General features: G+C 45.1%; 3 protein-coding genes across 4 annotated transcripts in view; 2 read left to right on the top strand and 1 right to left on the bottom strand.

The window, feature by feature from the left end:
- Positions 1-8,424, bottom strand: part of SLC4A9 (solute carrier family 4 member 9) — an 11,958-nt gene extending 3,534 nt beyond the window's left edge. The window contains exons 1-16 of the mRNA XM_077768760.1: positions 8,207-8,424; positions 7,698-7,858; positions 7,314-7,427; positions 6,606-6,661; positions 6,297-6,454; positions 5,964-6,051; positions 5,472-5,626; positions 5,160-5,276; positions 4,813-4,987; positions 4,522-4,655; positions 4,090-4,352; positions 2,925-2,983; positions 2,505-2,693; positions 2,263-2,376; positions 902-1,063; positions 576-754 (exon numbers count right to left, since the gene is read on the bottom strand). Coding sequence (XP_077624886.1) covers positions 576-754; positions 902-1,063; positions 2,263-2,376; positions 2,505-2,693; positions 2,925-2,983; positions 4,090-4,352; positions 4,522-4,655; positions 4,813-4,987; positions 5,160-5,276; positions 5,472-5,626; positions 5,964-6,051; positions 6,297-6,454; positions 6,606-6,661; positions 7,314-7,427; positions 7,698-7,858; positions 8,207-8,424 — 2,342 coding nt within the window. The remainder of the gene's footprint in view (positions 1-575; positions 755-901; positions 1,064-2,262; positions 2,377-2,504; positions 2,694-2,924; positions 2,984-4,089; positions 4,353-4,521; positions 4,656-4,812; positions 4,988-5,159; positions 5,277-5,471; positions 5,627-5,963; positions 6,052-6,296; positions 6,455-6,605; positions 6,662-7,313; positions 7,428-7,697; positions 7,859-8,206) is intronic.
- A 12,897-nt stretch (positions 8,425-21,321) lies between these two features.
- HBEGF (heparin binding EGF like growth factor) lies at positions 21,322-33,879 on the top strand. 2 transcript variants are annotated; one of them, XM_077768758.1, is made up of 6 exons: positions 21,322-21,568; positions 21,767-21,940; positions 25,009-25,186; positions 30,583-30,738; positions 31,541-31,631; positions 32,423-33,879. In XM_077768758.1, the coding sequence occupies exons 1-5, from the start codon at positions 21,523-21,525 to the stop codon at positions 31,611-31,613; spliced, it is 627 nt and encodes a 208-aa protein (XP_077624884.1). In that variant the 5' UTR covers positions 21,322-21,522; the 3' UTR covers positions 31,614-31,631; positions 32,423-33,879. The 2 variants fall into 2 exon arrangements, with proteins under 2 accessions (XP_077624884.1, XP_077624885.1); XM_077768759.1 differs by lacking the exon at positions 32,423-33,879 and adding an exon at positions 32,332-32,416.
- Positions 33,880-58,523: 24,644 nt separating this feature from the next.
- PFDN1 (prefoldin subunit 1) overlaps positions 58,524-70,196 on the top strand; it is a 70,555-nt gene continuing 58,882 nt past the window's right edge. The window contains exons 1-2 of the mRNA XM_077768757.1: positions 58,524-58,609; positions 61,315-61,481. Of these exons, the coding sequence (XP_077624883.1) occupies positions 58,577-58,609; positions 61,315-61,481 (200 nt within the window). The 5' untranslated portion in view covers positions 58,524-58,576. The remainder of the gene's footprint in view (positions 58,610-61,314; positions 61,482-70,196) is intronic.

The following is a 70,196-nucleotide window of genomic DNA, read 5'->3' as shown; positions in this document are numbered from 1 at the left end:
CACCTCAAGTAGTCATCTGGCAGGGAGTGGGGCCTTAGCATCCTGTGCAAAATTGGTGGAAAGGAAGGGGCAGGGCATTTGAGCTTGTATGTTCCAGGCCTCTCCATCAGCTCAAGCTCATAATTGCTCTTTGTTTTTATTTTTTCTTTTGATTGAAAGTTAGCAATTTTTATACTGCCTTAAAAACTTTCATTTCACTGTTTCTAAGTTGATTTCACAAACTTTCCACAGGTTGTTATTTCNGGGAGGCGGGGTGAGGGGGGGGAGTGGGGGTTGTTGGGTGGCACCTCACCCTCCCTTGGCCCTGGCTGCCTCCGCCTTTGTATCCATGAGGCATGAGGCTCCTCCTAATGGCCCTCCCAATACCATGGCCCAAGGAGAAGAGGAAGAATCTGACACGCCCATCTCAGCCCAGAACTCACTCATTCACCCCATGGCAGTGCTGATGGAGCAGTGAGAGAGCCCTCTGGAGGCTTATTGAATTTAAGCTCTCCAAATCACTCTTCCCGGGTACCCCCCACCCACACCACCAGACTGACCACCTCTCACTCTAGCCCCCTCAGTATTGGCCTCACCTGATTCCCAGGAAGCTGCGGGGCTCCGCCAGGGCACAGGCTTTGCTCTCTCTCCGAAGACTGTCCATGTGGGCCAGGGAGATGACTGTGGCTGAGACATACCAGGGCAGCCCGAGCGCTGATGTGAGCAACATCAGCACAGCCACACAGAAGAGGTCCAGGTGGAAGCCAGCTCCCTTCTGCAGGTAGTGGTGGAGCATTGAGGATGAAACTAAGCCAGACCTGGGCTCTCTGTCCTCTGGTGTGGGAGAAGGAGGGCCTGGACCCCACCCTGGAGTTTCTGTCCCTTACTCTAGGGGCCTATGGTCCTACCCAGCAGGCCTTACCCGCAGTTTATATTCGGCACGGTTGAGGATGACCGCTGTGATCTGCTGGTCCATGAAGATGAGGATAGACAGCAGCAGAGCAGGGAGGGCGGCTGCCACACTCAGCCACCAGGGGTTGGCTCCAAAAGGTGACACCAGCCATCCACGCCCAGGGAATGTGGGCTGGGAGAGGGTGTTCCATGGACAAGTTAGAGAGGGTCTCCCAAGAGCACCTCACCTGCACACCCCAGCTTTGGCATTCTTCCATAACTCCTCAACCCCTTACCCCAGTTCCAAGACCCTGGGTGGTAGGTGGGAGCAGTATGTGTGCATGCACAACTGGTTCAAAGCATTCCAGTGCCTTAAAAGAGGGCAGAAGAAGGGAGACCAGCCTGGGGGTTGGGCTGGAGCCAGGGGCTCTGAACTTTGGTTCTCAGGGGCCCTCCCTCCCTGCAAGAGGAGGAGATGGTGGATGAGGCCTGCCCTCACTTCTTGATGTACAGAGCCCTCCTCCCTAGGCACTGCCCCCACCCGCTGGCCAACCAGGGTGGGGCGACTCAGGCTCAGACCTGCCTTGATCTGGGGCCAGGGCAGGGCTGGGTGTGTCTGCGTCTGCTCTGATTATAAGCGTCTGTGTGGGGGAGGGGACCCCAGTTGCCATCTTAGATTCTGAGCCCCTGAGGCTACCACAGTTGGAGTCCCCCTGCTCTCCTGTCCTGGGGGAAGCTGGAGAAGAGCCCTCCAAATGCACAGGCAAAGCCTAGGTCCTACATCAGTGCTAAGCCTTGTCCTGTGCACTGCCCTGCCCTTGGAAGGGAACTCCAGTGTTAGCAGATCACAGCCAGCAAACAGGGGTGCAAAGAAGAGAGTGTGGAGTAGTCAAGTTCGTAGGCCCAACCTATGATAACAATAAGTAACATTTTTTGAGGTCTTGGTATGTGCCAGATGAGTGATTTACACTTATCTTCTGTGAACCTCAGAACAACTTATAGAGTAGCAGCTATTCTTATGTATCATTTCCATTTTACAGATAAATAAATTGAGGCTCATTGATGAGAAATGTGGGATGACTTGCCTAAGGTCACACAGCTAGGAAGTGGCAGAACTGGATCTCAAGCCCAGGGCTGGCTGACTAGAACCCAACCTCTTAACCCCTAATTTATAATAATAACCACCATGTTTTCTATACCCACTGTGTTGGCAGCAATACCTCATTAATCCTCACAACAACTCTGTGAGGTCATTATTATTACTATTTGTATTTTATAAGCAAGGAAATGGAAGCTCACAGGAAAAAAAGCATGGTATCCATTCATCTTCCTCCTCCAAAGTCCTTTCTCCTGGCCCTGCTCTCCCCTCTGTCCTACACTCCCAACTCTCACCTTGAACTCTCTGGGTACCGTGAGCTTTGGTGTGGCTAGACCCAGGAAGGAATCGAGGCCGCAGCCCAGCAGCATCGCCAGGACTGAGGAGAAGTCACCAAGCACTTTGCGCACCTGGCCACACAGTGGACACGCAGTCAGGTTCAGGCCTGTCAGCCCCCTCCTTCTTCACCCTTTCCCACTCACAGGCGGGGCTCAAGGCCAGGAGCCAGTACTCTCCCACAGACACAGGTAACACTCACCACAGAGGGGAAGAAGCGGCTTGTCTTTACATGCTTGAGGGCCGTGGCTAAGAGGAAAGAAGTAAGGAAGAGGAGGACGGAGAAGAAGGCGATGTCTGGGACTATGTGACAGCTGGGGCCACGAGGGTGGCCTCCCCGCCGGGCACACTCAGGTGGGGGCAGCAAGGAGGCATTGACCAGGCCGAGGTCCTGTAAGGAGGGGTGTTCAGGGATGGAGTTATGGGTGGTGGAATAAACACTGACTGATACTCACTGAGACACCAAGGGCCTAGGATAGGAGATCTCCAGCCACAGCAAGTATCTGGACCTCTGTGACTTATAAGGGTTTCCCTAGCCTGTGGGGAGGGAAAAGCCAGGAACCACTGACTTCTTTGGCTTCCACTGTGTCTTTCCCACGCCCTCCCAGGAGCCAGCCCTCACCATGCTTGAGATGTCATCTCTGTCTTTTGGTTCTGTCCTCTTCCACTGAGACTCATTTCCTGGGAAGCAGAGAACAATTTGGGTATATGCTCCCCCCGCCCCGCCCCAGAAACCTTCTCCAGCCCCTCAGGAGCCTGATCTCATGCGTCCAACTGAACCAGACAGTTCTTAGTTCTGACTCATCTGTCTTCTGACTCCAGCTGCTTCCAAGTCTGTGATCCTCAGGATATTGCCCAGTCCCTGCCAATTCCTTACCTCTCTGTATCCCTGGTGCCCAGCACAGGACTGGCCAGAGCAGATACCTAGCAAATGTTTGCTTAATAGATGATCACACCACTCTGTGGGTTTCTTTAGGACCAGAACTGGTTTTGTTCATGCCTAGCACAGAGTCTGGCACTCTTGAGAAGACATCTCTTCCCCATTCTTGCTCCTTCCTTGTGCAGGGGTATGTGCAAGTGTAAAACTCTGAGCTGCTCTCTCCCTCAGTCAGTCACTGAGACTAGGGGAAGAGCAGCAATTTATTTGGTTGGTGAGTTTGAGACAAGGAACTGAACATGCCTCTCCCTGTCCCCTCCTCTTCCCACTTTTGGGAATAGGCTGCCTGCACTGTACAATTTAGCTCTGTTCCTCTGTGGCAAGACAGGCCCTGCCCAGGGAAGCCATTACTGGGTGGGTAAATCTATCTAATTTTGGTTTCATTGTTAGGAAGCCCATTCCCCCATAGACATAAGCATGTTCTTCTAGCAGCACTGTCAGAAATAAAGATGATATTGGGGTGCCTGGGTGGCTCAGTCAGTTAAGTGCCTGGCTTTGGCTCAGGTCATGATCTCATAGTTGGTGAGTTTGAGACTACATTGGGCTCTGCACTGAAAGCGCAGATCCTGCTTGGGATTCTCTGTCTCTCTTTTTTTGCCCCTCCTCTGCTTGCTCTCTCTCTTTCTCAAAATAAATAAATAAGCTTCAAAAAAGAAAAAAAGAAAGACAATATTGGGCCTGCTCTGTTGCTTCTCAACGGATTTGAAACCAAAGTGGGGAAGAATGCTGCTGGTTATTGGGTAAGTATTCAGGATTTTGCTGAACTTAACAAGGGGGACAGCCAGGGGACATCCTCTCCCCCTCCTGCATCCTTCCCCAGCCCTCCTAGCTCCACATTTCCCTCACCCACCTCCCAGGTCTGGGTACTGGCAAAAGCAGCCATAGGCAGGAGAGCCAGGGCTCTGGATGGGATAGGCACTGGTCAAGCTCAGCATTTTCCCCACAGCATCGTAGATGAAGATGAGGCTGATGAGGGCACAGAAGCCTTCTTCGGTGAAGCGGGTAAAGTACCATACCAGCACGCTGGCTTCTGTGGCCACCAATACCAGACAAAAGGTGGCCACCCAGATGCCCACCCATAGGCGGAAGGGCAGGTAGTCCAAGCTGTGATCTCTGGGGGAGAGAGACAAGCAGGGATTGGCAGAACTATTCTGCTCCCCACTTAACCCAGGTTAGGTATCCCTGGAGCCAAACAGTTCCCTCCTTTCCATATTGACCCAGCCAGGACCAGGCCGACAGTGCAGCTAATGAGGGTCTGGTGAGGGTAGGGGTGTTCTCCTACTTGCTGAAGGAGAAGAGCAGGCGTTCGAAGACCAGCACTGGCCCTGTGCTGCTGAGGATGGTGAGGGGCTGGCCAGCCATCAGACAGAAAGCAGCTCCAGCCACTGCAGTGCCCAGAAAACTTTCCAGCACCCCCTAGAAGCCGGCCGAGGACGCTGTCAGCACAGGACACTGGAGTCCTCAGTACAGTAACCCAAGCTTCCCAGGAGCCTCCACTGCCTACCCACTGTCCCCGGGGTGGCTAGCAGAATACCAAAACTTGTGCCTGCCCCCCTCACATCTCCCGATTCACCTGAGCACCATTCGTGGCTTCCCCCAGCAGACCCCCAAAAGTGATGGCGTTAGTGATGGTGGCCAGGTAAATGTAGAGCACGGCCGAGAAGCACTGGGGATGCAGCGCGTCCAGGAAGTCACTGGTGTACCACGAGGCCTTCCGGCGCACATCCTGGACAAGGCCCCCAAACAGCCTCCCACCCATGGTTTGTCAGTGACCCAAGTGCCCACACCCCACGCCCCTACCCCTGCTACTTTCCCTGTGACTGGGTGAGCCCCTCTATCGTGAGCATACACCTCTGTGACCCTGTGACCCCTCTCCCCTCCCAGTCCCCTTACCCTTGCTCTCACCCCAGCTCACCTCACCTGCCCGTCCGCTGTAACTCCGGGCTGGGTGCATGTGGCCTGTGGCCATGTCTGTCCTCAGCCAGGGCCCCATGCTGGGCAGAGGGGCCCTTGACCTCCCTCAGTTGTGAGAGGAGCCTGAAGAGAAGGGGAACACAGGTTGGCTGAGGATCTCCAACCAAAATGTGACTTGGCATGATGCCCCCTGGTGGCTGCTCTTGTCTCTGCCAGCAGACTCCGAATCCAAAGGTAAGTCTCTATTCCTTTCCTGGGATCCCCTACCCTCCTCAACAGTGGAACTGGACCTAAGGTCTGGAGAAAGCCCCCATATACCTTTTGTGCTGGGGAGGCAGACATTTGGGTGGGGCAATCCGGGCTGTCGGGTCCCACCGACCTGGAGGAAGCACTGTCACCTCCTCTAGGAAGGCATCCAAAGCTGCCAGAAGGTCATGAAGGCTGCTGGCCCGACGAGCTGACCACTGGAATTTCTAGGGATAGGAGCAGAGAGGGGCAGTAAATGCCTATCTGGACCTTTACATGAATCTTTACAGTGTCAAAGCTAGACACAAGTCATTCAAGCATTCCTTCATGAATACATGCATGCACTGAGTATCTACTGGGTACCTGCTGTGTGCCAGCAGTGTCCTAGGTAAGGGGGCTACAATGGTAGTCAAGAAAACCTAAGTCCTCATGTGCACAGACACAAAGCCTATGCCTCATTGCTGAATTCAGTCACACATCTAGAGGCCACAATATGCACTCTCACTGACACAACTCTGTGTGTGCACACACACCCACACACGTGTGCGTGCCTGCCCAGCTCACCCGGTCACTGAGGAGGACGGCCATTGCCCGGCCCATCTCATGATAGCCCCTTCCCAGTGTGGAGGGACCAAGGAGAAGGCAGAAAAATCTGTGGAAGGAACCAGGCCCCAGAGAAAATCAGGGGGCAGCCCTCACCTCTGACCTCTTGACCAGCCCCCATTCATACACTCATGTGCACACGTACTTTGCAGCCCTGACCACTACCTCCTCCCCAGACCCCTGAGCACCATCTCCACTCCTCCCCCCCCTCCCCGAGAGAACTGGACCAGAGGTTTCTCAATCCCCTCCCCAGTAAAGATGCTTCTTCTGGGCTCCAGGACTCCACAGCCTCACCTGCTGGGAAGGGGCACCTCAGTGAGGGGTCCCAATACCACTGGATCCCGTAGTCGTACAAAGGTCCCCAGGGGCCGTACCAGGAAGCCCAACTCTCCGGCCAGTACAGCCCCTGCCTCAGCCCCTGGAGGCAGCTTCCATCTCAGAGGGTTCTGACGCTGGATAGGGGTTCAAGGAGACACAAGGATGAGAGGTTATGTGGGGAGGTGGATGTTAGTAGGATACTGATTGATGATAAGGCCAGTGGAGGGTGAACCTCTGTTAATCCCTGACCCCTCTCCCAGCCCTGCCCAAGGAAGGACCACAAACCTGTTCCTTCAGCAGGGCTTCCTCCTTGTGAGAAGCCTCTCTTGAATGGGCAGACCCTTCAAAACATGATTAGGCAGTAACTAAGAATACAGGCTTTGGAGGTGGACCCACTAGGGCTCTCTGCCCAGGTTTACCCCCTGATAAACTATGAAAACTAGAACTTCCCCTCATTGACCTTCAGTTTTCTCATTACTAAAATGGGGCTTGGGGCGCCTGGGTGGCTTAGTCGGTTAACCGTCCGACTTTCGCTTAGGTCATGATCTCGCGGTTCGTGGGTTCGAGCCCCACATCGGGCTCTGTGCTGACTGCCAGCTCAGAGCCTGGAGCCTGTTTCAGTCTGTGACTCCCTCTCTCTCTGACCCTCCCCTGCTCACGCTGTCTCTCTCTCTCTCCTAGAAATAAATAAAACATAAAAAATAATAATAATAAAATGGGGCTAATTGTGGTACTACCTCACACGATGGTTGTGAAGATTAAATGAGAATATACTACATGTAAAGCTCCTGGCACAGTGCCTACCAAGAGCATTCCTTCATAAAACTCTAGCCCCTCCATTCTCCCCTCACCATTACCTCTGCTTCTCATCCATGAGGCGTGGGTTGAGGTCTGAGCCAAGGCTAGGCTGCTTTTAGTCCAGGAAGCAGCAGGGGGATCTGGGACCCTCCCACCCAGGGCTTTTGGTCCTGGGCCCAGGGAGGGGTCTCTCACCCTGGCAGGGCCTGGTGCCTATGGTCTGGATGAGGTGCTGGGGTCTCTGCAGCAGCAAGGCCTGCAGCTGCCCTCTCAGCTCTGGGCTCAGCGACTCCACTCTTGTCACCTGTTCTAAAGAATAGAGATGGGGCTTCAACCCTTTCCTGAGAGCTCCCTGTCCCCAACTCTTCCCCTTCCCCCTCTGCTTGGCTCCCCTTTCCCTTCTAGGAGTCTCAGGAAACTTGCTCCTCCATTCTGTGTTTCCATCTCCTCCCTGCGACAGGGACAGATTATGCCTAGAGGGCAGTGGAGTGAGCTCTGGAAAATTCCAAGGCTTTGGGGAGAAGTCTTAGGGAAATGGCATGGCTGCCCAGGCCCTCCCTGCACAGGCTCCCAGCATACCCACAAGCTCCAGGAAGCTCTGAGCAGGACAGTCCAGCAGCACGAGGCCCTCGGCCAGTAGGCTGCGGAGCTTCTGAAGGCTGGGTAGTGCCAAGGTGGGCACGTGAGGGACACTCCACCGGCCTGCACCCACCTCCAGCCTCTCCTCAAACACCACCCACCTGTGGTGGAGAGGAAAAGACTGTGTTATTGAAGCCATCTCTCCCAGGTCCAGGTAGTGGGAACACAGGGAAGTAGGGCAATGGGGTGTGTGTGTGCTCGGCCCAGTAGTGCAAAGCATGCCCTTTCCTGGACCTTCACCTCTCATCTGAGGTCTCAGAGAACTCAAAACTAGACTGTAGAGAAAGCTGAGCAGCATGGAGGTTGAGGACCTGAATTGGAGAGCACAGAGAGGAACTCTTAATTGGGGCAAAAAGCACCTCCCCAAACAGGAGGAGCTATGGGTCATGAAGGAGTCACCAGCTGGGGAAGGGGCAAGACCCCATAAAATTGCCCTGGGTCCCACTCACCTGCCTGTCTCTCTCCACTCCAGTGCCTGGGGCCAGCCCAGAAGTTCATTCAGCTGAATGAAGAGCAGAGGGTCCTTGGGTACCTCCAGATCCCCTCTGTCTATGTCTGAGGTGCCATCAGAGCTGGGACAAGAGCCAGGACCACTCTGCAGCTCTCCCGTGGGTACATTTTCACAAGCCCTGGAGACTTCAAACTCCTCCTGGCCTGGCAGCTTCATCTTGGGGAGGCTTGCACAGACTTCCAGGGACAGTGCAGTCCTAGGTTTTGAGTCCAGGGGCGCTCTGGCTGGTTGTATTTATAATGCACCCCCACCCTCCATGCAGCACAACACAGACAGAGCAGGGCCTGCTGATTCCAGAGCCAACAGGGTAATCCCCTTTCCTGCTTGCTTTCTCCAGCCCCTGCTGCCTGAGAATGTTTGTAAGACTAGCCTGATCTTTCCCAGGCTCTCCAGTAATGTCCAGCCTGGGGCAAAAATGTTGTGTGCACTTTCTGTGGGATCAGGTTTGACCCCACTGTGTTTTGTGTAAATTAACATGAGTAAGACACTGGCCTGGGCCTGAGGACTGAGACCATCAGATTATCCTGCCCTCTACTCTGTATCAAATACAAATACCAACCTCCCCAGCTCTGTTTTGGGTGTCACCAATACACCTTAAGGGCACCTATTTGGATAAACTGAGTCCTGATAAGTAACTGGGTCTATAGAAGCCAGGCTAGATAGAGGAAGGGAGACAACAGGCAGAATCCCTTCCCATTAAATGGGCTAATAATGGAAGGTGGAGGCAGTTTATGGGGAACACAATGCCTGAGTCTTAAATTCCTTTGTTTGATCCTGGAAACTTTCTAATTTAGCTGTGTCCCTGAGGTCTGCCCCTGTAACCCAGACCCCTAGTGAGGATAGAGGAGCCACCTAGGTATGAAGGAGTTCCCAGGGCCAAAGGAGCAGAAGAGAATGTGGTCTGTTAGCAAGTCCTCTTGGCTCTACCTTCAAAGTAAACCCAGCATCCAACCACATCTCCCCACCTCCTACACTTCTATCTTGTTCCAAGCCACCATCATGTCTCACCTGAATTATTTCAATAGCTTTCTAATCTCTTGCAGTAATCTCCCTGCTTTCACTCTCCTGTGGCCAAAGTTCATTCTCTGCCCAGCAGCCATAGGGATTGTTTTAAAAGGTAATCAAGCTGTTACTCTTCCCAAACCTCACCCAATACAGTCCTATTCCTTCTAGAAGAAAAATCAAACCGTCATGGCCTATAAAATCTACAGTCTGGCCCTAGCCTACCTCCCTGACCACATGTCATACCACTCTCCCTTGCTGACTCCTTTCCAGCTGCGCTGGTCTTTGTCTATTTATGCAAAGCCTCTTCCTGCCTAAGAGTCTTTGCAGCAGTTCTCATCTAGGCAAAGAAAAGTTTTCCCTCCAGATGGTTACATGACTGGATCCCTGTCACCTAAGTGTCATCTTAGATCTTAACCACTCAAGGAGACTTTTTTTTTTTACCGTCCAGCCTTGTTTCTCTATCACATTTCTTTTTTTTTTTTTTTTAATTTTTAATATTTTATTTATTTCTGAGAGAGAGAGACAGCGTGAGCCGGGGAGAGTCAGAGAGAGGAGACACAAAATCCGAAACAGGCTCCAGGCTCTGAGCTAGCTGCCAGCATAGAGCCCGCCGCGGGGCTTGAATCCACGAACCCTGAGATCATGACCTGAGCCAAAATCGGACGCTCAACCGACTTAGCCACCCAGGCGCCCCTCTCCATCACATTTCTTGGTTTCGTTGGTTTTGTTTTCTTTCTAGCAGTTATGACCAGTAGTGTCTGCCTCATGTATTTGTTTGTCGTATATTGCCTGCACCTCTCCCCCTCCCCCACTGGAATGTACCATTCACAGAGCAGGTATTTTACCGATCTTCTTCACGGCTGCCCCTAGAGCACATAATGGCACTCAATAACTGCTGGTTCAATGCGCGCGTAGAAAGGGAGGGGCTGGGAAATAAGCGTTTCTCCTGGAGGCCACAAGAGGGCGCTGCTCCCCGCGGACAGGCTCGCTTGGTCCACTAGCCTGCAGGGTTTGCTTTCCCAGTGGACTTGCCAGGGCAACGAGATGACAAGAGGGAAGGGAAAGGTCCTTTATGCTGCAACATTTCCTGGATTGGCCCGGCAGGATGGGATGTGGTGGGAGAGCAACAAAGATGGAGAGAGAGGGCCAATCGTGCTCTTTTGAACGTGGATCAAATACTCCACTAGATAAATGGGTCCCCCTCCTCCCTGGGAGATGGGACTTGTGCTGACCCTCCCTAGCAACTCCAGGTCTGGACTTGGAGCAATTTGCCCCAACTCCAAGGAGGTCCCAAGATAGGAATGAAAGGAATGAGTCATTATATTACCATTTGGGAACCGGGTGCTGAGTCTGAGGGGGGAGTTGGTTTCAGCCCCAAGAAGAATAGAAACTGGCCTAGGGCCTGAGAGGGCCTGGAATTCCTGTGACCATCCCCTTCAAGAATGTGCTCCAACCTCAGAGAAAGTGACTCAGGAGAGCCTAAGGGGGACAGGAACAGGGACTTAGCATGAATACCCCCTCTGGCACATACTCTCCTTTCCCACCCCCACTCCTGCCAAAGTTCAGAGCGTCTGCCCTTGCCTTCTCTGTGGCCCTAACTACCCTGCCTCTCAAGGCTGCCTGCGGTAGAGGGTCACCATGCCTGCACTCTCCCAGGGCCCCACTCCTACCTTTGGGTCCTGAGTGGCCTGAGTTGTGCCAGTCGGTGAGGGATGTGAGTGAGAACCTGCAGCTCTATCTGTGGGCACCAGTGGTCTCCCAGGCAGGGTCCAGAGGAGGTATGCTATGTGGGCAACCAGCCTTGCATGCGGGCACTGGAAAACACCCTAACCCAAGAATCCAAACACTGGGTTCTCATCCTGGCTCAGTCACAGGTTTAGTGGGTGTTCTTGACCAAAGCTCTTCCCCTTTTACTGTTTTCTTTGTATAAACTGAGACAGTTGGGGTAGATGACTTCCAAGGTTCAAAGCATACCTTTATGCAATACTGTGAGCTGAAGCTGGAGGGGGATGGAGTGGCGTCATGAACAGACAGCTTTGGTATAATCCAGGCTTGGTCACTTTCTAACAAGTGGAGGAGAGATTTGTCATTGCAGAACCCAAGTTTTCCTATCAGCAAATGGGGAGTAATAAAAGGACCTACACCTTTTAGGTTTTATTAAGTGAAACAATGCATGGAAATTAAGCCTAGCACATCGAATACACTACATGGAGGCCATTATTACTATATCTGTGAAAATAGTCACTCCCAGAGTGGGGAAGAAAGAAAATAGACATTGAAATGTCAATTGTATCCAACCCTGTGCTAGGTACATTATTTCTCGTAACCCTTCCACAAACTTTTTTAAAAAAACTTAATTTTTAATAACTTTTTAATTTTTGACTATCTACTTATGGGAGTCTATAGAATAAGAAGTGAGGAAGTTGTAAAATTACGAGAGGTCTCCAGCTGGACCTCACCCAGCTTCCCCCAATAGTAATATCTTACATAAAGATAGCACAACATCAAAATCAGGAAAATGACATAGATACACTACTGTTAGCTAGACTGCAGGCTTTTTTCATATTTCACTTTTTTCTACATGCACTCACTTGTCTATATATGTATCCGTGTGTATATAGTTTTATGAAAGTATATCACATGTATAGATTCACTCACAACAAGTGGGGCAAGTTGCTCAACTGCTTACACATTGTTTTTCTTATCTCTAAACTGAGGGTGAATATCCTATCTTCCTCAGAGGACTGTTGTGAGAACTAAACGTTTTTTAATATTTATTTTTGAAAGAGTGTTAGTGGGGGAGGAGCAGAGAGAGAGAGAGAGAGAGAGACACAGAATCTGCAACAGTAGATTGAGCTTTGAGCTGTCATGAACTGGGGAATGGCAAGATCATGACCTAGACTGAAGTCGGATGCTTAACCGACTAAGCCACCCAGGTGCCCCAAGTATTGGGGGAATTAAATGAGATAATGTATACAAAGTGCTCAGCAGGGGCACCTGGGTGGCTCAGTCAGTTAAGCATCTGACTCTTTTTTTTGTAATGGTTTTTAAATTTATTTCTGAGAGAGAGACACACAGCATGAGCAGGAGAGGGTCAGAGAGAGAGGAAGACACAGAATCTGAAACAGCCTCCAGGCTAGCTGTCAGCACAGAGCCCAGAACCCGATGCGGGACTCGAACCCACATACCACGAGATCATGGCCTGAGCTGAAGTCAGATGCTCAACCGACTGAGCCACCCAGGTGCCCAGCTACTGACTCTTGATTTCAGCTAGGTCATGATCTCACCACCGTGCTGGGCTCTGTGCTGACAGTGCAGACTGCTTGGGATTGTCTCTCTCTCCCTCGCTTTCTGCCCCTCCCTGCTCTCTCTGTCTCTTTCTGTCTCTCTCTCTCTCAAAATAAAGAAATATATAAACAATAAAAAAATTAAAAAATGAAGTGCTCAAAACAATGCCAAAAATGTAGTGAGTACTCAGTAAATTTAAGTATTTTTTTAGAAAAAGCATGTTTTGAAAAGTGACTTAAAAATACATAAACAATTCATATGTTTTTAAATTCATATTTGTTATAGAAAAAACAGCAAATGCCTGTATGCATAAAACATAACAAATTTTCACAATGCCTTTACCCCAAAATAACCACTACTAATAATTTTACTCACACCACCAATATGAGGCACACTTTGTTATTCCCACTTTATTATAAGAACACTGGGTCTCAGAAAGATTAAGCAATTTGCCACAGCTACTGAGCTTATGAGTGAGGAGCTGATATTTAACGCAGACTCTTGCTTCCAGGTGCTCCCAGCTGGGAGAGGCAGACAGGTGCAAGAGTTATACTGACACAGGGCTGCAGGGCTGCTCCCTCCCCACCCCCGTCCGACCCCCAAACGTGAGCAGTATCCAATGGCTTCTGAGTGCTTCCATGTTCCAAGCACTGCCTTAGCAACTTGCAGGTCATCTCCATGAGTCTTTACGATGGCCCCTGGAGGTAGGTATCCGTCTGATTTCTGAATGAGGAAACTGAGCTTCAGAGGAACCTTGGCCAAAGTCATAGCTATAGGCTAATAGGCCAGAGTTCAGAAAGGGGTCAGTTGCATGCCTCAGCCTGAGCTCCAAAGCCTATGCTCTCAGGGATTCAGACTAGATGCTAGCAGAATGTGTGTGGAGGGAGAGTCTCTCCAGTGAGACCTCTGGGCTTCTCTGACCCTGGAGCTGTGATACCCTTCCTGACACCCAACTTGACCCCAGACCAACAAGAGCCAGCCAACACTTTGAGTGGGCCCTGACAGTTGAAGTCTACTTCTACTCCTCACAATGCCCACACTCTACCTGGAGTGGAGGGGTGAGGGCATTTGAAGGAGAGGAGGAAGAGGTATCAGAGAGACAGTCTGCCGCACAAAAGCACCCGCAACTGCCCTAAACTGCTCTACCTCAGGCTTTCCAGCTCCCCCCCACCCCACCCCAAGACTTCCAGACTCAGGAAGTGTTGGGAAGGCAACTGCAGGTATGTGATTTTTGAGTTTCACATTATTTACACTCCCCTTACTTCCAGAAAAGATTTAAAGACAATAAAAGACATCGATACAAGTAAATATTTAAAACATGATTATCCATAATGAAACCAAATTGGAGAAGAAATATAGTTGTCCTCAAAATTCTAGCCTAGAGGTAATCATTGCTACTGAGAATCAAAACTTAATTGTGAGCTTCCTGGAGGTGGAGGCAAAAAGGGAACATATGAATTCCACATTTGCCATTATCTAATAAAAGGAAAGAGCTATTCCAAATAGTCAGGAGAGTCAAAATTTCTAACACTGAACTACGAGAGGGATTTATTACACCTTATTCAGGCAATGGCCAGGGAGCTTATATGTAATACTATCTAGAACAGCACTTTTATAAAAGATACACAAATGCTTCTCATGTGAATATCTCTGGTTTTTAGTGGTCCTCAGTCCTTTTGGAATCAATTTTTTTAGAGCAAGTACAGTAACATTCCATTACTATCCTGGAATAAAGTTCACAAAGAATATGACATCTATACATTTACTTTTTCCTCTTTTGTAGAAATCTGTCCATGTTAACATTTTGATGTATTTTTCCAGGTTTTATTTCAAAAATATTTTAAAATAATTATAGAGGGGTGCCTGGATGGCTCAGTCTGTTAAGCGTCTGACCCTTGGTTTTGGTTCAGTTCATGACCTCACGGTTTTGTGGGTTCAGACCTCGCGGGGGCTCTGCACTGTCAGCGTAGAACCTGCTTGGGATTCTCTCCCCTCTCCTGCCCCTCTCCCTCTCATGCTGTCTCCGTCTCTCTCAAATAAATAAACTTAAAAAAATAAATAAAATAATTATATAGAGAGGCACCTGACTGGCTCAGTTGGAAGAGCATTTGACTTTTGATCTTGGTGTTGTGAGTTCGAGACCCACATTGGGTGTAGAGATTACTTAAATAAATAAATAAACTAAACTAAATGTGAAGTAAAAAAAAAAAAATAATTATAGAGATACAATTCTTTTTTTTTAATATTTTTATTTTATTTCTAGGATAGAGAGAGACAGCGTGAACAGGGAAGGGTCAGAGAGAGAGGGAGACACAGACTCTGAAACAGGCTCCAGGCTCTGAGCTGGCAGTCAGCACAGAGCCCGACGCGGGGCTCGAACCCACGAACCGCGAGATCATGACCTAAGCGAAAGTCGGACGCTTAACCGACTAAGCCACCCAGGCGCCCCTAGAGATACAATTCTGCATTGTTTATTTTTACTTCTTACAAAGCATGTGGAACGTAGGACACTGCGGGGGTGGGGAGGAGACACGTTTTAATTGAGCTGACATCTTTTCCTCCAAATGCCTGAGGACTCCCCGGTCATTTGTAGAATGACCCCTAGGGGGCAGTATCTCTTCCTTTGTGAACTGTAGTCTTAGATCAACCCTCAGTTTAAAAAAAAAGAAATGTGTAAGGTTAAATTGTTAAATTGCAGCTCTGTGATTGCATTTCTTTTTAAATTATTATTTATTTTTATTTTGTTTTAGAGAGAGAGAGTGGGGGAGAAGAGCGAGGAAAAGAGAAAATCTCAAGCAGCCTCCACTTTTAGCATGGAGCCCAACACATGGCTTGATCCCAAGACCCCCCGGATCATGACCTGAACTGAAATCAAGAATCAGATGCTCAGGGGCGCCTGGGTGGCTTAGTCGGTTAAGCGTCCGACTTTCGCTTAGGTCATGATCTCGCGGTTCGTGGGTTCGAGCCCCGCGTCGGGCTCTGTGCTGACTGCCAGCCCAGAGCCTGGAGCCTGTTTCAGAGTCTGTGACTCCCTCTCTCTCTGACCCTCCCCTGCTCACGCTGTCTCTTTCTCTCTCTCCTAGAAATAAATAAAACATTAAAAAAAAATCAGATGCTCAACTGACTGAGCCACCCAGAAGCCCCTGTGATTGCATTTCTAAGAGGAACCAAACTTACACATTTCTGGTACAAGATGTGATGTGACCTCGTTCTAAGGCTGAGCCCTGGAGAAGTTAGCAATAATAGTACTGGCCTATTTACTTAGGGCTTTCCATTTTGCCAAGCACTTTGAGAGGTGCCTCCTCCCTAGTCACAAGGACCCCCTAAGCAGATTGTTATTCTCCACATTGAGAGACGAAGAAGCTGAGGCACACAGAGAAAGGTTATCATGCCTCATAGATCAGGCTCTGTTGGTTGCCATAGAATTGTCTCAGCAGGCCCTTGGATAGCAGCATGCCTACGAATAATTCATGATGAACATTACTGGCCAATGCCTGAATACAGAACAGCTGTGTCAACCTCTCATTTTCCATGTGAGGAACCTGAGGTTTAAAGGGGGAGGCGGGTTGTGTGATGGACAAGAGGAATCACTTGCCTCCTCCTGATGACAGGCAGCCATCTGTGCTGTGGGATGGCCCAAGTGGTAAAATCCTGGGACCGGATATATTAATCCCTCAAAGTCCCAGAAATGGGCCCAGAAACGGAGGAGGATGATTTGGAATCCAGGCCTGAGCCAAGCACATTATAAATATCCCTTCCTCAACATTGGGGGATGACAGGGACTCCTCATTCCCCTAACCTCCCTCCCCAAGTTGTCCATTCCTAGTCTTCATCCTATGCAAATGGTTCTTGACCCCAGGCAATCAGACAGGAGATCTCATTCATCCCTGGATGTGCACAAAGTGTGTTATCTGGCACTATCTCCAGGAACCTCCAGTCAGCACAGGAACTTACAAGGGGGCTCCAAAGAACAGATCTGAGTACAGATCCAGCTGTACTCCCCAAAACTGCCTGATCAGCTGGCTCAGATGGGAATACAGAGCGGGTATGAAGCCAGCCTGCGGCAAGGAACAATGACTTCTTAACTATGAACTTTCAAGTTTAGGTAAGTCTGGGCTCATGGTACCTGGTGCTGGAAGTACCCTCAGTGGAGGTGGCCTCCCCTGGCCGCCAGAGCTCTGGGTCTGATTAGGACTCACTCCCCCTGGTCAGAGTGGAAGGGGAAGGTGGCTGAATCCCTTTACCCCAGGGGACACATGCTACTCTCTGAGCTCTGAACCAGGGTTGCTATCTTGGTAAAGGTTTTCAAAACTCTGGGAGGCCTTGGGGTCCACCATTTCATCATCATCATGGTCATCTCTGAGCAGAGAGAGACCACTTCAGCTCTGAGGGAGGATGTTTGCCCCAGGACAAAGCAGCAACTTTTTAAAGTTCCCACTTAAAGGAAGGGAGGGAGAGAGAGAGGGAGAAAGAGAAAGACAGAGAGAGGGAGAGAAAGAGAGAAAAAGAATAAGAAAGAAAGAAGAAAGAGAGAGAGAGAAAGAAAGAAAAAAAGAAAGAAAGAAAGAGAAAGGAAAAGGAAAGAAAGAAAGAAAAATGAAAGAAAACATTTGGGGATTTGGGGGTTGGTTTTGAAGCCTTTGTTAATAGCAGCTGTCACCAAGTAAGCAACGACCATATACCACACATCATAGTTTGCTTTATACACATGATCTGATTTAACCATCACAAAGCCCTATAATAATAGCTACTGCTAGTATTCCCATCTTGCAGATGAGCAAATGGTAGGTCAGAGAAGTTGAATGACACATCCTAAGTTAGAAAGCTAAAAAATAGCTTGTTCAAAATTTGAAACTTGGCTTCCTGGCTCCCAAGGGTATGCCCATTTCACTAGCTGCTCTGCTGCTCTACCTTGTCCTTTTTCTAGCCTTGTGGGGCAAATCCTTATCACCGTTCGCCACAGGACAGGTGGAGCTCTGAGGCTCAGTAAAGCTGATGAGGTTACTGTCTATGGAAGCAGAGAGGGGAGCCATCATCTCACCCATTTAAGGGTAGTGTTGAGTTTAAGAACGCAGGCCCAGAAAATAAGGAAGGCATTCAAATCAAGGGCTAGATTCTTGCTAGCTACGTGACCTTGGACTGTTACTCACCTGTTTTAGCTTTAGCCACTTAAAGGATGGAGGAATATCTAGTCTGAGCGCAATTATGAGGATCGTGCAAGAAAATGGGTGTCGAGCACAGGAGAAGTGTCTTTACCAAAAGTGCCTCTGCCTCTGCCTAAGAGGTTCAGATTTTGTTCAGATGCTCGGTATGTTATCCCAGTGAATCATACAGACCAGTGCTTCTGAACCTGGCTGATGTCAGGATTACCAACAGGAGTATAAATGCCTGGGCCCCACCCCAGGAGGTTTTGAATTAGGAGGACTGGGAGTTAGCTTGGATCTTTTTATCTTTAATAAATTCCCAGGTAATGCTGATGCACAGCCAGGTTTGGGGGAACCAATCTACTAGCATAGACATCTCAGCCACACTGGGCACGGGATTCAGGCTGGTTCCTTCTCCAAGTCCCTTTCTCACCACCAGTATCCCTTGCTCCCACCTCCTCCCGATTAGTTTGTGAGTGCTCTCCCCAAAACAAGGTCTGTATGGCTTAGCAATGAGTCAGTGACACTCAGTGTCCTATGGATCCTGTCTTTCAGGGACCAGGGAAACCAGCACAGGCCTGCAAAATAGGATGTCAGGGTTTCTGCTCTGGATTTGCTCCCTTGTGACTCACTGGTGGTCCAGAGCCAGTCTTCAAGCCTCAGTTTGTTCACGTTCCATAGACACTTGCGGAAATCGGAGTGGCCTGTTTGGACTCTGCTTCCTTAGGAGTTTATCCACGGCACTTGACAGCTAGAGGAGAGGTGGAGGAGGACGTGAAAACTCCTGCATAATTGTGCTTTCCCATCAACATCTCATTTGATGCTCACAGGGATAGAAAATAAAAGCCAGCATCTATCTTGGCCTGTAATGTCCTCTGTTATCTGTCCCTAGCCTTTGCCTCAGTGTTATCTCATATCCATCCTTCCTTTCTGGCCTTCTTGCTGTTCTCTAAATGCTCCAAGTTTGTTCCCACTTCAGTTTTTGCACTATTTGCATGGCTTGGAATGCTTTTGCAACAGATGACCACAAGTCCATTTCCTTCTTTTTATTCGGGCCTCAGCTTACATGTCACCTGCTCAGAAAGGACTGTGCTATCAGTCACCAAATCTCAAGTGTCATCTCAGGCACTGGAACACATCACCCTATTGGATATCATTGTATTTTAACTTTCATCGTAACACTTGTCATTGCTTCTGGCTTTTCTTTTTTATTTACTTAATATGTTGCCTGTCTCCCTCCCTTTCTGTAGAACATAAGCTCCATGAAAGCACATTCTTAGTTGTCTTGTTTACTGCTGTGTCCCTAGTGCCTGAAAAGCGTTAGTGTATGTTGGTAGAACAAGGATGTTAATGAGGTTGCCCCAGCCTGAAATGTGACTTTTTAAGTTTTTTGGTCAGGGGACACTCAGGGTTCTCACAGGGGAAGTGAATGACTGTCCTAAAAGCATTGCAGGCCTTTTATCTTCTTTTTCCATGCCCTTCCCGTAAAACCTGGCTGACACGCAAACCAAGGTGGGGTGAGGCTCCTAGGTGTGATGAAAGCTTGGAGTTGCCCCATGAATGGGGATAAGGCTGATGTGGAGGTGAGAAGGCGGAAGGACAGAGCATGCAAAGGGAGAGGCAGGCTGGGACAGGAGAGCAGGGTGTGAACCTGGCAGCAGGTGGGGGAATGGGGTGACTTGGCTGTGTGTCAGGAAGTGTTTCCCTCCTCCCTCCCCTTGGGAGAGCCCTGACCCTAAGGTGGCTTGGTTTAGGGGAAGAAGGTGGTCAGGCAGCTGCTCAAGGGAGAACAAAGGTGTGGCCTGGGTGGCGATCATCCACAGAGGTACTAGTAATCACCCAAAAGAAGAATCGACACAGTGGCACTTGGCCAAATAGGTGATAGGTGAGCCTCTGCCTGATACCAGTCCAACATATAGCCTCATACCTGGGGAGAAGGGAGAGAAAAGAGGCTTCTAAGGGAACAGAGTAGTCAAGAGAGAATGCTTAGTGATAATAAGATAACAGGTTACATTTACTGAGGGCTTATAATAATAAGCCTGGCAGTGTACTAACTGCTTTATATATATGTTTCTTTGTAAAGTCTTTATTTAAAAAATTTTTTAATGTTTTATTTATTTCTGAGAGACAGAGTGAGTAGGGGAAGGTCAGAGATATATATATAGAGAGAGATACCGAATCTGAAGCAGGCCCCAGGCTCTGAGTCAGCTGTCAGCACAGAGCCCAACGTGGGGCTTGAACCCACAAGCCATGAGATCATGACCTGAGCCGAAGTCGGACGCCCAACTGACTGAGCCACCCAGGTACCCCCTCCTTTTTTTTTTTTTAAATTAAGTCTTTACTTTTTTTAAGTTCAAGATCACTCAATAAGTGACAAGGTCAGGATTCCAACTTAGACCTGTAGTGATCCCAGGTAGTGGTTTCCATAGCGTTTCCTATGGAAACCTAAGCCTGGAAGGGGTATCTAGGGGCAAGTCAAAAGGCAGACCCCCACAAAAGCGGAGATGGAGAGACAGTGGGATAGTCTGTGTATAAATAGGAGGCCTGTTTTTATCCCTACACATGGGCTGAATCAGGCAAGCAGCTCTGTCTGGCACAATTTGAGGGCTCTGAATGCCAACCCACCCCTGTGTCATACAACTCTCTCCCCACTGTGTCCCTGGGAGCTGAAATATCTACTAGGAAAGTAATTTCTTTGGGTCAGGACACTGACTACAGAAGACCCCTGTAAAAACACACAGGTTGGAAGAGAAACACATTCATCTCCTGGCACCTGTTGAAAATAGCCACCTAGGCTAGCCAGCTGAGTCCTGTGGGAGAAGCTCTCAGTTTTTATGTTGGAGAAGAAGGTGGTGTTCCAAGTCAAAGAAAAGTACGCAGCTCACTGAACAACCACTGTCTTTCCAATCCCAGAAGCCTGGGAATTATAATCCATAGCTCAAAAATCTTAATGAAGACTATATCCCCCGGGGAGAAAGATGGAGGGAAGCCACTCTAGCAGCTGGAAGAATACTAACTTCCTTTGTTTTTGCTGGATTGATACCAAGTGCCTGCAACTGCAACTCTGGTTACTTTGGGCTCATGAGACCTGCTGGCATTCGTGTGTCTAATTTTTTTTTCATGCATCTAATTTTTAAACGATAAAATGAATTAATTACATTAATTATCATTTACTATTTGCTGTATTGCTAGGCAAAGAAGGGACACAGAAGGTGACATGGGTACAGATTCCTGGTTTGGAGCAGGGATGCCTGGAGGAACCAGGCCTGAAACAAGCGAAGGAAATGGGGTGTCCAAGGACAGAGCACAGCACAGCATTCATAAGGCTGCAGCACGACAAGCGTTTGGGGAAAGGTAGGAACTGGTCCCCGCCACCTGCCGGTCAGTAGCACTACCCACAGTCTGGCGGCGGCCGCCCTGGCCTCGTCCCAAAATATGTGAGCGCCGCCCCCTACTCCCGCCCCCTTCCCCCGCCGCGCCCGCGGAGTCGGGGGCTGCGGGGGCTGCGGGGCCGGCGCCGGGAGCCGGGCGAGCGGCCCAACGCGGGAGGGGGGAGAGGGCGGGGCGGAGCTTCGTCGCCTCCCGGAGCCTTATTCCCAGCCGCGCGCCGGGAATCGTNCTGACTGAACGATCCGACAGACGCCCGGCGGCCGCCGGCTCCACGCAGGTCCCAGCCAGGCTTGCACCCAGAGGCCCGCAGCAGACCGTACCCGGTGGAATCTCCTGCGCTCCGCCCGCCCGGGCTCCGGTGCCAGCGCCCCGTGGCCGCCGCCTCCAAAGTGATTGCTGCCTCGCCGCCTCCGCCGGGTCCAGGACCATGAAGCTCCTGCCGTCGGTGGTGCTGAAGCTCTTTCTGGCTGCAGGTGAGAGGGCTGCCAACGCCTCCGGAGGTCAGGGGGGTTGGGGACACTGCTGGGACACGGGGGAAGGTCGCTGCGGCGACCCCAACGCGGGCCACTTGGTGGGGCCCGTGCTCCCTGGCAGGCGGGCGCCAGCATTGGCGCGTGGTGACCGGAGGGTCTGGAGAGGGGGTCTAATGCGGCCTTGCCCCTCACCCGCAGTGCTTTCGGCGTTGGTGACTGGCGAGAGCCTGGAGCGGCTTCGGAGAGGACCGGCAGCTGGAACCAGCAATCTGGACTCTCCCACTGAATCTACAGACCAGCTGCTGCCCCTGGGAGGCAGCCGGGGCAGGGAAGCCCTGGACTTGGAAGAGACAGACCTGGACCTTTTCAGAGGTGGGTGTGAGGGCCACCCATCCTCGGACCCTAGTAGGCAATTGAAGAATAAGCAGGTCTAGGATTCATGATGTTTGGGCTCTCTTATGGGTTGGAGGTATATATGGAGGACTTCAGGGAAAAGCTGCGGGGCCTGACAAGTGTACTGGGGGATCCTGAAAGGTGGGTCCCGCGGTCTTTCTTGCTGTTGAATCTCACATGCCGAGTTGCTGCCCTTCTGGGTGCTTTAGGGCAAATTGAGAAGGCGGGGTGTCCTAGGTCTGGTACATTCCTCTGGGGTAAGCTGGAGTAAGGAACAAGGAATGGTTGTTGCTTTCCCTAGAGTTTCTACATAACAATGGGTGCAAGTCTTAATTCCTACATCAAATGACTATAATGTATAAAATGACAGAGTTGGAGATCCTAGGAATATAGTAGGTATGTAGTCCTCTCCATTCACCTGTCTCCAGGTTGGAGAAACAGAGAGGAATGAGGAACACTTGGCCCCCCAGGTGAGGCCAGCACCTACTGGGGAGGCTGTGAATGGTGGGCACTGAGTCCTTAGGGAGATATACAGAAATGCTGTGTGTCTACAAATCCTACCCAAGGCCTGGAGACTTCCTGACCATCCTGAGTCCCTGAGACAGACTCCAAGGGAGGAAAGGGCCAGGTGGGATCCTCTAACCGGCAGATGTGGCTGTGGTTGAGTACTGGCACAGGGCAGAGTCCAGAGTCTCCAGGATTGCCCACTGTCCTGTCCCTAGCCACCTGCAGTGATTCCTCAGGGTGGAGCAGGGGCTGAGCCCTGGGGCCCAGAATTACTATATTTGATTGGAAAGATACCCACCTGTTGTAGCCCTGCCACTCGGCTGGCTCCTCAGCCACCGTTCCCCCTTCTTACTCAGAACTTCCCTCAGGTGCTGTGTCTGCTTTGTATAGATCAAGGGTCGGCTCCAAAGCTGAGCCTGGGCTGCCACCCTTCATCCCCTCACAGAAGCTTCTTGGGCCACCCTGGCCGGAACAACCTGGATTCTCCTGGCCCTCTCCTCCTAGGCAGGGCAGAGCTGGGCTGTGACTCACCCTCCACCCACACGGCTGCTCCTCATACCTCTGCAGACCTGACTCACTGCTCCCTGTCCCTGGCAGGAGCCTGGCTGTCACCCTGTCACTCTCTTCCTCCCCTCTCTGATTGACTTGGCCCTCCTGCCGTAATTTCACCACAGCTCTGGTCACTTGGTTCCTCTGAGGATCTGCCTCACCTTCTGAGCTCTGAAGGGGCTTGGGTCTGCACCTGAGGAAACTGAGGACCGTGGGACTACCCACCTGCCTGCTTTCCCTTCTCTTGGCTTTGCCAGGTGAAGTCTGAGGGTCCTATCATCTCCAATGAATAGCTATTACCATTTATTAAGTACGTACTGTGTTTTAGGCACTCATTATGCTATTGTGGGCTAATTAATGCTGTAGCAACCCTCTCAGATTGAACTCCTGCTATCCACTACTAACTAATAACCCCAAGGTTCAGAGATTAAGCCATTGGCCCCAGATCATAGGAATGAAATTAGAGCACAGATCTGCTGACTTCAGAGCCCATTCATTGTTTCATTCCTGGTTCAACATCCCAGGTGCTCTAAGCTTGTCCAGGGGAAGGGACAGAGCTGTATTAGGCAGCTTGGTATATTGGGAAAGAGTACTGGGTATGGAGTCCAGAGACCGCATTTCTGATCTCAACCCTGCGTGACCTTTACCAAGTCACTGCCTTTTGGGACCTCAAGTTTTTTATCTGAAAATATAAAGCCATGGTATTCTTTCTTTTTTACATATATATAATTTTTAAAAATACTTAGTTCTTTTTGAGAGAGACAGAGCAAGCGAAAGTGGGGAGGGGGAGAGAGGGAGACAGAGGATCCGAGGCAGGCTTCGCATTGCGAGCACAGAGCCTGATGTAGGGCTCGACCTCACGAACCAGATCGAAACCTGAGCCAAAATCAAGAGTCGGCTGGCCGCTCAACTGACTGAGCCACCCAGGGACCCTGATGATATTCTTTCAAGTCATTTCCAGCTTGAGGATCCTGGGTCTCTAGTCTAATGTATGATGCCCATCCTTCTGCCAGACACATGGCTACAGCCATGGAGAGTGGGCACCTTTTTTTCAGCCTGGACAGGGAACAGGGGGACTGGCGTCAGACCCCTGATGAGTTGATGGGCGTAGCCCACAGTCAGTCCCGGCTGGATGTTTGTGTGAGGCTATTTTTCCCCCTTTGAAGTGTGGAAAGAATGGGGGGAGTCATCATTGTTCCAGTTCCTTCTAGATAGTTCCTTACTTTCTATCTTTCTCCCCCTTGTATACACCATACTCCCCATTCCGGAGAGCTATAAACAGGACATTTGGGAATAAACGTAAATAGACATTTGAGAGAAGTGGTGAGCTGCAAAGGGCACAAAGCAGAGTAAATATTCTGCTTGAAGTCAAAAAAGCAAGGCCCTCACCAGGGATGGCCTGCTTGCAGTCCCCAAGTCCGGTTCTGGCCTGAACTCATGGTACCCTGGTGCTAATGGGTGCCTCAGAGGGGACCACCTGGACATGGCCACTGTTTTTATTTTAGGAACCGACCCCCCCCCAAAAAAAAACCTTCCAAGTACCTTCTCCAGAAGCAATTTTTATCTCTGACACTGTCTTCCTGCAAGTGGGTCACTGAGTGCAGCATCAGGAAATGAGGCTGATTTAAGGCCAAAATAGAACCAAGTGGGCGTGGGGGAGTAGATGGGGATGGACAGTGGGGTGGGGGTGAGCTTGGTAGAATTGCCCAGTCAGCTGCAGTTACTCAACAGAAGCTAGCATTGTTAAAATGAAGTTCTTAAACTGAGTTTGTGAAATGTCTTCCCTTGGGACCCCTGTAGCCTGTACTTCCTCCTCGGCTTTCTGGTTGTTCTGCCCAGTCTTCCTTTAGCCCCTGGGAGGCACTCAGCCAAAGGGTCTACCCAAGGCTTCTCGCTTCAGGTGGGGTCACAGAGTATGTATTCCATCCAGACATGTGGAATTCTTTCCCCCAGGACAGTAAAAAACTTAACCAGGTACTTTTCTCCTGCAGCTGCTTTCTCCTCCAAGCCACAGCCTCTGGCCACACCCAGCAAGGAGGAGCGTGGGAAAAAAAAGAAGAAAGGCAAGGGGTTAGGGAGGAAGAGAGACCCATGTCTTCGGAAATACAAGGACTTCTGCATCCACGGAGAATGCAAATATGTGAAGGAGCTCCGGGCTCCATCCTGCATGTAAGTTTCCCTTTCCTGGGCTGACTCTCCTCAGCACACGCTTTGTCAGTCACGTGGCTGTTCCTCGTTGTCACTGTTCCTTGAATTCATAATTCTACCCAGTTTCTTCTCAATCTTGAGGCGGAAGTTGGGAGGAGGGGAAATATTTTTAGTCAGCGGAAGGGGCTCTCCCCCGCATAGGATGTAATTTCCTGTGGTGTAGGTCTGTGACGCTCTTTCATCCCTGGGGACATTTCCTGCTTGCTCAGACATGAGCATGTGGCTAGGAGAGCTGATACCTGCAGGCAGGTCCTTCATTTGTACCTCCTGCGCTACTCCAGATGGGGGAAGCCAGTGGGACACATGGCAGAGTAGGCTTTCTGGGTGGAGTGGAGCTCCTGTGGCCTCCTTTCCTGAGCCCTGCAGACAGGTATGAGGTGCAGTCAGACTCACAGTGTGTAAATGTGTGTGTTCGGACATATGTCCGCTCATACGAGTGGACACATGTGGACTGATTTGAAGGAATGGTGGGACTATACAGAAAGTGATCATAATGGGAGCAGGGAGAAGTCCCTCCTCTCTTCTTTCTTATCCCAGCAAGGGCCAGGAGGTGGGGGGACATGGTAGGTATTGGCCTTTGGCCATGGGAGTGGGAGAACACTTCCTTTGTGCAAGATTAACAGAAAAGGAACCCAACCCGGTAGACATCAGCCCTTGGCCAGGCAGCACCACCCCTTTCCTGGGTGGAAGGGCTATGGGTACCCCAGCTATTCTGCTAGGCCAAGCCCAGCAAACGGCTGCCTTGGCAACCCCTCAGGGATGACGGCACAACCATGCTTTCTGGCAGGCATAATGTCGCCACTGTGCCCGCGGTCAACACCCACATCAGACTACAAACATCCACTCTTCCTTTGGGCACAAAGTCCCTATAGAGGACAGGCTTTGTGACCTGGGACACTCTGGACAGGGCCAGGAGATGGTTAGGTGCACACCACCTCTCAACTAGTCAAGAAGGCTGACTGCCTGGCATCTCTTCTATTGTGATTGGTACCGATCCCTTGGCTTTTTAAAACTCCCTTGTCCTGTCTGATCTTACATAACAAAGCTACCCTATATTTGGCAATTGGCAAGACATCACTCTCTACCATGTCCATGACCACTTGTGTGTCCTCTCCTGTAGCATCCTTGTCAAGAGCTTGGTATTGGAGGGAGTTGCTTTAGAGTAACATAGACAGTCCCCATATTATTCTTCCCAAGGTCTTGGGATAGGTAGGGTATATTCGCCTTAAATTTGTAAAATGCTGTCATTAGCACAGGGTGGAGGCAGTGACTCTGAGGGTAGTCAAGACGGATTGAGGCCAGGAATCTGATTGGGCCAAAATGATTCAGAGCTTTGGTGGATGGTCTTCCACTGCTCAGCTGAGAACCTTCATAAGGCTGCTGTTCTGGAAGGCTGGGCTTGACCCAGCAGCTAAGGCCAGTAGATAAGAATGCCCAGAGCCAAAGTAGCCGTAGGAATAGTGATGATAATCATGATGATGCCTTCTCTCCTTTGCCCCATAACTTCACTATTAACATTTAGTATGAGCTGAGCCCAGCAGGTATGTGTTGAGTCTCCACTTGGTGCCAACTATTCTAGGAGATAGGGAATTATAGTCATGTCCTGGGTTTCTCAAAAGCCCTAGGGAAGTTGGCAAGGGCTTGCTATCTCTAGTTGAGAGGTGAGCAAACTAGAGGCAGGAAGTAGGAAGTGATTTGCCTGAGATCAACAGCTAAATAAGTGATGGAAACAGGACGGGGATTCAGGTGCCTGACTTCCAGTCCAGCATGCTTTTCATGCCCCCAGGCTGTATTGGGTGTTGGCCTGTGTCCTTCTTCCCTATCTGTCCTTACAGAGTTTGAGTAGGATTTTATAGAGGACAGCTGTTATGTTAGAGGTCTCTTAAGGCTTTTACTAGCCTAAGAGCGTACCAGTCTGATTTGAAGACTTTGGCTCTGCTTCCTAGGCAGATTTTCAAGGGGATGGATTCAGTGTCTGGTTTGGCTGCCCCCTCCCTCCAGCCTTTGGCACTCGGGGCAGAATGCAGCAAGAAGACACAGAGCTCCTGGTCTGGGCAAATGTGATATCTGGTCACCTACATTTGGGGCCCTTTGTTGTTCCTCCTTCCTTCTAGACCCAGGAACCACCAGCTAGGGTGTGTTGAGGCTGCCCTTGTGAGCTTGAGGCTAACTGGCTTCCTAAACCAGTCCTCTACAGCCACCATTCACAGGAAAGCCCTTTCATGTCACCAGCTAAAAGTTGCCCTCAAAGAGCAATTTCCTGGGGTTCCTAACTAGCTGCTGACCCAGCAACTGGCTGCAAAATTTCCTGTGGCTGGAGGAAACCTGGGGGGCAGTCAGGCTGAGGAGAACTCAATTGGAAGAGAGACAGGTCTGGAGCCTCCCCTTGGCCTCACTGGCCAGATCCTAAAAAGGAATGGCGAGCCCCCTTCTCTTTGGCTCCATCTGACTTTGGTGCCCCATACCTCAGGGCAGTACCCTCTGGAGTCTAATTATATAATAAGTCACATTTTGGTGAGACTTGGTCTTTTATTAAGTGATTTTATCTGTATGTTCTCATTCTTATTTGATCTTCAAAATATGCCATTGAGGTGGTATTTATTATTCTTGTGTTTCACATGAGGAAACCAAAGGTTAGAAAGGTAAAAGTAATTTGCTCAAGATCACCTGGCTAGAAATAGCAGCAGGACTGATCTGGAACTCATGTATTCTGACTTCCAAACTAGAGAAACCCAGTTAGGAAGATTTCTCTAGACCCTAGAGAGTTCTTACTTCTATTGTAACACAAGTTCTGAAATGGGTCACAAACATTGATAGGAGGAGCACGTTCCAGTTTGGTGGGTTGCTGGCTCTGGGCAAGACACATGATCTTGCCCCCACCCGGGATGCAGGGAACATACTCATTCCCCCTCCTTCCCAGGGGAAGCCAGGAGTCATCTGCAAAGGGAGGGGGAGGTGGGTAATATTAGGATGTTTACATTATTATCCTTTTGACTCAGGGTGGGGGTGGAGGGATTATGTAACTGAATTGCAGGACTCTGAGGCCAAGCTTTATTTCTATCATCTGAGTAACTACCTGTGGGGTTTGAGTGATGGCTGAAAGTGAAAAACAGACTCAGCTTCGGCTTCCCTTCCCCTGGGAGAGCACAGTTTCTGAAGTCATCTAGACTGCCGGGTTGAATCCTGGTTCTACCACTCACTAGCATTGTAACCTTGAGCAAATTAGCTAAGAACTTAAGCCTCAGTCTCTCCATCTTTAAAATGGGGATAGTAACTCCTACTTCACAGAGATGTTTTTAAGATTAAATGAACTGATTCTTTTTAAAAGTTTATTTATTTATTTCGAGAGAGAGGCAGAGAGAGGAGAGAGAGAATCCCAAGCAGGCTCTGCACGGTCAGCCTGGAGCCCGACACGAGGCTCAAACCCATGAACCACGAGATCATGACCTGGGTCGAAGTCAACAGTCAGATGCTTAACTGACTGAGCCACCCAGGCGCCCCTGAAATGATTCTTATAAAGCAGTTAGCACAAGTACTTGGCTCACATAAGCCTTTAATATTTGCTATTTATTATTCAAGTTAATAATAATAACAGTATAAGTCAAAGAGGAGGGTAAGACAGCCCCAGGAACCCATCACCTCATCAGATATGTGTTTCCTTGGGGTAACCTGCGCTGTTCAGAGTAGAAAGAATCATGAATTGGAATCTGCTATGACTGGTTTCTAGTCTTAGCCTTGTTGCTTTTTAGTTGTGTTACTTTTGGCAAATCACAATCCCCCTGACCCTTAATCTTACTCTTTCAATCTGTAAAGTGTGTCTGTACCTGTCTACCAGATGTTATGAGTCTCAGTTGAGCTATACTTCCCTAAGGATAGTGTCTTATAAACTGTAAAGCGCCATGCATAAGTGATTTCCCAAGGGCACTCCTAAGAGCGTCTTCCGTATCCTAGCAGAGTGAGGGTTGCTGTTTTGCCCATCTTGGCTGATAGAACAGATTAGATTCATGGAGAGGCTGGACTGTGTGCCTTGCTATGTGTATATGGCCCTGACCCACATTTATTCTGCAGTGAGGTGGTTCCCCAAAGCACCCAGGAGTAGCCGGGGCAGGGAGAGGTGCTTGGCACTCCGCAAGCACAGCCTGGCTCATCTGGGGCTGCCCGGTCTGGAGAGGTCCACTTCCCAAGTGCCTCTCGGCAGAAGGAAGGGATTCCTTGCTCTGAGGCACCATATGCATAACCTACTTCCCAGGAAGTAGGGCCACCAGGTTCTCAGTGCTTCCTTCAGCAAGCTTATGGCTTAAAGTCCCCAGGCAGACAGTGCCAGTGCAGTTGGGGGTGTGATTGGGGAGCAAACTGAGTTCCGAGTCAGAAAAACCAAGACCACACCTCTGCTCCGCAGAGTGACCACGGGGAAGAGAGCTCTGCTTTCCTCTAACATGGGGTTCCACCTACATCAAAGGGCCTCTCAGGCGCTCGGATAAAGAAAGGGACATGAATGTGCTTGTTCAGCTGAAAGTGCTTCTGAGTCTTCCTAAGAGCTTCCAGGAAATGCTTTATGTCAGAAGAGGCAGCCACCATCTGACTTATTCTTGAGTGTGAAAAGCCAAGGGGTTGTTTCTGACATTCCTTCATGCTCTGGCAGGACAGCTGGGCGAGAAGATGTTACCTTGGTTTGTTTGCTTTGTCCTGTGATGAAGGAGGCCAGAGAGTCCAGGGTTCAGAGGCCAGAAGTTAATGTTAAGCGCTCAAATTGAGTCCTTCACCCAGGGGGAGCTGGAAGTTAAATAGAGGGAACTTGAGAAAAATGACTCCTGGCAAAGGAACAGGACCTATTAATAGGCTGGGCCGTGGCTGAGAGGGACTGAGTGCTGGAAGCAGTGGTGGAGAAGCCTGCGTTTATTTCTGGGTCAGAGTTGAGGGGCCTCACTGGAGGGAGTGGTACTCAGTCCCCTCAACACAACCCACCAGCTCATGGGCCTAAATCTTCTGAAGGGCTTAAACAGAACCTCTTAACACACATGTAATAAATCATCTACACATGGAACATATCTAGCTAAGACCTTCAAGTCCTCCTTCACTTTTTCCCTGCCTGGAGTGGGAATCTCGAGCCAGAGAACCAGAGGGAATGGAGAAGGGGGTGAGGAGTTGGGAAGGAAGGCCATGGAACTTTCAGAAGGGCTTTTCAAAAGTCTTTTACTAGGGTCCCACTAGAAGGATAGAAGAAGGTCAGGGATCACGGTCAGGGATTAATAGGCTGAGGCTGTGAGAACTGGGGTTTGGCTTAGAGAAGATGGGCCATTGCCTATAGAGAGAGGCCAAACCACTAACCTCATCTCTGTTTTGTTCTCTTAAACCAGCTGCCACCCAGGTTACCACGGAGAGAGGTGCCATGGTCTGAGTCTCCCGGTGGAAAATCGTTTATATACTTATGACCATACGACCATCTTGGCTGTGGTGGCCGTGGTGCTGTCGTCTGTCTGTCTGCTTGTCATCGTGGGGCTTCTTATGTTTAGGTGAGTATTGAGGGCCCCTACAGGCTGTTCTGCATATCACTTCCATTCCTCCTCCTGAGTCTTCTGTCTGTGATCCCATGAGCTCTCCCACCTCCCAAACTCCAGGCTAGGAATCTGACTGATATTCCTGAGTATACCTTCTCTCAGAACCTAGCTTCCCTGGCATGACATGAATCCAGTGTCCAGAACACGGCAAAAATTGTGAGGCCGTAGCAGGTCCTGCTTCTCACAGCAGGCCCAGTAACCCATCCACGGATCCACCTCTTCACACAATTCTTTCTCTTTATCCTGTTCTTTGACGGCATTAGCGTGCGGTTTGATAGACAAAGCATGAGTGGTATATGGCTATTGGTATATCCTTCTAATTCTGAGGCATCTTGACCCCAGGCCATGTTTCTAGTCCAGGTTATGTTTTAGGCTGAGGGAGACCTACCAAGCACTCTGTCCCTGTTTTCAAGCAGTGCAACTTATCTGTTGTGAGACCTGGACCAAGTTACCTGTCTTTCTGAGGGTTGTAATCTTACAGCGATTGTAATCTCTGTCTACCTACCTCATCAGGATGTTGTGAGGATCCTGTAAATAGGTGAAAGTTCTCAGTAAATTATAGCCTTCACTGTTACAGACAGGCATTCCTTGGGGGCAAGTTGGGCCTTTGACCAGAGGTCTGTTAGGCTACCATTCCCTCTTGGCTTTTCCAAGTAATGGACAGAACAACCATGGCATTGTCCTTTAGAAGGAACTTCTCTGGGACCTACATGCTATAAAGCAGGCAAATCTTACTCAAAACACTTGTCTCCTTCAGGTACCATAGGAGAGGAGGTTATGATGTGGAAAATGAAGAGAAAGTGAAGTTGGGCATGACTACTTCCCACTGAGAGAGACCTGTGCTCAAGGTAATGGTCGTCCTTTGCCCACTGCCACCATCATCACCTTTCCTAGATCTATTTCAAGGCATGCTGAATTCTTCTCTTGATCTAGGGGTTGGGGAGCAGACAACTGTGGTGGAGTCAGGGTCCCCTTGCAGAATGGTTTTCAAAAAGGTTTTCAGTAGGGGCACCTGGGTGGCTCAGTTGATTAAGCATCGGACTCTTGATTTTGGCTCAAGTCATGATCTTGCAGTTTGTAAGATCAAGCCCCAAGTTGGGCTCTGCTCTGTCAGGATGGAGCCCACGTGGGATTCTCTGCCTTCCTGTCTCTGTGCCCTTCCCCTGTTCACATACGCTCTTTCTCCCTCTCAAAATAAATAAATAAACAACAAAAAAGTTTTTGTATTTATTTTGAGAGACAGAGTGTGTGTGTGTGCATGCACAAGTGGGGGAGGAGCAGAGAGAGAGGAAGAGGTAGAGAGAATCCCAAGCAGGCCCCACACTGCCAGTGCAGAGCCCAATGCCAGGCTCGAACCCACAAACCATGAGATCATGACCTGAGCTGAAGTCAGCCGCTTAACCAACTAAACCACCCAGGTGCTCCCCAGCAAAAAGGTTTTAAATGGGTCATCTCTGCTTGGGGTGACAGTTGCCAGAGAAACATCCAGGAGAGATGCCTGACACAGCAGCATCTCCCATCTTTGTCCCTTCTTCTGCCCCTTCGCAGATGGTCTTCCTACTTCCTGAGACTGGACCTGGGAAACTCTTAAGACCTATTAACTGGATCCAGCTTTAAATGCCTTCCTCTTGTGCTTTAGGAATCTGCTGGGGACTGCTACCTCTGGGAAGACACAGCTGATCGTAGACTCTGCAGAGGGAAAGAACGTCACAGCTAGTCAGGAAGATTCCTTCATCCCCAGCTGCTATCTAGATTGGGCCTCATAATTGCTTTGCCAAAATGCCAGAGCCTTCAAGTGCCAAACTGAATACGTCAAAATGGGATCTTGGTCAGAAGAAAGCAAAAGTGAGAGACCTTCATGCCCTTCTGAATCTCCTCCACCAAACCCCACTTGTCCCCATAAGTTTGTACACTTAACTTCTGCATTGAGATGCCAGTTAAATTCCATTTGCTCTAGGATATTTGACTGATAAAAAAAAAAAAAAAAAAAAAAAAAAAAAAGAAGAAGAAGAAGGAGAGGAAGAAGGAAAGATTTGTGGATTGGAAGAAAGTAATAAAGATTGAGAAGCCATGTACTCAAGTAGCCACCAAGGGATCTGCCATTTGGACCCTCTAGCGCTGGATTTGATGAGCTAACTGTGAAATACCACAAGCCTGAGAACTCTGAATTTTGGGACTTCTACCCAGATGGAGAAATAACAACTATTTTTTGTTTGTTTGTTTGTAAAATGCCTCTTAAATTATATATTTATTTTATTCTATGTATGTTAATTTATTTAGTTTTTAACAATCTAACAATAATATTTCAAGTGCCTAGTCTGTTACTTTGGCAATCTCCTGGCCCTCCACCTTGTATACCCCACCATCTGGCTCAGCCTCACACCCCTCTGCCACAAATCTGAGATGGTTCTGTGACCCATCTGTAGTCGTCTGTTATCTGTCCACATTTCCGAAGACCTTCAGCAATCACAGTGCCACAGGGGGAGGTCTGTAGGTCAGGATATAGGAGTTAACTTTGTCAGATCCACTCTGTGAGTTGGACTGCAGTCTTGCCTAGGCGATTTTGTCTACTGTTTGTGTTTTGAAAGTCCAAGGTGCTGATGTCAAAGTGTAACAGATACCGGTGTTTCCCTGTGTCCTCTCCCTGCCAAATCTCTGAAGAGGTTGGGCTTCCAGCTTCCAGCTTTCCTGGCTCCTCACCACCCCCTGGCCCCGGGCCCACAGAGTGGGCACTCCCTCTTCCCTGTGTCAAGACATTTCTCTTACTCCTGTCATTCTTCTGGTGCTACTCCATGCAGCGGTCAGTGCAGCAGGGGATGATCTAGAGAAGGTATTAGCAAAGAAAAAGGCTGAGGAGGAACAGGAAACATTGGAGCTGACTGTTGTTGTTAACTGATAACCTACCAATTGCTACAGAGTTTGGAGGTGAGGAGGGTTTTTGCGTAAATCCACCCACCTCACCTAAACTGAAAGGTATGCTGTCATGATCCCTTCTGGAAGTTTCTGGTGCCATTTCTGAACTGTTACAACCTGTATTTCCAAACCTGGTTCATATTTATATTTTGCAATTCAAATAAAGATAACCCTTACTCCATAGACTTCTGTCTGCTTGTTTTAATGGGGAACTGGTCTAACATGGATATTTCCTAAGCCTTGACTCGATATTAGGCTCTATGCCAGGTCTTTTTATTTTTATTTTTTAAAATGTTTTATTTATTTTTGAGACAGAGACAGAGCATGAGAGGGGGAGGGGCAGAGAGACAGGGAGATACAGAATCTGAAGCAGGCTCCAGGCACTGAGCTGTCAGCACAGAGTCCAATGCAGGGCTCGAATCCACGAACGTGAGATCATGTCCTGAGCCGAAGTCAGATGCTTAACCGACTGAGCCACCCAGGCGCCCCTAGGCCTTATATTTTTTTAATGTTTTTATTTATTTCTGAGAGAGAGAGAGAGAGAGTGTGAGCAGGGCTGGGTCAGAGAGAGAGGGAGATATAGAATCTGAAGCAGGCTCCAGGCTCTGAGCTGTTAGCACAGAGCCGGATGCGGGGCTCAAACCCACAAACTGTGAGATCATGACCTGAGCCGAAGTCGGACGCCCAACCAACTGAGCCACCCAGGCGCCCCAGGCCTTTTTTAAAAAAATAATTTATTTATTCTTTGATTTACGTCCAAGTTAGTTATCAGATAGTGCAACACTGATTTTAGTAGATTCCATAATGCCCCTTACCTGTTTAGCCCATTCCCTGCCTTCAGCAACCCTGTTTGTTCTCTATATTTAAGTCTCTTATGTTTTGTCCCCCTCCATGTTTTTATGTTATTTTTGTTTCCCTTTCTTTATGTTCATCTGTTTGACATCTTAAAGTCCTCATGTGAGTGAAGCCTTATGATACTTGTCTTTCTCTGACTAATTTCGTGTAGCAGCCAGGCCTTTTTATGTATACTGTCTCAGCATCCCTGACAACATTTTGATGGAGGTACTATCATCGTCCCATTTTTCCAAAAGAGAAGACTGAGGCTCTTGGTCAGAAGAAAGCAAGAGTGGGAGCTCAGAGAGATGATGTAACTTGCCTGAAGATACACAGTTGGTAAGTGACAGAGTTGGGACTGGCAGTCTGATTCCAATTATTTGTCTTAATGCTTATATCATACTGCCTCTGAGACAACAGAAAACAAACCTTTCACATAGGGAGCTTGGCTGGCTGTTGATGCACACCCATTCAGTCAACAGACTCTGGACTCAGGGCCTGGTCCTGTGGTGTACATGCAAAGAGGCCTTGCCCCTGGTGGAAACAAGGCACCTTTGACTTCTGTCTCATGCTGGACAGCATCTATCAGCAGACCTTTATATATCACTCCTACATTTAGAATATATGCTGAATGCAGCTGTTTCTTCTCACTGCTCCTACCATCACCCCATGTCCAATTCACCATCATCATTTTGCTTGAACTCTTGCAATGGCCTCTGTCTCCTTTCTTCCACCTTACTCCCATATAGCCCATTTTCAACATAAAAGCCAAAGATCATGTAAAACAAAATCTAGATCTCATCTGCATTGCAGGCTTTCCGGGGCTGACTATTAGACAGTAGCACATTCCTTGGCCACGCTGTTCTTCTTATTCTCCTTACATTGCTTTCTTTTCCACCAGAGCCCTTATCACCACTAAGATATTTGTTTATTGTCTATCTCTTCCTGCTACAGCACTAGCTTCATAAAGGTAGGGGTGGGTATGTTGCTCTGATCCCAGATTCTGAAACAATGCAATTGAGTTGTAGGCATTCAATATCTGTCAGTTGGGTGAGCAAATAGAAGAAATGACTAAAATCCAGTCAAAGGCCAGCAAGTGGACAGGTGTGTGATCCAGTGTTGACCTGGAAGTGTGGTTGTGTTGAAAGAAGGGCCTCTGTTGGGGAGGGTGGATGGGGATGACAGGATAAAAGTGGAATCTGGAGCAGATCATCTGACCACGGTGTCCTGGGTAGATTGGAGGCAGAGAGATCCATGGGGAGGTCAGATAAGCACCACCGGACTGCTCTTTCCTCATTCTCTTCTTTTAGAGAGTTGTACTCCAAAATTTCTCCAGGAGTTCACACAGAGATCTTGCTTTTAAAACTTTGTGCAGTAGCAACTACCAGAGCTGAACTTATGCACATCTTATAACCCAGCTATTCTACTCCTAGGGATATACAAAAAAGAAATAAATACATATATATTTTTTTAATGTTTTTTATTTATTTCTAGGAGAGAGAGAGAGACAGCGTGAGCAGCGGAAGATCAGAGAGAGGGAGTCACAGACTGAACAGGCTCCAGGCTCTGAGCTGGCAGTCAGCACAGAGCCCGACGCGGGGCTCGAACCCACGAACCGCGAGATCATGACCTAAGCGAAAGTCGGACGCTTAACCGACTAAGCCACCCAGGCGCCCCAATAAATACATATATTTACCAAAAAATGTATGGAGGAGTGATCTTAACTTTACTTACAATAATTAAAAACTGGAAATTACCCCCAAACTCATCAATATTTGACAATGAAATGAACAAACTGTGGCATATCTGTGCAATGAACTAATGAACTACTAAATAGCAGTATCAATGAGTCTTACACCATATTGCTGAGTGAAAAAAAGTCAGACACAAAATGGTACATTCTTAGTGATTCTATTTATTTAAAATGTTAAAATAGGTAAAACTAATCTATGGTGAAAGAAATCAGGAAAGAGAAAGCCTGTTGGGCTTTGTAGTGACAGGAAGGGGTCAAGACAGGGCAACTTCTGGTGCTCTGATTAACATTATGTTCCACATTCTGGGTCCTGGCTGCTGGGAATATNCTTGTGCATTTCTTCTTTCTATATATTAAACTGCAATAAAAAGATTTTTCAAAACTTGGATAGGGGACTCTTGCTATTTGCATTCTATAAGACTCTGTAAAGTCCCAGTACATTACTTTGGTAACCAGAGAAAATAGTACAGATGTCAGAAATAACTGTGGAGCAGTGGCTTACTTTGAACTCTTAATGGGGCTCTCTGTCCTGCTCCAATCTTCAAGCCTCCAGCCCTTACACCAGGCTTGGCTTTTCAAACACACTTTGTTTCTCCAGCTAATGTTTCCTGCAGCCCCGAGGCTTCCTGCCTTTAAGCGGCTCTCTCTTGCTGCTGCTGCTGCTGCTGCTGCTGCTGCTGCTGCTGCTGCTGCTGCTGCTGCTGGGAACTCCCTCGGCTTCTGCAAAGGCTTCTTAAGCCTATTTGGTTGATATATGGCTCTGAGAGCCTCTGAACTTGCAGCCACTTCTCAAAATTGGCTATCAGATGTTATCTGGCCCTCCTGTGCTCTGAAAAGCATCTACCTCTTCTCTTATGGGCTTCCCTTTTGGCCGCCTTTGCAATACTTTTTTTAAATAACATTCATTATAATCATGATGAGGTTAATAAATATTTGATGGTCATGAAGTGCTCACTAAGCACAGCTCACTGGGCCACACACTTTACAGACTTTGTCTCAGTTGTGCCTCATCACAACCTAGGAGGAAGGTGCCCTGACTACCTGTGTTGAAGATGCCTCAGGTGAGAGGTAAAGTCCAGGTGTTAACTCGGAAGTTCAACTCGCAAGCCTTCACTCTAACCACTAAGCTACATTCCTGAATAAGTTCTTAGGGCCGGCCTTGTTCCCTCTTCTTCTCATATTCATCCTGAAATAACACTCTAGTGAGGAGATCATATGAAAAGGATCTTGGAAAGCAACTCCTTAGAGTCCAAAGGTTTCCTTCCCTGCCCCTAGTTTACATGTTCACGGGAGAAGATGTGAGGTCTCATCGGGGTACCGGGGAAGGAACAGGAGGGCAGGCTGACACAAACTTGGGTCTGAGTCCTGTCTCTGCTGTTTATTAGGGAGTGCTCTCATGCATGACACCTAACTTCTCTGAACCTGTCTGCTGTCTATAAAAGAGGTACTAACTATAGTCACCTCAAGGAGTTGCAAAAATGTTATGTGTGAATAAAGCCCAGGACCAAGCCCATGCTAGATATTCACTAAATGTTGGTAATCTTTAGCTACCTGTCCAAGGAACTGATTAGTGCCACAATGGGGATTGAAACCCAGTCTTCTGATTCCTAATCCACAATTCTTACCTTATATGCAAACAATGCTTCTCAACCACTGTTTTACATTTTAATGTCAACTTTGGTTTCAAAGGAGCATTAAAGGGTCTTAATAACTTTTTGTGGGTTTAAGAAGCCATGGAACAGCTAGCAACACTGTCCAAATATATCACTTCAACTTGGCTGGCCTAAATTCTTCCCTTTGTCAACAATGCCTGAAATTCAAGCTTCCTGCTTAAGAACGCTAATACTTCTGGGAATAGCTAAGCATCAAGAGGCTGGCATTCTTTGTTGGTGTAATTCATTTTAGCTTCATTCATTCAGCAAATATTTGTGGAGGCCTCCCTATCACCTTCCAAATGAAATCTGAAATGAAATCTCTGAAGGAGAGTACATTTTGATGGCATGAGGGTAGGGGAAGAAAAGAAGGAGAAATACTTCTAGAGCAAGGGCATTCGTTCATTCATCCAAAATATTGAGTGGGCACTTATAATGTGTCGAATACTATTCTTGTCACCAGAGAACAGCGGACAAGCCTTATATACAGACCAACAATGTATGTATAAATAAACAGGATAACTTCAGAAATAAATCACACACACACACACACACACACACGAATGATGTGCTAAAGAGTCATTGGGGAATTAATTTATATAGGCGGCTCAAGGAAGGTCAATCTGAGGAGGTAGCATCTGGTAACAAGATCAGATGAGGCATACGTGAAAGCCCCGAGACAAAAATAAGCATAGTTTGTATGAGGAACCAAAAAGGACTCCCAGGGTGCAGCATAGTCATTGAAGGTTGAAGAGGGAGGCAAGGACCAGATTATGTAAGGCCTTGTAGACCATGGTGAACAATTTGGAAGCTAATGGAGTGTTTGGAGCAGGAAAGTGACATGATTTGATTTATGTTTTATGAATATGACTCTACTATATACAGAAGAGGTGCTAGAGGGCAAAAGTGGAAGAAGCAAGACCATTTAGGAGAACTTTACAGTCATCCAGGCAAGATATGCTGGTGGCCAGGATTATGGCAGTAGCAGAGGCAGTGGTGAGAAATGGTCTGGTTCAGGATACATTTTGGAGGAATCACCTGTAAGATGTGCTCATGGATTGAATGTTGTTGTTATGCAAAAAGAGGAATCAAGGATGACTTCTTGGATTTTAATCTGAGAAAGTGGGTAAATAATGGTTGTATTCATCAAGATGGGAAGGAATGAGGGAGGAGTTCACATGGGGCCATAGAAACAAAAAAATTCTGGGTCACCCGGGTGGCTCAGTTGGTTAAGGGTCTGACTCTTGGTTTCAGCTCAGATCATGATCTCATGGTTCGTGGGACTGAGCCCAGCATCAGACTCTATGGTGACAGCGTGGAGCCTGTTGGGGATTCTCTCACCCTCTCTCTCTGCCCCTCCCTTCACCTCTTTCTCTCTCAAAATAAATAAACTTTAAACAAAATTTAAAAAATAAAAAGTCTTTTCTGGACATATTAAGTCCATATGAGGTGAAGGAGGGCACTACAGAGAGGGCAGTGAGAGGATGGGAGACGCAAGAAGGAGAAAAAAAGGCAAAAGTGTAAATAAGAAAGTCTTGAGAGGCATCTGGGGGTCTCAACTGGTTGAGCATCTAACTCTTGATTTTGGCTAAGGTCATGATCTCATGGTTTGTGAGTTTCAGCCCCACATGCACTGATAGTGTAGAGCCTGGTTGGGATTCTCTGTCTCTCCCTCTCTCTGCCCCTCCCTTCCTCTACCTCTCTATCTCTCTCACTAAAAAATAAATAAATAAACATTAAAGAAAAGAAGGATCTTAAACCAGAAACAAATAAGGACACCTGACATTTAAATGTTGTTTCACAGTCTAAAGTGCACTCCTCCTATAGAACCTTATTTAATCCTCATAACGCCCCAGGGACATGGTGGTATTATTAACCCCAGTCTCATGAATGAAGGCCCTGAGGCTCAGAGGAGTAAAGTATATTGCACAGGACTCCTGCTAGCTAAAGTAATTTTGCTTCTGATGCTTCCCAGGAGGCCCCAGGCTTTTTACTGACCATGAACTCCTGTCTTGGCCACCATTCTCTGAAAAGAGAAGAGAGGAGAAGGCTGTGTGTTTTCCTCCTTGCTGTGATAAGGTGCCCAGGCCAGGCCAGGCCTCCAGGGAACGGAACACCAAGTAGTGGAGCTCCTTGAAAACCAATGCTGGAGAAACTAAAAAAGGCTAACCTCAACCAAGAGCAGGAGAGGAAGCTAGAATTGCCTCTTCCATGATTGGTTTCCGGAGTGTGAGGCCACCACTAAATTAATATAATTTGGAGGTTGTTGTGGTTTGGATTTTCTTTCTGAACTTTGAAAATTGCACATTTTTTCTTGATTGCCCCTTGATTGATGGAGAAGAGATCAGGGACCTCTTAGCTCACTGCCACCCACACAGCTGCGAAGGAAGCCAGCTGCCCTCTTGCCCTTCAGAGAACCTCCCTCCCTCCCTTCCTCTATTCTTCCCTCCCAGCATCTTGGCCATTACTAAGCAACAGGGCATCTAAGGAAAAGGGCTCCTTTCAGGGCTGGAGTGCTGTAGTTAATGGATCATAGCCTGTGTGGGAGGCTTCCCCAAAGACATATGATGTGGGTGTAGGAACCAGACAGACGGGAGGAATTAAGTCACCCTTTTCCCCAACCCTTATTTTCTTGCCTAACCTAGAAGTCACTGGGTTGGCTTCTTTTTAATGAGGGACTACTTGTGTTTCCGCTGATTCCTAGCTTTAAACAGCAGACAGGCGTCCCAGGGGCTATGAAAGAAAGAAGAAACTACCAGCTTGTCCTTCATTTATACTCCTAGTGTCTGGGGTTAAGGCTGACTGTGTAAGCCATGACCTCAACCCAAGTCTCTCTAGGAAGGCCCAACTTCTATTTTGGGGGGGATACTGAGTGGGTTTGGTGGCCCTGGGAAGCCCTGTGCTTGGCAAGGAGGGCCTGACCAGGTTCATTTAGGAGTATTCTCTCCTGCCCAGTGGATGCAACTCCGGACCCCGAAATTCCAGGACTGAGAAACTTGATCCAAGTTCAACCCTGCAGGTACAAACATCCTCTTGCAGGTGTGTGCTTGGGCACCTTCTAGAGAAAGTCTGCCACCCACACTTGGTCCTGGTGTGTTAGTCACCTCCTCTTCTGTACTTCCACAGCACTGAGCCTTGGACAATGCAAGGAAAATTAGTCCTTCCCATAGCAGCTTTGGTGTTCCTCTCCCTGCCTTTCATCATCCCGAGTATTGTCATTGTTTGCTCATCTGTTTCTCCCACTGTGAACTCTTGGAGTCATGGAGCATGTCCTTTTGCAGCTCTGTGTAGCTGTACCGAGTATAGCTCCTACCATATCAGAAGCTCTCACTCAATGTTCGGTGCAGGCATAAATGAGAGGATGATGGAACAAATGTATGATGAATGAATAAATGAATGAGTGAAGACAGAGTGGCGGTGAAGGGTTTAGTCTCTGGATCAGACAAGGTTGGGTTCAAATCCTAACCATGCCATTTTCTGTTTTTTTTTCATAATTTTGAACAAATTATTTAACCTCTCAAAGCCTCCATTTTCTTAGGGGTTTTGTATTATAATGCATACAAAGCATTTCTCAGAGGGCCTGGTGTAGAGCAAGTACTCAATTCATGATACTTGTTAATAAGCTCTGACTTCTAGCCCTCTGCTCGTTTTTATGGTCGTGGGTCTTGGGAGCACCCCTTTTTCAAGATTCTTAGTCCAGCCTGCAGGATTGTCCCAATGGGTGCAAGTTGAAGTCGGGCTGTGTAAGTGGTTGCAGCACTGGGCTTTGCCAAGAAAGGGAAACTGTGACAGGGGCCTGCCTAAAGCCAGCAAACAGGTCAGCTGCCACCTCTATTGTCTCAGGGCTTCTTTGCTGGCGTGTGTCCTCAGGAAAACAGGAACAGTGCTGCATTTAAGGTGCCCGGATGACAGCCACATCAAATATGTGACCTTTTCCTAGGAAGCCCAGTTTCCATGGTGAGTGGGGCCTCACACTCTTTCTCAAGCCACGTTCTGTGGCACTTGGCCTGCTCTGGAATGTGATGGCAGTGGCCCCAACAGCTGGGTGGGGACATCTGCCCGGGGCTGCCCCTCCAATATGTCCAGCATGGGTGAGGGGCTTGAGATAGCCCTTGGGCTATCGGATGCCCTCGCCGGCTCTCCAACCTGGAAAGATTTTGCACTGAGGCCCTGACACTGTTTCCCCAGCCCCCATCCCATACACACACACTTAATGGCTCATGGCCAACTGGCTTCCAGGCTGGGCAGAAAGAAGGGGACTCTTTCTGTGATTCCCCATCTTAGGCCAAGGCCCTGACCTCCTCCACCTCATCTTGGCAGCTTGAGCCGCGAGGGAGAGCCTGCCTCCCCAGCCTTGGCAGAGCGTGTGTTCAGGCTCAGCCTCTGCAGCTGCCAGAACAGGAGCTGAATGGCCAGTGCTTCTGCCAAAGCTTGCTAACTTCTCTCTTCTTTCTCAGAGCTATGCAAACGAAGGCCGCTGAGGAATGCGGCAGTAACCTCCCCACCACTCGCCTCCCTCCTCCCTTGGCTTATGTTCCCCCAATCCGCCAGGCTGGAGTCACATCAGAAAAATGCAATGAAAGAAAGAAATCCCCCAATGTGTCATGACATTACATTTCCGCCTGGTGCTCAGAAACAAGAAAAATAAGAGAGGGAGGTGGAAGTAGTGTGGTCATAGAGGGAGCCTTGTGACTACCTCACCTCGAAGTGTCCCTGGGGCAGATCACCTGCTCCCCTGGGGCTCTGTTTCCTCATTAATAAGTAGGAGCTAATCACACTGACTCAGACTGCAGAGAAACTCTGAGAATTAACTGTTTGCTGTCATAAAAGAGCACTGATAGCCCTAAGAGGCGGTCGAGAGGGTCTACCCAGCAAGTTTAAATTGGCAATGATTGAACTAGTTCATTGCTCTCACATGCATTCATTTAATAGACATACAGTGATTCCTACTCTGTTCTAGAAGCTAAACATGCAAGGGTGAACAGGACCCAGGCCCTAGCCTCTAGGAGCTTGCGCTCTGACAGGGAAGGTAGACAATAAACACATTACAACAACCAAATGTCAAGACAGTTTTGATGGGCAGTAGGAGGTGCCAGGTGAATGAGCCTATCCCAGGGGTCAAGGAGGCCACTTCCTTGAGGAAGTAAAATTCAAAGTAAGGCAGGATGAACAGCTATGGTCTCAGGGAAGAGGGGGTTATTAAAAGTGTCCTAGTCAGAAGTAATAGAACAGAGAGGGAGGACGATGTGAATGAGGAACTGAAATGAATTTGATATGACAGGAGTGTAGACAGCTGGCATAGGGTCCATAGAAAAGGTGAAGAGGCTGCAGACAGAGACCAGGCCAGATTATGCAGGGACCTTCACAACTGTGCTAGGGAGTTTGGACTGCTTCCTCAGAGTGATGAGGTGCCTACCATGAATGCAGGTAGGAGGTGGCACGATCAGATCTACTTCTGGGTAGATGACTCAGACTGTAGTGTAGAGAATGGACCAGAGGGGTAGCTACAGTAGCATAGCTGTTACAGTGTCTGATGGTAGTAGCAGTGGAGAAGAGATGTATATGAATTTAGGAGACATGTAGGAGGCATGTAGAAGATGATAGAAAGGGAAAAGGAATCAAAGATGACAGAGTTTTGGGCTTCTATGCCTGGGTGGAAAGTGGAGCCATCCACAGAGATGGGCCATTCTGGAGAAGGATGAGCTGGTTGGGGGTGAAGAGAGCAAGCCTAGTTTTGGTCACATTAAGTCTAAAGTAGAGACCACCTTGTCAGTAGAAATGGTCAGTTGTCGAGCCAAGTCTTGAGCCCAGGGATGGGCTCTGGGCTAGAGAGGTGTCCTTGGCCTGGAGAGAGTGAAGAGCTAGTTAGGACAGTGGAAGCTGTTCTAACTGGGAAACTCTCAATCTCAGGGGCCTATCACAGTAGCTTATTTCTCACTCAGATTAAGTCCAAAGTGGAACTACTTCATGGGAAGTGCTTTTTCAAGTAACAGTTCAGAGACCCAGTTCCTTCCATCTTGCGTCTCTGCCATCTTTAACACACAGCTTCGAAGGTCACTATGACAGAGGAAGAGCATGAAGGATGGTGCATGGAAGATGCTATCGCTTCCATCCACATTCCACTGACAAAGCTGATCATGTGGTCATACCTAACTACAAGAGAAGTGGGAAGATGTAGCCTAGATAGACATCCATGAGAAAGAGGAAATGAGTTTGGCAACCAGCTATCCAGTCTCTAACCCAAGAAGGCACAGGAGTGGATAAGATCACTTAGCAGGTCTAGGGCTTATTCCCATTCATCTGTCTCCGTTTTTACAGGCCTACACAGGCACAGGGCACACAGAAGTGAAGATTAGGCACTACTTCTCCTCCCTAGACATTCTTGAAGACCAGCAGGAGAGGGTAAGCTCCAGCCCATTTTGGTCCCTCCAGGAAGTTGGGCAGATCTTCAGGGTGACATGATCCTGTGGTCATTAATCGTGTTGGCTCTGACACCAACCACTACTACCTCTTCCCTGAGGCTAGCTGCCATTCTCCCTCACTTCTTTTCCTTCACCTCAACAAGCATTTAGGTAGTATCTGCTATGTGTTGGGTACAATGTCCAGTTCCAGAAATGGAGCAATAAGTAAGGCAGAAATCCTTTTATTAATTTGTCTATTTGTTTATTGCCTGTCATAAACATCACGAACAGGGTCTGTGACTTGTCTTGGTTATCTTGCCTATCACTGCCTCCCCAGCCACCAGGGTAATGTCTTGCACATAGTAGGAATTCTGGAAATAATTGTTGCATAAATCCATGGTTGAATGAAGGCATTTTGGAGATTCATATCTACAATGAGTGCTATGAAAGGGGGAAAATAGGGTTCCTAGGGTGGTCTACAGCAAAGTGACCTAACCAGGTTCAGGAGGTAAGAGATCTTCCTGAGAAAGAAATGTTTAAAGCTTGGAGTTACCGGATAAGTAAGTGACAGGCAGGTGGAAGACCATATACAAAGGCCAGGCATCAACAGTGTGCATGGAGGAACAAAGGAGGCTCGGTGTGGCTGGAGCCTAGAAGGGAGGGAGGAAGTCACCTGCAAGATGAGACAGAAGAGGCAGGCTGTGACGGCCTTGAGGGATCTCCTGAGTCTCTGTATTCCTTAAGGATGTAACACTCAGCAGCTTCTTGGACATACAACCATTATCTTTTAAGTTGTTGCAATGACTTGAAGAAAGTTATTGAAAAAAAGACTTTTTTTTTTTTTTTTTTTTACTTTATTAGTGATTCTCACCTCATTGTCTCAATAATGTTTTGACTGGGGTTGGAATTAAAATTAAAGTTCCTGTCTGCCAGGGGCACCTGAATAGCTCAGTTGGTTAAGCTTCTAATTCGGTTTTGGCTCAAGTCATGATCTCAGGGTTTCAGGAGTTTGAGTCCCACATGGGGCTCTGACAGTGTTGAACCTGCTTGGGATTCTCTGTCTCCCTTTCTCTTTCTGTCCCTTCCCCACTTTCATTGTCTCTGTCTTTCTGAAAATAAATAAATAAGCTTAAAAAAAAAGTTCCTGTCTCCTTGACCCTAGTTCCCTTGCAGAGACTTCTCCTTTCTTCTTGCTGAAAGTGGGTAGGAAAATGAACAACTGCCTTGATGTGCTTGATGGTTTCACATAAGACTTCATTAAATTCTCACAACCCTGGAATGCTGGCAGATTATCCCCATTTTACAGCTAAGGAGACTGAGTCCTTAATGAAATGAGAATCTGCAGTAAGACCCAGGGGAAGTGCATATCTCTACAGATTCTTAAGAAGACACCAGACTTTGTCCCAAAACTAATAACCTCTAACTGCTCTGACAGACTGCTAACTGGAAGTCTGAGAACAGAATTGTAAAGGAGCCAGCAGTCCAATGAGTCAGGTTAGATGAGCACCCAGTCAGAGAGTGTTCATTAACTTCTGGGATGCTTAGCACAGCTTAAATGTGATCTCTGGCCTCTAGGAGCTCACAGTGTACTGGGAGAGACAGGTACACAACAGAACTATAATCTCAGCACCATGTGAGAATTTGCTGTCATAGAGGTATAAACCCAAAGTTAGGGGAACACAGGAGCATCAGTAGTTTATTGTGTGCTTGGTGCTGAGTGGAGGCATGAAAGATGTACATGAGCTGGCAATTCAGGTAGACTCCATCTCTCTGTTCTTTTAACATCCTTACATTCATTCTGCCAACACTTACAGGGTGCTGATTATGTGCCAAGAACTAGGGAAAAGGCAATGAGCAAATAGGCATAGTACCCACCCTCAGCCTGGTAGAGGAGATAGCCAGTTAATAAGTAATTACACAGACTCACAAAACTGTAAAGAATATCTACTGAATGTAACTGCTAATAGCATTTCCCTGTGGGAAAACTAATGAAGAATCAGTGGGTCAGCATCAGGAAGTTAAGTTTCATTTCCTGGTATACGATTTATAATGTTTTCATTTACTATGTAGTTATTGTATGAATTACTTTTTTAAAAAGTGAAGTGCAAAAATAGTTACACAAATAAATATGCTATTAAAACCTGTGCTGGGGCACGTGGGTGGCTCAGTTGGTTGAGCATCTGACTCTTGATCTTAGCTTAGGTCATGATCTCATGGTTTGTAAGTTCAAGCCCCACATCAGGCTCTGCACTGACAGCGTGGAGCCTGCTTAGAATTCTCTCTCTCCCTCTCTCTCTGACCTCTACCCCACCTGTGCTTTCTCTCTTTATCTCAAAATAAATAAATAAGCTTAAAAAACACACAACACACACACACACGCAAACACACACACATACACACACACACGCAAAACTATCCTAAATACCATGAAGGAAAATATAAGGTGCTCTGAGAGAGGATAGTAGAGGAAACTACATTTTATTTTATTTTATTTTATTTTATTTTATTTTATTTTAGAGAGAGAGTATGAGTGGGAGAGAGGGGCAGAAGGAGAGAGGAGAGAATCTTAAGCAGGCTCCATGCTCAGTGCACAGCCCAATGTGGGGCTCTATCCTGTGACCCCAGGGCCTGAGCCAAAATCAGAAGTCCGACATCCAACCGACTGAGCCAGGGAGGTGCTCCAAGGGGAACTATTTTATTTATTTATTTATTTATGTTTTTAAAAATTTATTTCTGAGAGAGAGACAGACAGACAGCATGAACAGGGAAGGGTCAGAGAGAGAGGGAGATACAGAATCTGAAACAGGTTCCAGGCTCTGAGCTAGCTGTCAGCACAGAGCCCGACGCTGGGCTGGAACCCACGACCTGAGCCGAAGTCGCATGCTTAACCACTTAACAGACTGAGCCACCCAGGCGCCCCATAGGGGGAACTATTTTAAATTGAGGAGTCAAAGGCCTGTTCATGAAAAGTCCATTGAAGTAGACCGCTACAGCTTTCATTGCAGAGGACTGGGCAAAGTGCCTGTAAGAAGGTTCTAGAGAACAGGCACATAGAAGGCCTGGAAGAAAGAAAATATGTGGTGTATTTTAGAAATAGGAGAGAAACTAGCATGATGGAGCTGCTAAAATAAAGGAAAGATCTCATTTTGACCCCAGGGCTCAGTCTATGAAGTGAATACTACACCCATTCCAGACTGAAGATCCTGAGAACTGGGAGGTGTCTAGTTTGTTCACTGCTAGAACAGAACCCATCACCCTGTAAGCATTTAAATATTTGTCTCATGCTCCCCTATGACCCAGCAATAGCACTGCTAGGAATTTACCCAAGGGATACAGAAATGCTGAGGCATAGGAGCACATGTACCCCAGTGTTCATAGCAGCACTCTCCACAATAGCTAAAACATGGAAAGAGCCTAAGTGTCCATCAACAGATGAATGGGTCAAGAAGATGTGGTTTATCTATATGATGGAATACTACATGGCAATGAGAAAGAATGAAATCTGGCCATGTGTAGCAACATGGATGGACCTTGAGGGTGTTATGCTGAGCGAAATAAGTCAGGCAGAGAAGGACAAATATCATATGTTTGCACGTATAGGAGGATTAGGAGGAACTTGACGGAGGAACAAGGGGGAGAAGAAGGGGGAAAATGGTGGGGGAAAGGGAGAGAGGCAAACCATGAGAGACTCTTGAATGCTGACAAAAACTGAGGACTGATGGATGTGGGGGGGAGGGGGGGATGGGCATGGAGGAGGCCACTTGTGGGGATGAGCACTGAGTGTTATGTGGAAACTAATTTGACAATAAACTATTTTTAAAAAAAAAAATTTGTTTCATGCATAAATGAACAAAATATGCATAGTTTTTTTTTTGTTTGGAAACTATAAAAATGTCAAGAAATGATGGATTTGCACTAATGCTCTAGTGGCCTGAGCACTGGGAATTCACAGAATCTGACAATGCCTGGAGGATAGAGTCAGGGAAACAAAGTCTGGACTAAGAACTGATTTCCTGAGGTGTGAGCTGTGGTGACAATGCAATATAACATGGCCTTAGCCTTCTAAATTCCATTTTCTCTATGGCTTCTTGAATTCCAAATCTCCCTTCTTTCCAGGAATTCTAATTTTTCTCTGTCATAAACACTTGAGGCATTTACATCAGAATGGCTCTGAAGTGATAAGTCCAGAAATAATTTTTCCTTCTCAATTCCAGGAAAGCATTTCCATTAATATTTTCTTCTAGAGATACAGTTGCTAAGCACAGTGAGCTTCTTTTTTTNGGAGAGTGCTGCTATGAACATTGGGGTACATGTGCTCCTATGCCTCAGCATTTCTGTATCCCTTGAGTAAATTCCTAGCAGAAGCACAGTGAGCTTCTAAAAGATGCAGATTCTTTGTGCCCCAGCACAGATCCACTGAGTCCACCACTCCAGGGAGAGAGGCCCAGATATCAGTGCTTGTAAAGCATGACAAGCCAGATTTGGAAGATCACTTTAGTGTGGTGTTTCTTAACTTTATGAGGGTGATGAGATGCTGATCCAGATCCAGAAAAAACACCTCACAGTCACAACACTTAGCACACACTGCCAAGGATACCCTAGGCATCCTAGTGTGTTTATGGAGTACACAGAATTCCCAGTGCATAGTACATGTCTGAAAGAACACCAGTTTCATCTTGCTTCGAGGGCATAGCTTTGGAGCTTTTTCTGTCTTATTTCTCTGTGCTCTGGGATTGATCTTTTCAAGATCAAAGTGTGTTTCAAGATCTGCATGTTTAAGCGCAGTTTAAGGTACGTGGCTATAAAAAAGAGGTCGATATTCCCAAAACAAATGGAGCTTTCTGTTTGAAACTCAATAGTCTTGCTGGAATCTACCCAACAAAGACCACAGGGTAGAATGAAAGGAACTCTGGACGGGATCCTAAGGCTCCTGGGCTCCAGTCTTAGCTTGGACATCAATTTTCTATGTCCTTGGCTAGTCATTTCTCCTTTGTGAGACTCCTTTTCCTCAACTGTAAAGTGAGGTGGTAGACTAGAAGAATTCAAAGATCCCTTCCAGCTCTTTGAGTCTAGGATTCTTTTTAGGGAATTTTATACAAGATCCACTTCAGATGGCAGAACACAATGGAGATATATGATGAATGGATGGATTAATAGGGTCCCTTGGAGAGTTTGCATCCTGGCTTTCTGCCCTCAGATTCCAGTATTCCAGGATAAGTATTCCTGCTGGTAACCACTTATGTATTCTACTAATCACTGTGGTTAGAAAGGCGAAGACCTGTGAGGTCACAGTGGCTACTCACTCTACTATGTTCCCAAACCCAAGCTGAGGCATTTGATCTTAGCTGAGGGGACAAAAGGAAGTGGTAACTTCTGCATCCCTATCAACTGCTCCAATTTGCCTTTAATGAAACAGAGAGACAGTTTTAGTTTTTCTGTTAGAAAACTGTTTTCTGTTTTAGTTAGGAAAGCTAGGCAACATTAAGTCTTAGATCCAGTCCCCTTGGATGGTACTCTTCACATCCAGTGGATCCAAGGACTCCAGTGCAAAGCAAGACTGTTTCCTTGAGGTCCCTGACCATCACTGTCTGGGGAAGAGCAGAGGTTCACAATCATAAAGCTTATTTACCCATTGAAATGGAATTGGCCTTTTCATTAGGAGAGAGGATTGAAATGGCAGATATTTATTTTTTTCTCTTTGTGATATCCATTACTTTTTCCTGAGATAGTTATACTTTACTCTTTTATAAAGACGACACCTCACTCACCTCCAGTCAATGTGTTTTTTGGGTGAGGGTGATACTCCTAACCTTCCAGGAATGGCTATATGACCTATACTTGGCCAATCAGAGCATTCCATACCTATGGCTATTGTGATTATTTTGAAGATGGACACATTACCCAAGCTGGCCAGAGAAGTCCAATCCTAGGACTCTTTCTGGAGCTATGAAGGAAAAAAGCATTATCTCTTTCCACTGTGAAAGCTAACCTAAATGTGAGCCTGGAGTTGCTCGTGGATATTTATGAGAGTTAGTAACAAGGTGGAAGATGTGGGGTTTCCTATTTCAAATAAGGTTCCTGCATATTAGGTGCTATGCCCATTTACAGTCTTCTAATTTATAAAAGAAGAAAAAGATTAAATTTTCTTGCTTCTCACAATTAAAATAAATCTGTATTTAAAAATTTTTGGAGGGGCGCCTGTCTGGCTCATTTGGAAGAACATGCAACTCTTGATATTGGAGGTGTGAGTTTGAGCTCCACATTGGGTGTAGAGATTACTTAAAAGAAATAAAAACTTAAAAAAAACCCCCACAACTTTTGGAATTCTACGTGTGAGTGCTCTGGGGTAAAACTTTAGTCACCTTGTCTTAGGTACAGCTCTGAGGAGGGAAAAAACATTCCTCTGTGCTGGTACTTTTTGGTGCCTATTTATAAAATGCATGTGGAGTTTTGTCCAGATTTTGACCCAACCCCATTGTATTCCTCTTCCTGTTCGAACAGACCATGAATTTTTTCCGCTTGGGGTGAGCCAGGGTGATGGAAACATGGATTCTCCACTAGGCATTGATTTCTGGTTTTATTCCTTTTCTATTCTTTGGCAGAGTCTCCTGTCCTTGGCTTTCACCTCTGGCAGGCCCTACACCCTCACTTTCTCTGGTGAGCTGTGGCATAAATAATCCAGATTTTGTTATGCTCTGTTACCCAGCCGCATCCCTTACACAGGTTTAAATAATCAAATTGGCTGAAAATATTCACTTTCTTTGGACTTTTTATAAACAGACTGAATCAGATGTGGCAAAGTGCCTGGGAAAAGCCACCACTGGTTCCTGCTTATGATGACGACTCAACTTCCTCTCCTTGCAGAATTTCCAATGACTATTTCACTTAGTAGGCACAGCTAAGGCTACCCTCCCTCTCCTAGAAAGGTCCCTGTTCCAAACCTTACTTTGTCAGCTGGAAGAGCTACCTCAGAGTTTGTTGGCAAATGTGTCACTTGGGAAGGACCCCACCCCCCCATCCTTGTTCTTGAGGCCCTCACAGAACTACCACACGAGCCTTACAAATGCCCTACTCAATCCCATCCTACAAATAGGCAGATGGCTATGCAGAACTCATTTTCAAAGGTAATAGGTGAGACTTACCCATTCTTGGGGATATTAGGAGGTAGCCTACTTGGGAAAGAGTCTTAAAAGCCTTCAATTATTTTAAATTTAATTTAATACTCTCAGAGGTTACCCACAGACCATAGAGTCTGCAGTGTCATAAAACTTCTTTTTCTTATCACCCTTAGGTTGGATGACTGTGAAGTTAAAGTGAAGAGTCTGGAGGCATCCAAGGAAGCATGACAGAGCAAGGGGATGTGTGGGACAGAAGTGAAATAAACTAGAAGGTGGTAGGTTTATAACAGCTATAATTTCAGAAAGCTTATAACAAATAGTATGTTCCAACCACCATTCTAAATACTCAGTATATATTAATTTATGTACTCTTTGAGATGAACCTGTGATGTAATTAGTATACTGCATCCTCTTGTTTTTCATGTGGGGAAACTGGCTACAGCAAGTGACCTGCTCAAAGTCCTGTACCTGATACAAGATGCGGCTTGGAATTGAATCCAGGAAATTTCAGAATTTGTTTTTAACCGTTATACCACACTGTGTCTCCCTCCCTAAATGTCTGAAGTTTAGGCCACCAATATCCTGGCTTACCCTGGATTGAGGGGTTTCCCAGAACACAGGATTTTTAGTGCAAAAACTGGTACAGTTTTGGGCAAATAATGATGGTTGGTCGTCCTTATGTAGAATAGTTATCAAAGAAGATATTTCTTTGAGTACCTGGGTGGCTCAGTCGGTTAAGCGTCCAACTTCAGCTCAGGTCATGATCTCATAGTTCTTGAGTTCAAACCCTGCATCAGGCTCTCAGATCTCAGTGCAGAGCCCACTTCAGATCCTCTGTCCTCCCTTCTCTCTGCCCCTCCCCTACTTGCACTCTCTTTCTCAAAAATAAATACTTTTTTAAAAAAGAAAAAAAAGGGTCTGTTTAAAAAAGATATTTCTCTAGTAATTTGATACAAAAGGAGTTGTGATAAGGCAGAGTTAGAGAACTTGCTCAAGACAGGAGAGAAATTTTGAAGAGCAAATGAATTCCGAGGCTCTCTTCTTCTACTACCTTAGTTGTGTCCCCTTGGCCAGATGGGGATGGCTGCTTGGGTTCTTTTTATTTTATATTTTATTTTATTTTATTTTATTATTTTATTTTATTTTATATATTTTTTATTTCATTTAATTTTATTTCATTTTATGTTACTTTATTTCCTTTCCTTTCCTTTCCTTTTAAATTCAAGTTAGTTAACATACAGTGTAGTACTGGTTTGAGGAGTAGAACCTAGTGATTCATGGCTTATATACAACACCCAGTGCTCATTCCAACAAGTGCCCTCCTTAATGCCCATCACCCATCTAGCCCAACCCCCCACCTGCCTCCTTTCTAGCAACCCCCCATCTGTTTTCCATATTTAAGAGCCTCTTATGGTTTGCCTCTCTCTCTGTTTTTGTCTTATTTTTCTTTTCTTTCCCCTATGTTTATCTGTTGTGTTTCTTAAGTTCTACAGAGTGCTTGGGTGGCTCAGTTAGATAAGTATACGACTTCAGCTCAGGTCATGATCTCGCGGTTCATGGGTTCAAGCACTGAGGTGGGCTCTGTGCTGACAGCTCAGAGCCTAAGCCTGCTTCAGACTCTGTGTCTTTCTCTTTGTCCACCCTCCGCTCATGCTCGCTCTCACTCTCTCTCTGAAGAATGTACAAACATTAAAATAAAATTCCACAAATGAGTGAAATCATATGATATTAGTCTTTCTCTGCCTGATTTATCTCGCTTAGCATAATGCACTCTAGCTCCATCCATGTTGTTACAAATGGCAAGATTTCATTCTTTTTGATTGCTGAGTAGTATTCCATTGTGTGTGTATACATATATATGTATGCTATATACATGTATATATACCACATCTTCTTTATCCATTCATCAGTGGATGGATATTTGGGCTGCTTTAGTTTTGATCTAGTTTTGCATTTTCTTTTTTTTTTTTAATTTTTTAAAAAATTTATTTCTAGGAGAGAGAGAGAGAGAGAGAGGCAGCGTGAGCAGGGGAGGGTCAGAGAGAGAGGGAGTCACAGACTGAAGCAGGCTCCAGGCTCTGAGCTGGCAGTCAGCACAGAGCCCGACGCGGGGCTCGAACCCACGAACCGCGAGATCATGACCTAAGCGAAAGTCGGACGCTCAACCGACTAAGCCACCCAGGCGCCCCTGGTTTTGCATTTTCTGCCTTCTGGGAATCACTCTACTTGAAGTAGCCATGGTAATCTTCCAGAGTATAAATGTGACTAGTCATTACCCTGCTTATGATATCCAGTGAACTCAGTGACCAGAAGATAGAATCCAAGCTCTTGAGCTTGACTTGGAAGGCCCTCTGCCATTGGCCATCATCCATCTCTCTGGCCCTTTCTTCATATTTAATAAGTTTGTATACTCCAGCCACATCACCAAACAACTCATATTTCCCTGAAGACACCAGGCTTTAGCCTTGATTTCTATCTCCTCTAGGAATATTAGGAATAATCCTTCTCCCTTTCTTGGCAGGAACTCTCATGTCTATGTCTATATCTATATTTTGTGTTTATATCTATATTTTATGTTTTACTTTACATCACTGTGAATCATGTATTTATTTATTTTAACGTTCATTTATTTTTGAGAGAGAGAGTGTGTGCACACTAGCGGGGAACGGGCAGATAGAGGGGAACAGAGAATCTGAAGATGGATCTGTGCTGATGGCAGAGAGCCTGACGTGGGGCTCAAAATCATGAACTATGAGATCATGACCTAAGCCAAAATTGGATGTTTACCTGAATGAGCCACCCAGGGACCCCTGTGAATCATTTATTTTATAACTGGAAGTTTGTACATCATAATCCCATTTACTAAATTGTCCTATCCCTCCCTCCAGCAAGTGATCAAGGCTCCAACCTATGACTCCTGGGTTAGGAGGCCTTTCTGTGTGTTCCTCCAGCTTCTGGAGTCACTTCTTCTACAGTAGAATTTTCATATTCTTTTATAACTCTCTATCTGTGACCCCCACTGTACTATAAACTGCCCTTTTATTCATCTGCAGTTTTGCAATACTTGATACATAATAATGTTAATTAGGTGCAACTAATTTTGCATGCATAATCTCATTGAATTCACATGACAACTCTACTATTATCTCTAATGAAGCTCTGAAAAGTAAACAACTTTCCTTAGATCTTATAGATAGATCTCATTTATAGCTAGTAAATGTTTTGAAAGTGCTAGAGTCCTTCTCAGATTGGATGAACGCTTGAGGATCTATTTTACAAAGTTGCAAAGATCAAATGACCTGATGAATAGGGTATGGATTTGTAAGCTGAAAAACTCTGGTATCAGAAATGACTAATTCCCACCCCTTCGATATTTGTCTTCTATTTTCCTTTTATAATAATAGAACTAGACACATAGTTGCCCATAACAATAACTACATTTCCCAGACTCTCTTACATCCAGGAATGGTTGTATGATTCTGTTTGGGTGAATGTGATATGAACAGGTCCACATCTATAGGACCTGGCTTTAAAGAGGAGTGAGCCTCCTCCTTTCTTTTCTCCTTCCTTCTCGCTAGGCTATGGACATGGTGGTGATGAGTCATCTTGGATCATATGGATAAGATAGAAGGAGCCTGGGAATTCTGGCTTTATGGAATTCACATACTTACTCTATACTGCTTCTGTCTGGATGATTGTGACAGGGAGAAATAAGCTTCTACCTTATTTTAGCCATTTGAGATCTCTGTTATAGAATTTAAACATATACTTTAACTTACTTTAATTAATGTAGTCTATTCACAAAGTGGAGGGATTATCCTTATTATTCCTATGCAGAGGCTTTGAGACTGCATGCAGACTATATCATAAGAATTAATTTTCTTGGGGGTGTTTGGGTGGTTCAGTCAGTTAAATGTCTGATTTGATTTTGGCTGAGATCATGATCTAACAATTTGTGGGAGACTGCACAGTTCTGCACTGGTAGCACAGAGCCTGCTTAGGATTCTCTCCCTCTCTGTCTGCCTCTCCCCCCACCCCTTCTCTAAATAAATACTTAAAAAAAAAGAATTAATTTTCTCTTTTCAGTAAAAGACATTACCATTCAACTAGTTTTCTCAGGTCAAAAACCTAAGGGTATTTTCCTTTTATTTTTATTTATTTATTTATTTTCCTTTTAAAACAAGTTTTTATGGGGCACCTGGGTGTCTGACTTTGGCTCAGGTCATGATCTGGCAGATTGTGAGTTCGAGCCCCCATTGTCAGTGCAGAGCCAGCTTCAGATCTGTCTCCCTCTCTCTCTACTTCTCTCCTGCTCTCTCTCTCGCTCTCTCTCTCAAAAATAAATAAACATTTGGGGCACCTGGGTGGCTCAGTTGGTTAAGTGTCTGACCTCGGCTTAGGTCATGATCTCATGGTTTTTGAGTTTAAGCCCCACATTGGGCTCTCTGCTGTCAGCACGGGGCCTGCTTGGGATCCTCTGTCCTCCTTTCTCTCTCTATCTCTCTTTCTCTCTCTCTCTCTCAGCCGCTTGAGCCCACACGCTCTCTCTCTCCTCTTTCAAATATAAATAAACATTTATAAATAAATAAACAAACAAATACAAAAGTTTTAAAACCCCACACACCTGCAACAAACAAATAAATAAATCAGCTTTCTTGAGATATGATTGACATGCAATAAACTGAATATGTTAAACTGAACGATTTGAGAAGTTTGTAGCCAGGAAACTATCTCCATAATCGCGATACTAAACATATCTGTCACTACAAAAGTTATGCAATGCTCCTTTGTAATTCCTTTCTTCTATATTCTTACCAGTCCCCTTCATCCTCAGTCCTCTCTGGTAACTACTGATCTTGTTTGTTTGCATATTCTAGAATTCCATATGCATGGAATCATATAGTATAGGAATGACCTTTGGTTCCTCTCTTTGTTTCTCTCTTTTTAAAGTTTATTTATTTATTTATTTGAGAGAGAGAAAAAGAGAGAGAGCCAGGGAGGGACAGAGAGAGAGAGGGAGAGAGAGTCCCAAGCAGACTCTGTGCTGCCACCTCAGAGCCCCATGTAGGGCTCGAACCGACAAACCTCGAGATCATGACCTGAGCCAAAACCCGACTTGGACGCCTAACCAACTGAGCTACCCACGTGCCCCTGGTTCCTCTCTATCTTTCATTGCCTCTCCCCTGATCCCAATCCATTCCGTCATCAAATTAAGTAACCTCTACCTGAACTTATCTACTTCTTTCTATCTCCATTGCTATTATCCTCACCCAGACTACCATCATGTCTTTCACACCACTTCAATAGTTCCTAACTGGTCTCTTTGTTTTTATTCTTGTTTCTTCCAATCCATTCACCACCTAGCACCTACAATGAACTTTTTAAATATTTTTAAATTAAAAAAAATTTTTTTTTTAATGTTTTACTTACTTTTGAGAGAGAGATAGAGACAGCATGAACAGGGGAGGAGGTCAGAGAGAGAGAGGGAGTCACAGAATCTGAAGACAGGCTCCAGGCTCTGAGCTAGCTGTCAGCACAGAGCTCAACGCTGGGCTCGAAACTACAAACCATGTGATCATGACCTGAGCTGAAGTCAGACGCTTAACCGACTGAGCCACCCAGGCGCCCCTATTCTTTTTTTTTTAATGTTTATTTGTTTGAGAGAGAAACACATAGAGTGCAAGTGGGGGAAGGGCAGAGAGAAAGGGGCACACGGAATCTTAAGTAGGCTCCAGGCTTGAACTGTCAGCACAGAGCCTGAAGTGGGGCTCAAACTTAAGAACTGTGAGATCATGAGCTGAGCTGAAGCCTGACACTTAACTGAGCCACCCAGGTGCCTAGAATTCTTGAGACTTTTTTGGTACAAGAAGGTGTTTTTACTAAAGCACAGGGACAGGACCTGTGGGCAGAAAGAACTGCAATGGGATAGTGAGGAGTGACTGATTATATACAGTAAAACCTTGGATTGCAAGTAATTTGTTCTGGGAGTGATCCACAAGATAAGCAAACATTTCTAATAAATTTTAACTTGATAAATGAGCGATCTTGCAATAAGAGCAGTTCANATTAAAAAAAAAAAGAGCAGTTCATGATGCTGAATGTCACATGATCCCAACTGAGCCAATGGTTCTTAAAATTCGCTTTAATGTATGGATGCTTTGGATTACAAGTATGTTTCCTGAATTAGGCTCTCATACCAAGGGTTTACCATAATTGGTGAGTTGGGGGTGGTAAAGACAAGGTGCAATTTCCAAAGGACTTTCATATGCTAAAGAAGATTCACAAGATNCCCCCCCCCCCCCAGCCAGCAAAACATTAAAGCAGTTGGGAGTTCTGGAGGAATGTCATACTCTGCCTGTCTGAAGTATTTGTCAATGAACTTCAGGTTATGAGGAAATTTATCTACATTTCCTCTTGCCCTTGTTCTCCACATCAGGTAAAACATCCATTTCATCCATTTCTAAAGTCTAATTACTATTCATCCTTCTGGTTCAAACGCCAAAGCTTTTACAGCAGATTCTCAGAGTGTGGTCTGCAGGTAACTTACATTGGGTGATAAGGGAAGTTTCCGAAAACACAAATTTCCTGGCCCCAGTGTCAAAGTTTCTAAATAAGTAAGTTTGGGGTGAGGACCAGAGAGTCTGTACTCTTTTAATAAACTTATTTGGCCTCTCTTGAGAACTACTGTGTCTAGAAGGTCTTCCAGGGGATTTCAATAGAAATAAATTCTTTGGAAGAACACTTCAACGAAGACTTCTGGTCTCCTCCAAACTGGCCTGCCTGAGGCTCGGGCTGATTCTTCCACTTCCCTGACAGTACAGGGACTAGCTGAGGGAATGAATGCCTGAAAAAGTTTTGGCTGGATCTGCATACAACTCTATTCAGCAGGCACAAAGTAAGCTATTTGTCAAAGTGCTTAAAACCATCCTCAGAATCAGCGTGCCAGGCCTGATAGGTCACGTGAGGAAGACATAATGGGTACCCGTAATATTTCAAGAAGCCCTAGTGCGATTCATGCGCAGGCGCAGAAAGAAAGGGGGCATTCAAACCTCCAAGGCGCGCCCCTCCCCCACCATTTTTTCTGGCTTTCCCCTACTGCGCAGGCGCACCGAGTGAACCAAGATGGCGGCTCCCGTGGATCTGGAATTGAAGAAGGTAAAAGAGGGTCCCTCACCTGGCAGAGTCTTCTCTTTGAAAGCTAAGGGGACTGTGGCCAAGAATATCGAGTGAGACTCGAGTCCGGAGGAAGGAAAGAGGCCCCAGGGAACTGGGGAGTGATTCCCCAGAGTCCTAAGGCGGGACTGGGTCTCCTTAGGATGGCGTGGATGGCGTGGGGGGCGAGCAGCTCTTTCTGCCTAAGAGCCGGTTGAGCTGGTTTGGATTAATGTGGCGTACCGATAGCTGGCCTGGCCTCTCGTTCTGAGCTCCAGAGCCGTTTCGTTGCGTGGAGCCTTCAGTTCCATAGTAAGGCTGAAGTAAGCGTTTCAAGTTGGAGCCCTTTCGGACGGCTTGCCCGGGCCAAGGCATCTGTAATTCTTAATTTTCATTTGCTTTGAAAAACTCCGAAGTCCATCCTGTATTTTTAGGCCACTTACTCCATCTCATGCTTTGAAAGGTCGTAGTATGTACATACTGTCCAAAGTTAATCTCACAGACGTAATAGCAGGACTCTGACTCCCAGGCCTGCCTCCCCTTCGCCCTTTCTTGAAGGACCTGCCAAAAAAAGAAACAAGAACAAGCCCGTAAAATTTGCCAAATAAAATCGGTATCAGAAGGAATTGGGTTTCTCTCTTCAAACTGTTGTTTAGAAATGTGTTGTTACCCAAAAACGTTTTTGCCACTTAAGGGTTGTCAGGGAAAGGATCCTGGATTTCATCAACTTTAAACCTGTACTTTTATAGAAAAGGAAACTGAGTTTCAGAAAATATTTAGTCCAAAGTTGGGATAAGAATCCACTATTCTCTTATTCTCTCCACACCTTTTGTTTATTAATTTAGATTCTTCGGAAGAGCAAATTTTACGTCTAAACACATCATTGGGGCAAACCTTTCCGTATGAAATAATATAGCTCAAATATTTGTTGCTCCTATTAAATGAAGCTGTTATCCCGCTGAGGATTTATGTGTACATAACTTGGTTTTTTGTCTTTCTTCTTTTGAAACTTGGAAGTTTAGCCCTTAACGTGGTGTTCTCTAATGCTGTAATAGCTTGAACTATATACCAGCTTCTTTAGCAGTGTGTACAGAACAGTCAGGTGTGACCTGTAAGTTTACCTGCAAAACAGTTAATTTGAAGAATGCTTAAAGCATTCTAAAAGTTTACCTTTTTTTCTGTTAAAAGTTCTAATGTAAGTCAGGTTTAGTGAAAGACGTAAATAGAGTACAGCTGTGAGTGGACTTAACTCCCAGGATTTGAATTTGTTGTTAAGAAACCCCTGGACAATGAATGCAAACTAAGAAAATGATTAGAGACTTAAATTGTATAGTTTTGACAGCCAATTAGATTAACTAAAAAACAAACTTGTTGGGGTGCCTGGGTGGCTCAGTTGGTTAAGCATCCACCTTCAGCTCTGGTCATGATCTCATGGTTCATGGGTTCGAGCTCACATCTGGCTCTGTGCTGACAGCCAGCTCAGAGCCTGGAGCCTGTCTTAAGATTCTGTGTGTGTGTGTCTCTCTCTCAAAAATAAATAAAACATTAAAAAAATTTTAAAAAACAAACTTGTTATTTACAGGTTTCATCTAATATCTTTATAAGGTCTTTGTTTGGGGAGTGGTGGAGACTAATGGGAAATTTCAGGCACCTTCTTTCTCCCCAAATCAATCTTTTGAAACCTAATAGGTGAGAACAAAGTCAGAAAAAAGTTAAGTAGAGACCTTTGCCATGTAATGCAGTCACAAATGTTGTTATTAAGGTATAAATTTGACAGCAGCTGAAAGTCATTCCAGGCACTTAAATAAGAGTATCCAAGAACTGTGTTTATCTTTAAGTGTACAGGAGGGTCAAATTTGGCTTGGTATGTACATATGAAGATCATGATGCAATTCTACCAATGCTTTGAATTTTTTTATTCTTTTAATCTTTATTTTAAAAATATTTGTATCCTGAATGTTACTGTGGACAGTATAATAGAAACATACCTAAGGGGTCAAGAAGAAATGGGTTTAAGTACCTGCCTTTCCTTATAATACTTCAACCCTGTGCTAGCCATTTACATCTCTTCAACAAATTTGGTTACTTTATTAAAAAAAATTTCTTTTTTAATGTTTATTTATTTTTGAGAGAGAGAAAGAGACAGAGCACAGGCTGGGGAGGGGGAGAGGGAGAGAGGGAGACCCAGAATCTGAAGCTCCGAGCTCTCAAACAGCTGGATGAGGGGCTTGAAGTGGGAGATCATGCCCTGAGCCACTCAGGCACTCCTAATTTCGTTACTTTAATCTGTAAAGAGTGATGATGAAAACTGCCATTCCTAAGTCATAGAATTATTGAGAGGAGTAAATGAGATATTACTATATTCCTCAGTGTTCTCATATTAATATTCCCATGTTAGTATTTCAAACAAATGTGGGAAAGTGTTTTGCAACCTAGCCGTGTAACACAAATGTAGTGAGTTGTTAGAGTTAGTTGTTAAGGTGCATCTGTTCTGCTTCACGAAGAATGCATCTTCTGAGGATAGGATAAATTCACGATTTAGTATGGTGGCTTGATTGTTTACAATTGTATTGACTTTTATTGATGTTTGTGTTGGTAAATTTCACAACTCTGTTTCTGGTTATCATGCTTTATTTTAATATATTTGGATTTGACTCAAATGTTTCCTGTAAAATGTTTCACCCACTAAATGAAGGACTTCTTCTTAGGCCTTCACAGAGCTTCAAGCCAAAGTTATTGACACTCAACAGAAGGTGAAGCTTGCAGACATACAGATTGAACAGCTAAACAGAACGAAAAAGCATGCACATCTTACAGATACAGAGATTATGACTTTGATAGATGAGACTAACATGTATGAAGGTGTGGGAAGAATGTAAGTAAAACATATACTTAAGGGGGTTATTGTGGGAGAGATTTTTGTCTAGAATTTGTTCATTTTAAAAGTTGAGTTAAAGTATCATAGAAACTTTGAAGATCGTCTAGTCAAATACATACTTTTTAAAAATGCTAACTGAACCCAAAGTAGATGTGTTTAATTTTAGACTGAAGTACATTTCTTAAATATTTTCCTCTTCTCTCTGTGATCAGGTAGGTACTTAAGTGTATCAGTTCAATGACAAAAATAGGATTTGTCATGAGAAGACGTTTATAGTAATTTTGTGTGTGAAGATTTATTTAAGTAGGTGTAGTTTTAACTTCTCCTTCCTTACCTGATTTTTTAGGAGTCATACAAATCATAGATCCTTTAGATGTTGGACCAGTGTTGTAAGATAAAAATGTTCATTTATCATTTTAATACACTCATTCTGTCTTGCATGAGAAATCAAGTAAACCAATTTACCTTTTTCTTGTTCTAATTTTTATATGATTAACCACCTATACCTCATTTTTTTCTTTTAAGAAATATGTTACTCTTATAAGAGAATAGATCAGCTTCATGTTCTCTAAACAGTAAATAAGGAATGGATAAGCCCTTAACTACAGGTCACATTCCATAACAGTGAGCTAAAAGGAGAAGACTGTCTTTTGTTGTTGTTTTTTTTTTTTAAGTGGGGGAGGTACAAGAGGAGGGTTTTTCTGGAATTTGATCTTTGAATGTTACTTAGTAAACGGACCATAACTTCAAGTTTGGAAATCTTTTAGTTGAATGGAATTTGACCTCAGTCTTAGGATGACTTGTTTCGTGATTGATTCGAAAGAAACATAACGTGTAACATTTAGTAATGGCTTTGGAATGACATCATGAGAAGTAGACTCTGCTCATGAATAGCTACTCCATTTCTTTCTGGAAAAGAGAGAGATCATGATAAATATCTGATTTGCTTTCTCAGAATAAACAATATATCACAGATAAATTTTATCTCTAGTTCATATTTTTCATTTTAACTTATTTTGAGGAGAATCCCACGTTGACAGTTTATTATTATGACAGAAAAGAATTGGGATGGTAGCAAAGTAGAACCCTTGAATATATATATAGTACAGGTGCATTGTTGGCATTCACTACAGGATAATTTTATTCTTAATGTGAGTATCCTTAGGTCTTAAACAGTAATGGTAGCTTTTCCAGCATACATGTTAACATTTCGTACTTGGATTTCACATCAGTGTTAGCCTTTCCAACAGTTAAACAATTTCTTTTTCCAAAACAGAAAATCTCTTTTGACCGTCTTTGACCTTTTGAGCTAAATGAAGTTTTTAGTTTTAATCAGAATAATTTAATTTATTAAACATTCTCCAGAAGTGCTAGGTAGTTGCTTTTTTTGCATACTGCCCTAAGTGCTATAGCTAAATTGTATTCCACACAAAGAAGCCTAGGGGTAAAAGGCTGGGATATGATTTAGTTCATGGTAGAAAAGTAGTAGTATTTCCAGAAGATTTATTTTATGTAAAATAAATACATTGTTGTAAATTTTTGGATAAAGTGCAACTTCCTCCATAGGTTCAAACTTTGGTTTTCAATTTGACTTTTGTGCTTTCTGCATCTCACTAGGAGTGTAAATTTGACCCTGCATTGTGGGGGCATGTAAGGTGACTAGAGTTTGTTGTTTGGCTAGAGTATTAGTGCCCTCAGGAAGAAAAGACTTGCTGAGTATTAGTCTGGTCATGAGGATATTCTCCTTGATGCTAAACCTGAAATAACTATTTCTGAATTTATAGTCTTGAGTAATCTTGAGTATCCTTGTGATTCACTTCTTTAATTCTAGTCTTTACCTTAATTTGTCTATTGTTTTTTGAATATTATTTGGGAATTCCAATTAGAATACTAATTTTTCTCAAACTGTTGTTTTAAAACCATGAGTTCTAGAATCCAAAACACTCCATTTTGTTTAGAGCCTACCGTAGATTTTTGCCATCACTGAAATTCGGGCTTCATTGTATCTTACCTGGATTATTGCAGTAGCCTCTTAGCTGTGTTTTGTCCCTTTATTCTGTCTGTTCAAATATACTCTTCATACATCTGCCGGTATTCATCACATCTATATTTTTCATAAAATTCTTTGATCTGTTGCCCACAGGATAAAATCTAAACTTCTTAGCTTGGCATTCATGTTGATTTATAATCTGTCCTTAATGTACCCCTCTAGCCTCAAGTCCCACCACTTTCTAGTTCCAGGCTCCATGTAAATTTCATTTCATGGACTTAACATCCTTCCATTGATTTTGAGTGATCTGTTGAAAAGGACTGAGTCTCATGTGGGTTTTAAACATGCTTTAAATGATTCATAAGTCTGTCAGGGGTGAAGGTAGAAGAGTAGTAAGTAGTACATGGACCGGAAATAGTTGTCTCTACTTTTGCCACAGGGCTTTGTCTTTGTTTTTCTTTTTTGAGAGAGAGAAAGAGCTGGGACATGGTGCTCTTGAGCAGGGGAGGGGCAGGAGACAGAATCCCAAGCAGGCTACCAGCTGTGAGTGTGGAGCTGAATGTGGGGTTTGAATTCACGGATTGTGAGATTATGACCTGAGCTGAATTTGAATTGAACCGACTGAGCCACACAGGTGCCCCATCAGATGCTTTGTGCTTTCTTGCTTTTGTTCATTATGTCCTTGACTTGAAGTGTCCTCTTTCCCTTGTGAAATTTTTATCCTTCAAGGAGGGCAGTTGTTGGAACGAGCAGTGGGTGTTATATGGAAACCAACTTGACAATAAACTATTTAAGAAAAAAAAAATATAGAAATTTTTATGTTTCAAGATGTAGCTCATCTTCTCTGAAGATTTTTCTGTCCTCCCTGGCAGACTTATTCACACTTTCCTGGGCGATACCAGAGCTTTTGTTTCTGTAGCTAGTACAGTGCAGAGAGAGAGAGAGAGAGAGAGAGAGAGAGATGGATGATTGATTTCTAAGTGGGTCATTTTCCTCAACTAGATTGTCAGCTCTATAAGACCATATACATCTTTATCTTTGTTTCCTCAGTTTTCAACATACTGTTTGGCATAAAATAGGTGTAAAATGTGTCTTGATTTGAATTGATAATGATTCTTTTGCCTAAAAGAACTACATTTTCTTTTGTTTCTTCAACAAAATATGGTTAGAAAGTCAATGACTTAAGAGTTAGGTTTTCTTATTTTGTTTTAAAATATGATTTAATAGGGAGGCCTGGGTGGCTCAGTCGGTTAAGCGTCTGACTTCGGCTCAGGTCATGATCTCATGGTTCGTGGGTTTGAGCCCCGCATCGGGCTCTGTGCTGACAGCGGGCTCAGAGCCTGGAGCGTGTTTCAGATTCTGTATCTCCCTCTCTTTCTGACCCTCCCCCTGCTCATACTGTCTGTCTGTCTCTCTCACAGAAAAACAAAATAAAACAAAACGAAAACATTAAAATATTCAACAAAGGTGAAATTGTAAAAGTAACATTTTGACTAGGTCAAACCAGTTGTTTCTTATCAAAATTAGGCCCTTTGATTGATAGAATAAATTCTTTATTAAATCTCCTGAGAAGGTTAACCAGTTGTAAAAGTCAACCAGTTGTAAAGGTAATCAGTTAGAAATGGCAATATAGAAAAACCTAAGCATTTAGAATTAGGCCCAGGGCAGTATAATCTTTAGAGAATAAAAGCTATTATATGTAGAATAATATCAATATAATATCTCTTTTACATTCTTTATCTCCATATAGGATGGAAGTCACATATTGGGTATGTATTTAGTTTAACCAAATCATTGCATGCCCAGATGTCTTTCCAGACACAGGTTTAGAGAAATTTGGTAGTGTTAAATGACCTCCTATATATGGCTAATTTTGGTTTTATACAACGAGGGGTAAGAGATGATGAATGGCTATGCTATATACTGTAAGCTCTGCATATTCATTGCTCAAAACTATAGTCCATCCAGTCTCTTGGCATGTTGCCAGCACATTTCAGTTCTCTTACTTCATATTCTTTGGAGAGGCTGTTATGTAGCCTGATACTACTACCACCAATTTCTAGTTTTGCTACTTAAGCTATTTGTGAGCTGACCTCACCATACTGCTTTGAGAACTGTGATGAAAGTTACAACTGTGGAATGATCTGTCTGAATAGTTGCAAGTGTTTGTCTTTGCATCTTTCTAGCATGCAAGGAGGGAATAGACACAGTTCTCAAATAATACATGAATGTTTCTTGTATCCTTTTTTTCTTCAATAAGAACCAGTTTATAAGGGTTTATGGTTTTCTCCCCCTTTTTGCACACTAGAAGATAGAATTTTTAAAAAATAAGAATTACATTTGAAAGTGCATGTAGAGGACATTTAGCCATGCTAGCGTTTGAAAGGGCCATCATTAGAATAAATGTCAGACTTATTTTTATTAACAATAGGTATGATCCCGACCCTGATTTGATATCAGGTTTATTATTCTATGATTCTAATGTCCTTTTATTTGAGCATTACATACACTTCTTTTTTCCAAGAGAGACAAATTAAGCTTTTAATTTTTTTTAATATGGGAGGAACTTGAGTAGTCTTTGAGAAGAATTAGTGTCTTTTTAAAACTTGAACCTAACTAAAAATAACTTTGTACCATATTTAAACCAATTTAGAGGTATGCCACCATTCTGCGGGTATTTTTTACATTTAAGGAACTAAGAATGAACAATGGTATAAATCTACCAACTAGATAAGTGTCTAGCAATGCAGAAATTGCTGTTTGGGAGCGGTGTTGCTATTTCTACTTGTTGAAGTAATTTGATGGTTGATCTCTAATGGTTGAAAGATCCAGAAGTGTAAAACCGAAGATAAATGTGGCACAGGTAGAAAGTAAAAACCGTAGATTTTCCTGATAGGGAACCAATTAACAGTGACAAAAATCTGAACAGTTGAGCAACTTTTCAAGTAATTAGGATGTAGAAATCTGAATTTTTCATGATAGCTTGGTTGAACTGCCCTTTGTTTAAAATATTATGTTGGTTTTGTTGTGGTTTTAATTGTTAGTTTGGATGTTGATGTGTAGTTTGAATCATGACAGTTAGTAAAAGCAAGTTTTATTTTTGCTTTCTCTGTTTAGTTATGTTAAATATTAATAGAAAGGGACATAGTCATGGTGCCTAAAGTTTTGCAACTATTTTACAATTTCACATAGCTGTAGAGTTGGTATTCCAGTCAATTTGGGGTAATTTTAAAGCTGACGAAGTAGTTGTACTAGATTAGGAAATAAACCACAAAACTTGGTGCATTAACTATTATTGATGTTATAGTAAAAATAGTTTATATTCTTACTGGAATCAACTTTGGATATTTTATTTAGTGATTGCTATAGGAGGAAAAAAAGTGCACATTACTTTTGCTGTGAGTGCACAGTGCAGGCAGCATTTTATCAGCTCCTTATATATTCTCTTTAAAGATAGATCTGTATTTTAGAGTAGAGAAAGTGAAGCAAACATAAAGTAATTTTCAAAGGTAAGAAGGAATTTTTAAAGTTATTTTTTAGATTTTATTTTAAAGGAAGAGGGGTTCTTGATGTTGAGCTGCTTTTACTCATAGAATGTGACCCTCCCTTTTTGTGTTTTTATACAGAGTCATTTAAAGTCTTGGCTTTCATTGCATAGAGTTGTAAGGGGGAAAAACAGCTTTTCCTGTTGTGCAGGGAAAAATGACTTCACTTTTGTTGATGCTGAGTGTGTATATAACCCCAGATGGGCACATTTTTCTCTTTCACAGATGTGGTACTCTAGGGAGAGGAGATTCTTGAGTAATAGTCTTAATTTCCTTAAGTTGTCTTGATTTAAAAACTCAGTGTTCATTATAACTTTGCTGTACTGCTTTGTAGAATGACATCACTGTTTTTATGCCAGGGCAAGTTAACAAACATTTGCGTAGGAATTACATAGCCATGTTTCTTCTTTAGAAGAGTATTTTTAATAATTCTTTCCCTTCTTCCCCTCCCATGTCCTCCAGAATCCACAGTCTCACTGAAATACAGGAAATTAGTTTTGAAAATTGGTGTGTGGATTAGAAGTTTATTGTATAAAAGGGAAGAAGTCTCTTCTACTTGGGATGTACAAATGTGCTAAAATAAAATTTTTATTTAATGTGTCCTTGTAAGGTTACTTATTTTAGGCTTGAACTAGATTAAAAAATGTAAATGGAATTGATTCATTTGGTTACTTGGAGCACTTTGCTTTTGGATTTCCTGACATCAAAAGGTTTCACATTTGTTTTTTAAACTGGCAAAGGATTAAACAGAACCTGCTTTTGTTGCATGAAAGTAGCAATTACTCAACGACCCAAGAGGATACTACAATGTATTCTAATTGGTGATAAGGATTGATTTAGTAAACTGAGGAAAGGGTGAAAAGTACCATACCTTGTTGTTCCCATGTAAATAAAAATAAAGATAGCAGTAACCTTGAACTATGTTATTTTATTATTGGGGAATTGTTTATTGCAACTGACTTTAGCTGAGTTTCTCTGAAATGAAAAACAATCAGTTTTTATTTTTTAAGTTTCTTTCTTTATTTTGAGAGAGAGAGAGGAACAGAAAGAGGGCGAGAGAGAATTCCAAACAGGCTCCACACTGTCAGCATAGAGCCTGACCTGGGACTTGATCTCACCGAGATCATGACCTGAGCCAAAATCAAGAGTCGGATGCCTAACCTACTAAGCCACCCAGGCGCCCTTGAAAAACAATCAGTTTTAAGCTGTACCAAGAATTTTCTGATTTTAGCTGCCACTTATCTCATAGTGGCAAATTTAGGAACAACTTGGTATCTAATCTATCTAATCTGTTTGAGAGAGGACTGAAATGTTCGTGTCAAGGAACATAATCTGCTTAATGAAACATCCAAAAGGAGCTCACAAAAAATACTGACCTATAAGCTGAGAGGCATTCAGTCCATGTATGTGAATACACACTTGGTATAACTTGTTAGTATTCTTTCTTACTCCTTATATCAGGAATTGCTATGGGCTGCAAATATCCTTTGCCCAGAAGAAATAATTCAGATTGCAGTGTGTTGCATGCACCATTAGTGCCTGTGGTTTTGTGAAGAATGTATGCTCAATTTATTTTTAGCATTCAAGTTCAAATGGACATGTCTGACGGAATGTTACCTTATTGTCCTGGCCAGGATTTCTACTTACGGTCTTTTGTTTTGAGGAAGGTCAGTTACCTTGAAATGGACCAGATTACTTGGGAGACACTGTTCCCTTGGCTTTGAAGAGGACTTGAAATATTCTCATAGCAAAATGTGCACTGCAGCAAGAGCCCAGTATTAAAAATGTATCTTTAAATAGATAAAGAGCATGACTCCCCTGAACCAAGCCTTTTACATTGTTTGGCTCAGGGTAAAAAGATTTGGATCATAATATGCATCCTGTATGTGTGTGTTAGACTGAGTCCTTGTATTTATACCAAAATAATTTATATTTCTCTGACTTTCTGCTTTTGTACTAGGAGTCTTCTGTTTGTGTCCTTTAATACTCGCTGGATAATAATTTTTACTATCCAGTGGTTGTATTTCATCCGGTGTTACATTTTAACCTTTTAGTAAAACAAAGATCATATCTTGGAAGAAGTTATAGCAAATCTTGATGATTATATGTGGAAATGTTTGAGGTTTGATGAGGCTAGAGTAAAAGTGGTAAACATCAGAGGTGATTATTTACCAGAATACTTAGAATACCGAATAGTGACAAAAATAAACATCATGTTTAAAATAGACTAACATACTACTGCTTCCATTTTAGGAGTAATAGTTTGGTTTAAAAATACACAGTGATTTCTAATTAGCGCTGATTGAACATAGCAGTGTATGAATTACTCATCTAGAGCAAGGAATGTTTACATGGGGTTGGGTTCCTCAAGGGACCATGGTTGCCTAATAATTCCAGTAAATTCTCAGTTCTCATCTAATTTGACTTATCAGCATTTATTCCAGTTAGTTTTTTTCTGGTTGAAGCAGTTTCTTCCTTTGGCTTCTAGGAGATCACCTCTTGGTTTTCCTTTTATTTCACTGGTCACTCCTTCTCAGTCTCCTTTACTGTTTCTTTTTCTTTCCTGTTTCCAAATATTAGATTGATCTTGGGCTCAGCCTTTGGAATTTTTTTGTTTCCTTTTCTATACTCAGTCTCTTAGTGATCTCATCCAGGCTTATCTCTTTAATGTTTATTTTTGTGGGGGGGGGAGAAGAGAGGGGAGGAGGAGGGGGAGGACCAGAGAAAGAAGGAGACACAGAATCCAAAGCAGGCTTCAGGCTCCAAGCTGTCAGCACAGAGCCTGACGTGGGCCTCGAGCTCACTAACCGTGAGATCATACCCTGAGCCAAAGTTGGATGCTTAACCAACTGAGCCACAGGTGCTCCCAAGGCTTATATTTTTAAAGTGCCTTTTTATATACTGGCAGCTCCCAGGTTTTTATCTTTAGCTTAGACCCCTTCCCTGAACTCCAAATTTGTATATCCACCTGCCTACTTTACATCTCCACTTGATAGGCGTCTCAAGATTAACTTGACCAAAATAAAATTCTCACTGTTCCAGGTAAACCAGTTCTTCCCTACAGTCTTCCTCACTTCAGTGGATGGCTTTTTTGTCCTTCCACTTCCTCTTATTCCATTTTTTTTTACATTTTTAAAATGTTTTATTTCTCAGATAGAGAGAGAGACCACACGAGCA

The sequence above is a fragment of the Crocuta crocuta genome, unplaced genomic scaffold (genome assembly GCF_008692635.1).
Source record: "Crocuta crocuta isolate KB4526 unplaced genomic scaffold, BGI_CrCroc_1.0 scaffold64, whole genome shotgun sequence".
Lineage (NCBI taxonomy): Eukaryota > Metazoa > Chordata > Mammalia > Carnivora > Hyaenidae > Crocuta > Crocuta crocuta.
The sequence above is the reverse complement of the archived record's forward strand: the minus strand, read 5'-3'. Positions and strand labels throughout refer to the sequence as shown.

What these genes read in the sequence shown, in the direction of transcription:
- HBEGF (XM_077768758.1), top strand. Translation starts at nt 21,523, where the DNA reads ATGAAGCTCCTGCCGTCGGTGGTGCTGAAGCTCTTTCTGGCTGCAG. An exon ending in AGACCTGGACCTTTTCAGAG is followed by an intron (nt 21,941 to 25,008) that starts GTGGGTGTGAGG and finishes TTTCTCCTGCAG; the next exon opens with CTGCTTTCTCCTCCAAGCCA. An exon ending in GTGGGGCTTCTTATGTTTAG is followed by an intron (nt 30,739 to 31,540) that starts GTGAGTATTGAG and finishes TGTCTCCTTCAG; the next exon opens with GTACCATAGGAGAGGAGGTT.